At 51.1% G+C, this 64,977-nt stretch overlaps 10 protein-coding genes across 10 annotated transcripts; 8 read left to right on the top strand and 2 right to left on the bottom strand.

Moving 5' to 3' along the window:
* The first annotated feature begins 25,504 nt into the window (after positions 1 to 25,504).
* Positions 25,505 to 26,214, top strand: LOC144807553 (histone H1.01-like). Its single transcript, XM_078673190.1, has one exon. It carries the CDS (start codon positions 25,567 to 25,569, stop codon positions 26,212 to 26,214), a length of 648 nt encoding a protein of 215 aa, XP_078529316.1. The 5' UTR covers positions 25,505 to 25,566.
* A 674-nt stretch (positions 26,215 to 26,888) lies between these two features.
* Positions 26,889 to 27,974, top strand: LOC144807521 (histone H3). Its single transcript, XM_078673156.1, has one exon. It carries the CDS (start codon positions 27,123 to 27,125, stop codon positions 27,531 to 27,533), a length of 411 nt encoding a protein of 136 aa, XP_078529282.1. The 5' UTR covers positions 26,889 to 27,122; the 3' UTR covers positions 27,534 to 27,974.
* A 269-nt stretch (positions 27,975 to 28,243) lies between these two features.
* On the bottom strand, positions 28,244 to 28,695 carry LOC144807516 (histone H2B 1.2-like). The gene has a single exon (XM_078673150.1). The coding sequence runs from the start codon at positions 28,673 to 28,675 to the stop codon at positions 28,295 to 28,297; it is 381 nt and encodes a 126-aa protein (XP_078529276.1). The 5' UTR covers positions 28,676 to 28,695; the 3' UTR covers positions 28,244 to 28,294.
* A 239-nt stretch (positions 28,696 to 28,934) lies between these two features.
* LOC144807573 (histone H2A type 2-C-like) lies at positions 28,935 to 29,617 on the top strand. The gene has a single exon (XM_078673213.1). It carries the CDS (start codon positions 28,997 to 28,999, stop codon positions 29,393 to 29,395), a length of 399 nt encoding a protein of 132 aa, XP_078529339.1. The 5' UTR covers positions 28,935 to 28,996; the 3' UTR covers positions 29,396 to 29,617.
* A 338-nt stretch (positions 29,618 to 29,955) lies between these two features.
* LOC144807550 (histone H4) lies at positions 29,956 to 30,871 on the top strand. The gene has a single exon (XM_078673187.1). It carries the CDS (start codon positions 30,505 to 30,507, stop codon positions 30,814 to 30,816), a length of 312 nt encoding a protein of 103 aa, XP_078529313.1. The 5' UTR covers positions 29,956 to 30,504; the 3' UTR covers positions 30,817 to 30,871.
* Positions 30,872 to 57,226: 26,355 nt separating this feature from the next.
* Positions 57,227 to 57,936, top strand: LOC144807554 (histone H1.01-like). The gene has a single exon (XM_078673191.1). It carries the CDS (start codon positions 57,289 to 57,291, stop codon positions 57,934 to 57,936), a length of 648 nt encoding a protein of 215 aa, XP_078529317.1. The 5' UTR covers positions 57,227 to 57,288.
* Positions 57,937 to 58,828: 892 nt separating this feature from the next.
* Positions 58,829 to 59,695, top strand: LOC144807529 (histone H3). Its single transcript, XM_078673162.1, has one exon. It carries the CDS (start codon positions 58,844 to 58,846, stop codon positions 59,252 to 59,254), a length of 411 nt encoding a protein of 136 aa, XP_078529288.1. The 5' UTR covers positions 58,829 to 58,843; the 3' UTR covers positions 59,255 to 59,695.
* Positions 59,696 to 59,961: 266 nt separating this feature from the next.
* Positions 59,962 to 60,493, bottom strand: LOC144807507 (histone H2B 1.2-like). The gene has a single exon (XM_078673142.1). The coding sequence runs from the start codon at positions 60,391 to 60,393 to the stop codon at positions 60,013 to 60,015; it is 381 nt and encodes a 126-aa protein (XP_078529268.1). The 5' UTR covers positions 60,394 to 60,493; the 3' UTR covers positions 59,962 to 60,012.
* Positions 60,494 to 60,652: 159 nt separating this feature from the next.
* Positions 60,653 to 61,335, top strand: LOC144807572 (histone H2A type 2-C-like). The gene has a single exon (XM_078673212.1). It carries the CDS (start codon positions 60,715 to 60,717, stop codon positions 61,111 to 61,113), a length of 399 nt encoding a protein of 132 aa, XP_078529338.1. The 5' UTR covers positions 60,653 to 60,714; the 3' UTR covers positions 61,114 to 61,335.
* A 677-nt stretch (positions 61,336 to 62,012) lies between these two features.
* On the top strand, positions 62,013 to 62,915 carry LOC144807558 (histone H4). Its single transcript, XM_078673196.1, has one exon. The coding sequence runs from the start codon at positions 62,218 to 62,220 to the stop codon at positions 62,527 to 62,529; it is 312 nt and encodes a 103-aa protein (XP_078529322.1). The 5' UTR covers positions 62,013 to 62,217; the 3' UTR covers positions 62,530 to 62,915.
* Positions 62,916 to 64,977: the final 2,062 nt, after the last annotated feature.

The following is a 64,977-nucleotide window of genomic DNA, read 5'->3' as shown; positions in this document are numbered from 1 at the left end:
CTGGTTATTCCCCTGGCTGGAGGTGTTAAAGCAAAACACTCCACATGCCCAATAAAGTCTATTTCACCCCTTCACTGTCTCAGGAAAGGCCTGCAAGGCCTTGGGCCTACTTCCAGTCTCACGGCACCAATTTTACTGATACCTGTGACATTTGGAGGTGTTAAGCTTCAAGGGGAAGAAGTCACACTTTCTACCCAGGGTTATGGAGCTCAGTGCAGGGTAAGAATTCAGGTTACCCCCCCTGGCTGGAGGTGTTAAAGCAAAACACTTCTCATGCCCAATAAAGTCTATTTCAACCCTTCACAGTATCAGGAAAGGCCTGCAAGGCCTTGGGCCTACTTCCACCCTCCAGGCACCAGTGTTTGTGATACTTGTGACATTTGGAGGTGTTCAGCTTCAAGGGGATGAAGTCACACCTTCTACCAAGGGTTATGGAGCTCAGCGCAGGGTAAGATTTCAGCTTTTCGCCCCTAGCTGGATGTGTTGAAGCAAAACACTTCTCATGCCCAATAAAGTCTATTTCAACCCTTCACAGTATCAGGAAAGGCCTGCAAGGCCTTGGGCCTACATCCATTCTCCAGGCACCAATGTTACTGATACCTGTGACATTTGGTGGTGTTAAGCTTCAAGGGTAAGAAGTCACACTTTCTACCCAGGGTTATGGAGCTCAGCGCAGGGTAAGACTTTAGGTTATCCCCCTGGCTGGAGGTGTCAAAGCAAAACACTTCTCATGCCCAATAAATTGTATTTCACCCCTTCACAGGATCAGGAAAGAGCTGCAAGGCCTCGTGCCTACTTCCAGGCACCAATGTTACTGACACCTGTGACATTTGGTGGTGTTAAGCTTCATGGGGAAGAAGTCACACCTTCTACCCAGGGTTATGGAGCTCAGCGCAGGGTAAGATTTCAGGTTATTCCCCCTGGCTCGAGGTGTTAAAGCAAAACACTTCACATGCCCAATAAATTGTATTTCACCCCTTCACAGTATCAGGAAAGGCCTGCAAGGCCTTGGGCCTACTTGCAGCCCCCCAGGCACCAATGTTACTGACACCTGTGACATTTGGTGGTGTTAAGCTTCAAGGGGAAGATGTCACACCTTCTACCCAGGGTTATGGAGCTCAGCGCTGGGTAAGAATTCAGGTTATCCCCCTGGCTGGAGGTGTTACAGCAAAACACTCCACATGCCCAATAAAGTTTATTTCACCCCTTCACAGTATCAGGAAAAGCCTGCAAGGCCTTGGGCCTACTTCCAGCCTCCAGGCACCAATGTTACTGATGCCTGTGACATTTGGTGGTGTTAAGCTTCAACGGGATGAAGTCACACCTTTTACCCAGGGTTATGGAGCTCAGCTCAGGGTAAGATTTCAGGTTATCGCCCTGGCTTGAGGTGTTAAAGCAAAACACTTCACATGCCCAATAAAGTCTAGTTCACCCCTTTCACAGTATCAGGAAAGGCCTGCAAGGCCTTGTGCCTACTTCCAGCCCCCAGGCACCAATGTTACTGACACCTGTGACATTCGGTGGTGTTAAGCTTCAAGGGGAAGAAGTCACACCTTCTACCCAGGGTTATGGAGCTTAGCGCAGGGTAAGATTTCAGGTTATCGCCCTGGCTTAAGGTGTTAAAGCAAAACACTTCACATGCCCAATAAAGTCTATTTTACCCCTTTCACAGTATCAGGAAAGGCCTGCAAGGCCTTGTGCATACTTCCAGCCTCCAGGCACCAATGTTACTGATACCTGTGACATGTGGTGGTGTTAAGCTTCAAGGGGATGAAGTCACACCTTTTACCCAGGGTTATGGAGCTCAGCGCAGGATTTCAGGTTATCGCCCTGGCTTGAGGTGTTAAAGCAAAACACTTCACATGCCCAATAAAGTCTATTTCACCCCTTTCACAGTATCAGGAAAGGCCTGCAAGGCCTTGTGCCTACTTCCAGCCTTCAGGCACCAATGTTACTGATACCTGTGACATTTGGAGGTGTTAAGCTTCAAGGGGATGAAGTCACACCTTCTACCCAGGGTTATGGAGCTCAGCGCAGGGTAAGATTTCAGGTTATCGCCCTGGCTTGAGGTGTTAAAGCAAAACACTTCACATGCCCAATAAAGTCTATTTCACCCCTTTCACAGTATCAGGAAAGGACTGAAAGGCCTTGGGCCTACTTCCAGCCTCCAGGTACCAATGTTACTGACACCTGTGACATGTGGTGGTGTTAAGCTTCAAGGGGATGAAGTCACACCTTTTACCCAGGGTTATGGAGCTCAGCGCAGGGTAAGATTTCAGGTTATCCCCCTGGCTTGAGGTGTTAAAGCAAAACACTTCACATGCCCAATAAAGTCTATTTCACCCCTTCACAGTATCAGGAAAGGCCTGCAAGGCCTTGGGCCTTCTTCCAGCCACCAGGCACCAATGTACTGATACCTGTGACATTTGGTGGTGTTAAGCTTCAAGGGGATGAAGTCACACCTTCTACCCAGGGTTATGGAGCTCCTCGCAGGGTAAGATTTCAGGCTTCACCCCAGGCTGGAGGCGTGAAATTAGAACAATTACCATACACAGCAATGTGTATTTCACCCATTCACAGTATCAGGAAAGGCCTGCAAGGCCTTGGGCCTACTTCCAGCCTCCAGGCACCAATGTTACTGATACCTGTGACATGTGGTGGTGTTAAGCTTCAAGGGGAAGAAGTCACACCTTCTACCCAGGGTTATGGAGCTCAGCGCAGGGTAAGAATTCAGGTTATCCCCCTGGCTGGAGGTGTTAAAGCAAAACACTCCACATGCCCAATAAAGTCTATTTCACCTCTTCACAGTATCAGGAAAGGCCTGCAAGGCATTGGGCCTACTTCCAGCCTCCAGGCACCGATGTTACTGATACCTGTGACATGTGGTGGTGTTAAGCTTCAAGGGGAAGATGTCACATCTTCTACCCAGGGTTATGGAGCTCAGCGCAGGGTAAGATTTCAGGTTATCCCCCCTGGCTGGAGGTGTTAAAGCAAAACACTTCACATGCCCATTAAAGTCTATTTCACCCCTTCACAGTATCAGGAAAGGCCTGCAAGGCCTTGTGCCTGCTTCCAGCCTCCAGGCACCAATGTTACTGATACCTGTGACATGTGGTGGTGTTACGCTTCAAGGGGACGAAGTTGTACCTTTTACCCAGGGTTATGGAGCTCAGCGCAGGGTAAGATTTCAGGTTATCACCCTGGCTGGAGGTGTTAAAGCAAAACACTTCACATGACCAATAAAGTCTATTTCACCCCTTCACAGTATCAGGAAAGGCCTGCAAGGCCTTGTGCCTACTTCCAGCCTCCAGGCACCAATGTTACTGATACCGGTGACATTTGGAGGTGTTAGGCTTCAAGGGTATGAAGTCACACCTTCTACCCAGGGTTATGGAGCTCAGTGCAGGGTAAGAATTCAGGTTATCCCCCTGGCTGGAGGTGTTAAAGCAAAACACTTCACATGCCCATTAAAGTCTTTTTCACCCCTTCACAGTATCAGGAAAGGCTCTGTGCCTACTTCCAGCCTCCAGGCACCAATGTTACTGATACCTGTGACATTTGGTGGTGTTAAGCTTCAAGGGGAAGAAGTCACATCTTCTACCCAGGGTTATGAAGCTCAGCGCAGGGTAAGAATTCAGGTTATCGCCCTGGCTTGAGGTGTTAAAGCAAAACACTTCACATGCCCAATAAAGTCTATTTCACCCCTTCACAGGATCAGGAAAGGCCTTGTGCCTACTTCCAGCCTCCAGGCACCAATGTTACTGATACCTGTGACATTTGGTGGTGTTAAGCTTCAAGGGGAAGAAGTCACACCTTTTACCCAGGGTTATGGAGCTCAGCGCAGGGTAAGATTTCAGGTTCTCACCCTGGCTTGAGGTGTTAAAGCAAAACACTTCACATGCCCAATAAAGTCTATTCCACCCCTTCACAGTATCAGGAAAGGCCTTGTGCCTACTTCCAGCCTCTTGGCACCAATTTCACTGACACTTGTGACATTTGTAGGTGTTCAACTTCAAGGGGATGAAGTTGCACCTTCTACCCAGGGTTATGGAACTCAGCGCAGGGTAAGATTCCAGGCTTCACCCCTGACTGGAGGTGTTAAAGCAAAACACTTCTCATGCCCAATAAAGTCTATTTCACCCCTCCACAGTATCAGGAAAGGCCTGCAAGGCCTTGGGCCTACTTCCAGCCTCCTGGCACCAATTATACTGATACCTGTGACATTTGGAGGTGTTAAGCTTCAAGGGGATGAAGTCGCACCTTCTACCCAGGGTTATGGAGCTCCGCGCAGGGTAAGAATTTAGGTCATCCCCCTGGCTGGAGGTGTTAAAGGAAAACACTTCACATGCCAAATAAAGTCTATTTCACCCCTCCACAGTATCAGGGAAGGCCTGCAAGGCCTTGTGCCTACTTCCAGCCTCCAGGCACCAATGTTACTGATACCTGTGACATATGGTGGTGTTAAGCTTCAAGGGGATGAAGTCACACCTCTTACCCAGGGTTATGGAGCTCAGCGCAGGGTAAGATTTCAGGTTATCGCCCTGGCTTGAGGTGTTAAAGCAAAACACTCCACATGCCAAATAAAGTCTATTTCACCCCTTCACAGTATCAGGAAAGGCCTGCAAGGCCTTGGGCCTACTTCCAGCCTCCAGGCACCAAAGTTACTGATACCTGTGACATTTGGTGGTGTTAAGCTTCAAGGGGAAGAAGTCACGCCTTCTACCCAGGGTTATGGAGCTCAGTGCAGGGTAAGAATTCAGGTTATCCCCCTGGCTGGAGGTGTTAAAGCAAAACACTTCACATGCCCATTAAAGTCTATTTCACCCCTTCACAGTATCAGGAAAGGCCTGCAAGGCCTTGTGCCTACTTCCAGCCTCCAGGCACCAATGTTACTGTTACCTGTGACATGTGGTGGTGTTAAGCTTCAAGGGGATAAAGTCACACCTTTTACCCAGGGTTATGGAGCTCAGCGCAGGGTAAGATTTCAGGTTATCCCCCTGGCTTGAGGTGTTAAAGCCAAACACTCCACATGCCCAATAAAGTCTATTTCACGCCATCACAGTATCAGGAAAGGCCTGCAAGGCCTTGTACCTACTTCCAGCCTCCAGGCACCAATGTTACTGATACCTGTGACATTTGGTGGTGTTAAGCTTCAAGGGGAGGAAGTCACACCTTCTACCCAGGGTTATGGAGCTCAGCGCAGGGTAAGAATTCAGGTTATCCCCCTGGATGGAGGTGTTAAAGCAAAACACTTCACATGCCCATTAAAGTCTTTTTCACCCCTTCACAGTATCAGGAAAGGCTCTGTGCCTACTTCCAGCCTCCAGGCACCAATGTTACTGATACCTGTGACATTTGGTGGTGTTAAGCTTCAAGGGGAAGAAGTCACATCTTCTACCCAGGGTTATGAAGCTCAGCGCAGGGTAAGAATTCAGGTTATCGCCCTGGCTTGAGGTGTTAAAGCAAAACACTTCACATGCCCAATAAAGTCTATTTCACCCCTTCACAGGATCAGGAAAGGCCTTGTGCCTACTTCCAGCCTCCAGGCACCAATGTTACTGATACCTGTGACATTTGGTGGTGTTAAGCTTCAAGGGGAAGAAGTCACACCTTTTACCCAGGGTTATGGAGCTCAGCGCAGGGTAAGATTTCAGGTTCTCACCCTGGCTTGAGGTGTTAAAGCAAAACACTTCACATGCCCAATAAAGTCTATTCCACCCCTTCACAGTATCAGGAAAGGCCTTGTGCCTACTTCCAGCCTCTTGGCACCAATTTCACTGACACTTGTGACATTTGTAGGTGTTCAACTTCAAGGGGATGAAGTTGCACCTTCTACCCAGGGTTATGGAACTCAGCGCAGGGTAAGATTCCAGGCTTCACCCCTGACTGGAGGTGTTAAAGCAAAACACTTCTCATGCCCAATAAAGTCTATTTCACCCCTCCACAGTATCAGGAAAGGCCTGCAAGGCCTTGGGCCTACTTCCAGCCTCCTGGCACCAATTATACTGATACCTGTGACATTTGGAGGTGTTAAGCTTCAAGGGGATGAAGTCGCACCTTCTACCCAGGGTTATGGAGCTCCGCGCAGGGTAAGAATTTAGGTCATCCCCCTGGCTGGAGGTGTTAAAGGAAAACACTTCACATGCCAAATAAAGTCTATTTCACCCCTCCACAGTATCAGGGAAGGCCTGCAAGGCCTTGTGCCTACTTCCAGCCTCCAGGCACCAATGTTACTGATACCTGTGACATATGGTGGTGTTAAGCTTCAAGGGGATGAAGTCACACCTCTTACCCAGGGTTATGGAGCTCAGCGCAGGGTAAGATTTCAGGTTATCGCCCTGGCTTGAGGTGTTAAAGCAAAACACTCCACATGCCAAATAAAGTCTATTTCACCCCTTCACAGTATCAGGAAAGGCCTGCAAGGCCTTGGGCCTACTTCCAGCCTCCAGGCACCAAAGTTACTGATACCTGTGACATTTGGTGGTGTTAAGCTTCAAGGGGAAGAAGTCACGCCTTCTACCCAGGGTTATGGAGCTCAGTGCAGGGTAAGAATTCAGGTTATCCCCCTGGCTGGAGGTGTTAAAGCAAAACACTTCACATGCCCATTAAAGTCTATTTCACCCCTTCACAGTATCAGGAAAGGCCTGCAAGGCCTTGTGCCTACTTCCAGCCTCCAGGCACCAATGTTACTGTTACCTGTGACATGTGGTGGTGTTAAGCTTCAAGGGGATAAAGTCACACCTTTTACCCAGGGTTATGGAGCTCAGCGCAGGGTAAGATTTCAGGTTATCCCCCTGGCTTGAGGTGTTAAAGCCAAACACTCCACATGCCCAATAAAGTCTATTTCACGCCATCACAGTATCAGGAAAGGCCTGCAAGGCCTTGTACCTACTTCCAGCCTCCAGGCACCAATGTTACTGATACCTGTGACATTTGGTGGTGTTAAGCTTCAAGGGGAGGAAGTCACACCTTCTACCCAGGGTTATGGAGCTCAGCGCAGGGTAAGAATTCAGGTTATCCCCCTGGATGGAGGTGTTAAAGCAAAACACTTTGCATGCCCATTAAAGTCTATTTCACCCCTTCACAGTATCAGGAAAGGCCTGCAAGGCCGTGTGCCTACTTCCAGCCTCCAGGCACCAATGTTACTGATACCTGTGACATGTGGTGGTGTTAAGCTTCAAGGGGATGAAGTCACACCTTCTACCCAGGGTTATGGAGCTCAGCGCAGGGTAAGAATTCAGGTTATCCCCCTGGCTTGAGGTGTTAAAGCAAAACACTTCACATGCCCTATAAAGTCTATTTCACCCCTTCACAGTATCAGGAAAGGCCTTGTGCCTTCTTCCAGCCTCTAGGCACCAATTTCACTGACACTTGTGACATTTGTAGGTGTTCAACTTCAAGGGGATGAAGTTGCACCTTCTACCCAGGGTTCTGGAACTCAGCGCAGGGTAAGATTTCAGGTTATCGCCCTGGCTTGAGGTGTTAAAGCAAAACACTCCACATGCCAAATAAAGTCTATTTCACCCCTTCACAGTATCAGGAAAGGCCTGCAAGGCCTTGGGCCTACTTCCAGCCTCCAGGCACCAAAGTTACTGATACCTGTGACATTTGGTGGTGTTAAGCTTCAAGGGGAAGAAGTCACGCCTTCTACCCAGGGTTATGGAGCTCAGTGCAGGGTAAGAATTCAGGTTATCCCCCTGGCTGGAGGTGTTAAAGCAAAACACTTCACATGCCCATTAAAGTCTATTTCACCCCTTCACAGTATCAGGAAAGGCCTGCAAGGCCTTGTGCCTACTTCCAGCCTCCAGGCACCAATGTTACTGTTACCTGTGACATGTGGTGGTGTTAAGCTTCAAGGGGATGAAGTCACACCTTTTACCCAGGGTTATGGAGCTCAGCGCAGGGTAAGATTTCAGGTTATCCCCCTGGCTTGAGGTGTTAAAGCCAAACACTCCACAAGCCCACTAAAGTCTATTTCACACCTTCACAGTATCAGGAAAGGCCTGCAAGGCCTTGTACCTACTTCCAGCCTCCAGGCACCAATGTTACTGATACCTGTGACATTTGGTGGTGTTAAGCTTCAAGGGGAGGAAGTCACACCTTCTACCCAGGGTTATGGAGCTCAGCGCAGGGTAAGAATTCAGGTCATCCCCCTGGCTGGAGGTGTTAAAGCAAAACACTTTGCATGCCCATTAAAGTCTATTTCACCCCTTCACAGTATCAGGAAAGGCCTGCAAGGCCGTGTGCCTACTTCCAGCCTCCAGGCACCAATGTTACTGATACCTGTGACATGTGGTGGTGTTAAGCTTCAAGGGGATGAAGTCACACCTTCTACCCAGGGTTATGGAGCTCAGCGCAGGGTAAGAATTCAGGTTATCCCCCTGGCTTGAGGTGTTAAAGCCAAACACTCCACAAGCCCACTAAAGTCTATTTCACACCTTCACAGTATCAGGAAAGGCCTGCAAGGCCTTGTACCTACTTCCAGCCTCCAGGCACCAATGTTACTGATACCTGTGACATGTGGTGGTGTTAAGCTTCAAGGGGATGAAGTCACACCTTCTACCCAGGGTTATGGAGCTCCGCGCAGGGTAAGAATTTAGGTCATCCCCCTGGCTGGAGGTGTTAAAGGAAAACACTTCACATGCCAAATAAAGTCTATTTCACCCCTCCACAGTATCAGGGAAGGCCTGCAAGGCCTTGTGCCTACTTCCAGCCTCCAGGCACCAATGTTACTGATACCTGTGACATTTGGTGGTGTTAAGCTTCAAGGGGAGGAAGTCACACCTTCTACCCAGGGTTATGGAGCTCAGCGCAGGGTAAGAATTCAGGTCATCCCCCTGGCTGGAGGTGTTAAAGCAAAACACTTTGCATGCCCATTAAAGTCTATTTCACCCCTTCACAGTATCAGGAAAGGCCTGCAAGGCCGTGTGCCTACTTCCAGCCTCCTGCCACCAATTATACCGATACCTGTGACATTTGGAGGTGTTAAGCTTCAAGGGGAAGAAGTCATATCTTCTACCCAGGGTTATGGAGCTCAGCGCAGGGTAAGAATTTGGGTTATCCCCCTGGCTGGAGGTGTTAAATTAAAACACTTCACATGCCCAATAAAGTCTGTTTCACCCCTTCACAGTATCAGGAAAGGCCTGCAAGGCCTTGGGCCTACTTCCAGCCTCCAGGCACCAATGTTACTGATACCTGTGACATGTGGTGGTGTTAAGCTTCAAGGGGATGAAGTCACACCTTCTACCCAGGGTTATGGAGCTCCGCGCAGGGTAAGAATTTAGGTCATCCCCCTGGCTGGAGGTGTTAAAGGAAAACACTTCACATGCCAAATAAAGTCTATTTCACCCCTCCACAGTATCAGGGAAGGCCTGCAAGGCCTTGTGCCTACTTCCAGCCTCCAGGCACCAATGTTACTGATACCTGTGACATTTGGTGGTGTTAAGCTTCAAGGGGAAGAAGTCACATCTTCTACCCAGGGTTATGGAGCTCAGCGCAGGGTAAGAATTTGGGTTATCCCCCTGGCTGGAGGTGTTAAATTAAAACACTTCACATGCCCAATAAAGTCTGTTTCACCCCTTCACAGTATCAGGAAAGGCCTGCAAGGCCTTGTGCCTACTTCCAGCCTCCAGGCACCAATGTTACTGATACCTGTGACATGTGGTGGTGTTAAGCTTCAAGGGGATGAAGTCACACCTTCTACCCAGGGTTATGGAGCTCAGTGCAGGGTAAGAATTCGGGTTATCCCCCTGGCTGGAGGTGTTAAAGCAAAACACTTCACATGCCCAATAAAGTCTATTTCACCCATTCACAGTATCAGGAAAGGCCTGCAAGGCCTTGGGCCTACTTCCAGACCCCAGGCACCTGTTTTTGTGATACTTGTGACATTTGGAGGTGTTCAGCTTCAAGGGGATGAAGTCACACCTTCTACCCAGGGTTATGGAGCTCCGCACGAGGTAAGATTTCAGGTATCACCCCTGCCTAGATGTGTGAAAACTCAAAACATCACATACACAACAAAGTGTATTTCCCTCCTTTACAGTTACAGGGAAAGGTCCGCAAGGCCTCTGGCCTACCTCCAGCCTCCAGGCAGCAGTTTTAATGAAACTTGTGACATTTGGCGGTGTTAAAGTTCAAGGGGACGAAGTTGTACCTTCTACCCAGGGTTATTGAGGTCAGCGCAGGGTAAGATTTCAGGTTATCACCCTGGCTGGAGGTGTTAAAGCAAAACACTTCACATGCCCAATAAAGTCTATTTCACCCCTTCACAGTATCAGGAAAGGCCTGCAAGTCCTTGTGCCTACTTCCAGCCTCCAGGCACCAATGTTACTGATACCTGTGACATGTGGTGGTGTTACGCTTCAAGGGGATGAAGTCACACCTTTTACCCAGGGTTATGGAGCTCAGCGCAGGGTAAGAATTCAGGTATGCGCCCTGGCTTGAGGTGTTAAAGCAAAACACTTCACATGCCCAATAAAGTCTATTTCACCCCTTTCTCAGTATCAGGAAAGGCCTGCAAGGCCTTGGGCCTACTTACAGCCTCCAGGCACCAATTGTACTGATACCGGTGACATTTGGAGGTGTTAAGCTTCAAGGGTATGAAGTCACACCTTCTACCCAGGGTTATGGAGCTCAGTGCAGGGTAAGAATTCAGGTTATCCCCCTGGCTGGAGGTGTTAAAGCAAAACACTTCACATGCCCATTAAAGTCTTTTTCACCCCTTCACAGTATCAGGAAAGGCCTGCAAGGCCTTGTGCCTACTTCCAGCCTCCAGGCACCAATGTTACTGTTACCTGTGACATGTGGTGGTGTTAAGCTTCAAGGGGATGAAGTCACACCTTTTACCCAGGGTTATGGAGCTCAGCGCAGGGTAAGATTTCAGGTTATCCCCCTGGCTTGAGGTGTTAAAGCCAAACACTCCACATGCCCAATAAAGTCTATTTCACGCCTTCACAGTATCAGGAAAGGCCTGCAAGGCCGTGTGCCTACTTCCAGCCTCCAGGCACCAATGTTACTGATACCTGTGACATTTGGTGGTGTTAAGCTTCAAGGGGAAGAAGTCACACCTTCTACCCAGGGTTATGGAGCTCAGCGCAGGGTAAGAATTCAGGTTATCCCCCTGGCTGGAGGTGTTAAAGCAAAACACTTTGCATGCCCATTAAAGTCTATTTCATCCCTTCACAGTATCAGGAAAGGCCTGCAATGCCGTGTGCCTACTTCCAGCCTCCAGGCACCAATGTTACTGATACCTGTGACATGTGGTGGTGTTAAGCTTCAAGGGGATGAAGTCACACCTTCTACCCAGGGTTATGGAGCTCAGCGCAGGGTAAGAATTCAGGTTATCCCCCTGGCTTGAGGTGTTAAAGCAAAACACTTCACATGCCCAATAAAGTCTATTTCACCCCTTCACAGTATCAGGAAAGGCCTGCAAGGCCTTGGGCCTACTTCCAGCCCCCAGGCACCTGTTTTTGTGATACTTGTGACATTTGGAGGTGCTCAGCTTCAAAGGGGATGAAGTCACACCTTCTACCCAGGGTTATGGAGCTCAGTGCAGGGTAAGATTTCAGTTTATCCCCCTGGCCTGAGGTGTTAAAGCCAAACACTTCACATGCCAAATAAAGTCTATTTCACCCCTTTCACAGTATCAGGAAAGGCCTGCAAGGCCTTGGGCCTACTTCCAGCCTCCAGGCACAAATTTTACTGATACCTGTGACATTTGGTGGTGTTGAGCTTCAAGGGGATGAAGGCACACCTTTTACCCGGGGTTAAGGAGCTCAGTGCAGGGTAAGATTTCAGGTTATCCCCCTTGCTCGAGGTGTTAAAGCAAAACACTACACATGCCAAGTAAAGTCTATTTCACCCCTTCACAGTATCAGGAAAGGCCTGCAAGGCCTTGGGCCTACATCTATTCTCCAGGCACCAATTGTACTGATACCTGTGACATTTGGTGTTGTTCAACTTCAAGGGGATGAAGTCACACCTTCTACCCAGGGTTATGGAGCTCAGCGCAGGGTAAGATATCAGCTTTTCACCCTTAGCTGGAAGTGATGAAGCAAAACACTACACATGCCAAGTAAAGTCTATTTCACCCCTTCACAGTATCAGGAAAGGCCTGCAAGGTCTTGTGCCTACTTCCAGCCTCCAGGCACCAATGATACTGATACCTGTGACATTTGGTGGTGTTAAGCTTCAAGGGGATGAAGTCACACCTTCTACCCAGGGTTATGGAGCTCAGTGCAGGGTAAGAATTCGGGTTATCCCCCTGGCTGGAGGTGTTAAAGAAAAATACTTCACATGCCCAATAAAGTCTATTTCACCCCATCACAGTATCAGGAAGGACCTGCAATGCCTTGGGCCTACTTCCAGCCTCCAGGCACCAATTATACTGATACCTGTGACATTTGGTGTTGTTCAACTTCAAGGGGGTGAAGTCACACCTTCTACCCAGGGTTATGGAGCTCAGCGCAGGGTAAGATTTCAGGTTATCGCCCTGGCTTGAGGTGTTAAAGCAAAACACTTCACATGCCCAATAAAGTCTATTTCACCCCTTCACAGTATCAGGAAAGGCCTGCAAGGCCTTGGGCCTACTTCCAGCCCCCAGGCACCAATGTACTGATACCTGTGACATTTGGTGGTGTTAAGCTTCAAGGGGATGAAGTCACACCTTCTACCCAGGGTTATGGAGCTCCTCGCAGGGTAAGATTTCAGGCTTCACCCCAGGCTGGAGGCGTGAAAATAGAACAATTACCATACACAGCAATGTGTATTTCACCCATTCACAGTATCAGGAAAGGCCTGCAAGGCCTTGGGCCTACATCCAGCCTCCAGGCACCAATTTTACTGATACCTGTGACATTTGGTGTTGTTAAGCTTCAAGGGGATGACGTCACACCTTTTACCCAGGGTTATGGAGCTCAGCGCAGGGTAAGATTTCAGGTTATCCCCCTGGCTTGAGGTGTTAAAGCAAAACACTTCACATGCCCAATAAAGTCTATTTCACCCCTTCACAGTATTAGGAAAGGCCTGCAAGGCCTTGGGCATACTTCCAGCCTCCAGGCACCAATGTAACTGATACCTGTGACATTTGGTGGTGTTAAGCTTCAAGGGGATGAAGTCACACTTTCTACCCAGGGTCATGGAGCTCAGCGCAGGGTAAGAATTCAGGTTATCCCCCTGGCTGGAGGTGTTAAAGCAAAACACTTCACATGCCCATTAAACTCTATTTCACCCCTTAACAGTATCAGGAAAGGCCTGCAAGGCCTTGTGCCTACTTCCAGCCCCCAGGCACCAATGTTACTGATGCCTGTGACATTTGGTGGTGTAAAGCTTCAAGGGGATGAAGTCGCACCTTCTACCCAGGGTTATGGAGCTCTGCGCAGGCTAAGATTTCAGGTTATCCCCCTGGCTGGAGGTGTTAAAGCAAAACACTCCACATGCCCAATAAAGTCTATTTCACCCCTTTACTGTATCAGGAAAGGCCTGCAAGGCCGTGGGCCTACTTCCAGCCTCCAGGCACCAATTTTACTGATACCTGTGACATTTGGTGGTGTTAAGCTTCAAGGGGATGAAGTCACACTTTATACCCAGGGTTATGGAGCTCAGCGCAGGGTAAGATTTTTTGGTTATCCCCCTGGCTGGAGGTGTTTAAGCAAAACACCTCACATGCCCAGTACAGTGTATTTCACCCTTTCCCAGTATCAGGAAAGGCCTGCAAGGCCTTGTGCCTACTTCCAGCCTCCAGGCACCAATGTTACTGATACCTGTGACATTTGGTGGTGTTAAGCTTCAAGGGGAAGAAGTCACACCTTCTACCCAGGGTTATGGAGCTCAGTGCAGGGTACGATTTCAGGTCATCCCTCTGGCTGGAGGTGTTAAAGCAAAACACTTCACATGCCCAATACGTTGTATTTCAGTCCTTCACAGTATCAGGAAAGGCCTGCAAGGCCTTGGGCCAACTTCCAGCCCCCAGGCACCAATGTTACTGATACCTGTGACATTTGGTGGTGTTAAGCTTCAAGGGGAAGAAGTCACACCTTCTACCCAGGGTTATGGAGCTCAGCGCAGGGTAAGATTTCAGGTTATCGCCCGGGCTTGAGTTGCTAAAGCAAAACACTTCACATGCCCAATAAAGTCTATTTCACCCCTTTCACAGTATCAGGAAAGGCCTGCAAGGCCTTGGGCCTACTTCCAGCCCCCAGGCACCAATGTTACTGATACCTGTGACATGTGGTGGTGTTAAGCTTCAAGGGGAAGAAGTCACACCTTCTACCCAGGGTTATGGAGCTCAGTGCAGGGTAAGAATTCAGGTTATCCCCCTGGCTGGAGGTGTTTAAGCAAAACACCTCACATGCCCAGTACAGTGTATTTCACCCTTTCCCAGTATCAGTAAAGGCCTGCAAGGCCTTGTGCCTACTTCCAGCCTCCAGGCACCAATGTTACTGATACCTGTGACATTTGGTGGTGTTAAGCTTCAAGGGGATGAAGTCGCACCTTCTACCCAGGGTTATGGAGCTCCGCGCAGGGTAAGATTTCAGGCTTCACCCCAGGCTTAAGGCGTGAAAATAGAACAGTTACCATACACAACAATGTGTATTTCACCCATTCACAGTATCAGGAAAGGCCTGCAAGGCCTTGGGCCTACTTCCAGGCACCAATGTTACTGATACCTGTGACATTTGGTAGTGTTAAGCTTCAAGGGGATGAAGTCACACTTTCTACCTAGGGTTATGGAGCTCAGCACAGGGTAAGATTTTAGGTTATCCCCCTGGCTGGAGGTGTTTAAGCAAAACACCTCACATGCCCAGTACAGTGTATTTCACGCTTTCCCAGTATCAGGATAGTCCTGCAAGGCCTTGTGCCTACTTCCAGCCTCCAGGCACCAATGTGACTGATACCTGTGACATTTGGTGGTCTTAAGCTTCAAGGGGATGAAGTCACACTTTATACCCAGGGTTATGGAGCTCAGCGCAGGGTAAGATTTTAGGTTATCCCCCTGGCTGGAGTTGTTAAAGCAAAACACTTCACATGCCCAATAAAGTCTATTTCACCCCTTCACAGTATCAGGAAAGGGCTGCAAGGCCTTGGGCCTCCTTCCAGCCCCCAGGCACCTGTTTTTGTGATACTTGTGACATTTGGAGGTGCTCAGCTTCAAGGGGATGAAGTCACATCTTCTACCCAGGGTTATGGAGCTCAGCGCAGGGTAAGATTTCAGGTTATCCCCCTGGCTGGAGGTGTTAAAGGAAAACACTTTGCACGCCCATTGAAGTCTATTTCACCCCTTCACAGTATCAGGAAAGGCCTGCAAGGCCTTGTGCCTACTTCCAGCCTCCAGGCACCAATGTTACTGTTACCTGTGACATGTGGTGGGGTTAAGCTTCAAGGGGATTAAGTCACACCTTCTACCCAGGGTTATGGAGCTCAGCGCAGGGTAAGATTTCAGGTTATCCCCCTGGCTTGAGGTGTTAAAGCCAAACACTCCACATGCCCAATAAAGTCTATTTCACCTCTTCACAGTATCAGGAAAGGCCTGCAAGGCATTGGGCCTACTTCCAGCCTCCACGCACCAATGTTACTGATACCTGTGACATGTGGTGGTGTTAAGCTTCAAGGGGATGTAGTCACACCTTTTACCCAGGGTCATGGAGCTCAGCGCAGGGTAAGATTTCAGGTTATCCCCCTGGATTGAGGTGTTAAAGCCAAACACTCCACATGCCCAAGAAAGTCTATTTCACACCTTCACGGTATCAGGAAAGGCCTGCAAGGCCTTGGGCCTACTTCCAGCCTCCAGGCACCAATTTTACTGATACCTGTGACATTTGGTGGTGTTAAGCTTCAAGGGGACGAAGTCACACTTTCTATCCAGGGTTATGGAGCTCAGAGCAGGGTAAGATTTTAGGTAATCCACCTGGCTGGAGGTGTTTAAGCAAAACACCTCACACGCCCAGTACAGTGTATTTCACCCTTTCCCAGTATCAGGAAAGGCCTGCAAGGCCTTGTGCCTACTTCCAGCCTCCAGGCACCAATGTTACTGATACCTGTGACATTTGGTGGTGTTAAGCTTCAAGGGGATGAAGTCGCACCTTCTACCCAGGGTTATGGAGCTCCGCGCAGGGTAAGATTTCAGGCTTCACCCCAGGCTTAAGGCGTGAAAATAGAACAGTTACCATACACAACAATGTGTATTTCACCCATTCACAGTATCAGGAAAGGACTGCAAGGCCTTGGGCCTACTTCCAGCCTCCAGGCACCAATGTTACTGATACCTGTGACATTTGGTAGTGTTAAGCTTCAAGGGGATGAAGTCACACTTTCTACCCAGGGTTATGGAGCTCAGCGCAGGGTAAGAATTCAGGTTATCCCCCTGGCTGGAGGTGTTAAAGCAAAACACTTCACATGCCCATTAAACTCTATTTCACCCCTTCACAGTATCAGGAAAGGCCTGCAAGGCCTTGGGCCTACTTCCAGCCTCCAGGCACCAATGTTACTGATACCTGTGACCTTTGGTGGTGTTAAGCTCCAAGGGGATGAAGTCGCACCTTCTACCCAGGGTTATGGAGCTCCGCGCAGGGTAAGATTTCAGGTTATCCCCCTGGCTGGAGGTGTTTAAGCAAAACACCTCACATGCCCAGTACAGTGTATTTAACCCTTTCCCAGTATCAGGAAAGGCCTGCAAGGCCTTGTGCCTACTTCCAGCCTCCAGGCACCAATGTTACTGATACCTGTGACATTTGGTGGTGTTAAGCTTCAATGGGAAGAAGTCAAATCTTCTACCCAGGGTTATGGAGCTCAGCGCAGGGTAAGAATTTGGGTTATCCCCCTGGCTGGAGGTGTAAAATTAAAACACTTCACATGCCCAATAAAGTCTGTTTCACCCCTTCACAGTATCATGAAAGGCCTGCAAGGCCTTGTGCCTACTTCCAGCCTCCAGGCACCAATGTTACTGATACCTGTGACATGTGGTGGTGTTAAGCTTCAATGGGATGAAGTCACACCTTCTACCCAGGGTTATGGAGCTCAGTGCAGGGTAAGAATTTGGGTTATCCCCCTGGCTGGAGGTGTTAAAGCAAAACACTTCACATGCCCAATAAAGTCTGTTTCACCCCTTCACAGTATCAGGAAAGGCCTGCAAGGCCTTGTGCCTACTTCCAGCCTCCAGGCACCAATGTTACTGATACCTGTGATATTTGGTGGTGTTAAGCTTCAAGGGGATGAAGTCACACCTTTTACCCAGGGTTATGGAGCTCAGCGCAGGGTAAGATTTCAGGTTATCGCCCTGGCTTGAGGTGTTAAAGCAAAACACTCCACATGCCAAATAAAGTCTATTTCACCCCTTCACAGTATCAGGAAAGGCCTGCAAGGCCTTGGGCCTACTTCCAGCCTCCAGGCACCAAAGTTACTGATACCTGTGACATTTGGTGGTGTTAAGCTTCAAGGGGAAGAAGTCACGCCTTCTACCCAGGGTTATGGAGCTCAGTGCAGGGTAAGAATTCAGGTTATCCCCCTGGCTGGAGGTGTTAAAGCAAAACACTTCACATGCCCATTAAAGTCTATTTCACCCCTTCACAGTATCAGGAAAGGCCTGCAAGGCCTTGTGCCTACTTCCAGCCTCCAGGCACCAATGTTACTGTTACCTGTGACATGTGGTGGTGTTAAGCTTCAAGGGGATGAAGTCACACCTTTTACCCAGGGTTATGGAGCTCAGCGCAGGGTAAGATTTCAGGTTATCCCCCTGGCTTGAGGTGTTAAAGCCAAACACTCCACAAGCCCACTAAAGTCTATTTCACACCTTCACAGTATCAGGAAAGGCCTGCAAGGCCTTGTACCTACTTCCAGCCTCCAGGCACCAATGTTACTGATACCTGTGACATTTGGTGGTGTTAAGCTTCAAGGGGAAGAAGTCAAACCTTCTACCCAGGGTTATGGAGCTCAGCGCAGGGTAAGAATTCAGGTTATCCCCCTGGCTGGAGGTGTTAAAGCAAAACACTTTGCATGCCCATTAAAGTCTATTTCACCCCTTCACAGTATCAGGAAAGGCAGGCAAGGCCGTGTGCCTACTTCCAGCCTCCAGGCACCAATGTTACTGATACCTGTGACATGTGGTGGTGTTAAGCTTCAAGGGGATGAAGTCACACCTTCTACCCAGGGTTATGGAGCTCAGCGCAGGGTAAGAATTCAGGTTATCCCCCTGGCTTGAGGTGTTAAAGCAAAACACTTCACATGCCCTATAAAGTCTATTTCACCCCTTCACAGTATCAGGAAAGGCCTTGTGCCTTCTTCCAGCCTCTAGGCACCAATTTCACTGAAACTTGTGACATTTGTAGGTGTTCAACTTCAAGGGGATGAAGTTGCACCTTCTACCCAGGGTTATGGAACTCAGCGCAGGGTAAGATTCCAGGCTTCACCCCTGACTGGAGGTGTTAAAGCAAAACACTTCTCATGCCCAATAAAGTCTATTTCACCCCTCCACAGTATCAGGAAAGGCCTGCAAGGCCTTGGGCCTACTTCCAGCCTCCTGGCACCAATTATACTGATACCTGTGACATTTGGAGGTGTTAAGCTTCAAGGGGATGAAGTTGCACCTTCTACCCAGGGTTATGGAGCTCCGCGCAGGGTAAGAATTTAGGTCATCCCCCTGGCTGGAGGTGTTAAAGGAAAACACTTCACATGCCCAATAAAGTCTAGTTCACCCCTTCACAGTATCAGGAAAGGCCTGCAAGGCCTTGGGCCTACTTCCAGCCTCCTGGCACCAATTATACTGATACCTGTGACATTTGGAGGTGTTAAGCTTCAAGGGGATGAAGTCACACCTTTTACCCAGGGTTATGGAGCTCAGCGCAGAGTAAGATTTCAGGTTATCGCCCTGGCTTGAGGTGTTAAAGCAAAACACTTCACATGCCAATAAAGTCTAGTTCACCCCTTCACAGTATCAGGAAAGGCCTGCAAGGCCTTGTGCCTACTTTCAGCCTCCAGGCACCAATGTTACTGATACCTGTGACATGTGGTGGTGTAAGCTTCAAGGGGATGAAGTCACACCTTTTACCCAGGGTTATGGAGCTCAGCGCAGGGTAAGATTTCAGGTTATCGCCCTGGCTTGAGGTGTTAAAGCAAAACACTCCACATGCCAAATAAAGTCTATTTCACCCCTTCACAGTATCAGGAAAGGCCTGCAAGGCCTTGGGCCTACTTCCAGCCTCCAGGCACCAAAGTTACTGATACCTGTGACATTTGGTGGTGTTAAGCTTCAAGGGGAAGAAGTCACGCCTTCTACCCAGGGTTATGGAGCTCAGTGCAGGGTAAGAATTCAGGTTATCCCCCTGGCTGGAGGTGTTAAAGCAAAACACTTCACATGCCCATTAAAGTCTATTTCACCCCTTCACAGTATCAGGAAAGGCCTGCAAGGCCTTGTGCCTACTTCCAGCCTCCAGGCACCAATGTTACTGTTACCTGTGACATGTGGTGGTGTTAAGCTTCAAGGGGATGAAGTCACACCTTTTACCCAGGGTTATGGAGCTCAGCGCAGGGTAAGATTTCAGGTTATCCCCCTGGCTTGAGGTGTTAAAGCCAAACACTCCACATGCCCAATAAAGTCTATTTCACGCCTTCACAGTATCAGGAAAGGCCTGCAAGGCCTTGTGCCTACTTCCAGCCTCCAGGCACCAATGTTACTGATACCTGTGACATTTGGTGGTGTTAAGCTTCAAGGGGAAGAAGTCACACCTTCTACCCAGGGTTATGGAGCTCAGCGCAGGGTAAGAATTCAGGTTATCCCCCTGGCTGGAGGTGTTAAAGCAAAACACTTTGCATGCCCATTAAAGTCTATTTCACCCCTTCACAGTATCAGGAAAGGCAGGCAAGGCAGTGTGCCTACTTCCAGCCTCCAGGCACCAATGTTACTGATACCTGTGACATGTGGTGGTGTTAAGCTTCAAGGGGATGAAGTCACACCTTCTACCCAGGGTTATGGAGCTCAGCGCAGGGTAAGAATTTGGGTTATCCCCCTGGCTGGAGGTGTTAAATTAAAACACTTCACATGCCCAATAAAATCTGTTTCACCCCTTCACAGTATCAGGAAAGGCCTGCAAGGCCTTGTGCCTACTTCCAGCCTCCAGGCACCAATGTTACTGATACCTGTGACATGTGGTGGTGTTAAGCTTCAAGGGGATGAAGTCGCACCTTCTACCCAGGGTTATGGAGCTCAGCGCAGGGTAAGATTTCAGGTTATCCCCCCTGGCTTGAGGTGTTAAAGCAAAACACTTCACATGCCCAATAAAGTCTATTTCACCCCTTCACAGTATCAGGAAAGGCCTGCAAGGCCTTGGGCCTACTTCCAGCCTCCAGGCACCAATGTTACTGATACCTGGGACATTTGGAGGTGTTAAGCTTCAAGGGGAAGAAGTCACACCTTCTACCCAGGGTTATGGAGCTCAGCGCAGGGTAAGATTTCAGCTTTTCACCCCTAGCTGGATGTGTTGAAGCAAAACACTTCTCATGCCCAATAAAGTCTATTTCAACCCTTCACAGTATCAGGAAAGGCCTGCAAGGCCTTGGGCCTACTTCCAGCGTCCAGGCACCTGTGTTTGTGATACTTGTGACATTTGGAGGTGTTCAGCTTCAAGGGGATGAAGTCACACCTTCTACACAGGGTTATGGAGCTCAGCGCAGGGTAAGATTTCAGCTTTTCACCCCTAGCTGGATGTGTTGAAGCAAAACACTTCTCATGCCCAATAAAGTCTATTTCAACCCTTCACAGTATCAGGAAAGGCCTGTAAGGCCTTGGGCCTACATCCATTCTCCAGGCACCAATGTTACTGACACCTGTGACATTTGGTGGTGTTAAGCTTCATGGGGAAGAAGTCACACCTTCTACCCAGGGTTATGGAGCTCAGCGCAGGGTAAGATTTCAGGTTATTCCCCCTGGCTCGAGGTGTTAAAGCAAAACACTTCACATGCCCAATAAATTGTATTTCACCCCTTCACAGTATCAGGAAAGGCCTGCAAGGCCTCGTGCCTACTTCCAGCCCCCAGGCACCAATGTTACTGACACCTGTGACATTTGGTGGTGTTAAGCTTCATGGGGAAGAAGTCACACCTTCTACCCAGGGTTATGGAGCTCAGCGCAGGGTAAGAATTCAGGTTATTCCCCCTGGCTCGAGGTGTTAAAGCAAAACACTTCACATGCCCAATAAATTGTATTTCACCCCTTCACAGTATCAGGAAAGGCCTGCAAGGCCTTGGGCCTACTTGCAGCCCCCAGGCACCAATGTTACTGACACCTGTGACATTTGGTGGTGTTAAGCTTCAAGGGGAAGATGTCACACCTTCTACCCAGGGTTATGGAGCTCAGCGCAGGGTATGATTTTAGGTTATCCCCCTGGCTGGAGGTGTTTAAGCAAAACACCTCACATGCCCAGTACAGTGTATTTCACCCTTTCCCAGTATCAGTAAAGGCCTGCAAGGCCTTGTGCCTACTTCCAGCCTCCAGGCACCAATGTTACTGATACCTGTGACATTTGGTGGTGTTAAGCTTCAAGGGGATGAAGTCGCACCTTCTACCCAGGGTTATGGAGCTCCGCGCAGGGTAAGATTTCAGGCTTCACCCCAGGCTTAAGGCGTGAACATAGAACAATTACCATACACAACAATGTGTATTTCACCCATTCACAGTATCAGGAAAGGCCTGCTAGGCCTTGGGCCTACTTCCAGCCTCCAGGCACCAATGTTACTGATACCTGTGACATGTGGTGGTGTTAAGCTTCAAGGGGATGAAGTCACACTTTCTACCCAGGGTTATGGAGCTCAGCGCAGGGTAAGAATTCAGGTTATCCCCCTGGCTGGAGGTGTTAAAGCAAAACACTTCACATGCCCAATAAATTGTATTTCACCCCTTCACAGTATCAGGAAAGGCCTGCAAGGCCTTGGGCCTACTTCCAGCCTCCAGGCACCAATGTTACTGATGCCTGTGACATTTGGTGGTGTTAAGCTTCAAGGGGATGAAGTCACACCTTTTACCCAGGGTTATGGAGCTCAGTGCAGGGTAAGAATTCAGGGTATCCCCCTGGCTGGAGGTGTTAAAGCAAAACACTTCACATGCCCAGTACAGTGTATTTCACCCTTTCCCAGTATCAGGAAAGGCCTGCAAGGCCTTGTGCCTACTTCCAGCCTCCAGGCACCAATGTTACTGATACCTGTGACATTTGGCGGTGTTAAGCTTCAAGGGGAAGAAGTCACACCATCTACCCAGGGTTATGGAGCTCAGTGCAGGGTAAGATTTCAGGTTATCCCCCTGGCTTGAGGTGTTAAAGCAAAACACTTCACATGCCCAATAAAGTCTATTTCACCCCTTCACAGTATCAGGAAAGGCCTGCAAGGCCTTGGGCCTACTTCCAGCCCCCAGGCACCAATGTACTGATACCTGTGACATTTGGTGCTGTTAAGCTTCAAGGGGATGAAGTCACACCTTCTACCCAGGGTTATGGAGCTCCTCGCAGGGTAAGATTTCAGGCTTCACCCCAGGCTGGAGGCGTGAAAATAGAACAATTACCATACACAGCAATGTGTATTTCACCCATTCACAGTATCAGGGAAGGCCTGCAAGGCCTTGTGCCTACTTCCAGCCTCCAGGCACCAATTTTACTGATACCTGTGACATTTGGTGGTGTTAAGCTTCAAGGGGATGAAGTCACACTTTATACCCAGGGTTATGGAGCTCAGCGCAGGGTAAGATTTTTGGTTATCCCCCTGGCTGGAGGTGTTTAAGCAAAACACCTCACATGCCCAGTACAGTGTATTTCACCCTTTCCCAGTATCAGGAAAGGCCTGCAAGGCCTTGTGCCTACTTCCAGCCTCCAGGCACCAATGTTACTGATACCTGTGACATTTGGTGGTGTTAAGCTTCAAGGGGAAGAAGTCCCACCTTCTACCCAGGGTTATGGAGCTCAGCGCAGGGTAAGATTTCAGGTTATCCCCCTGGCTTGAGGTGTTAAAGCCAAACACTCCACATGCCCAAGAATGTCTATTTCACACCTTCACGGTATCAGGGAAGGCCTGCAAGGCCTTGGGCCTGCTTCCAGCCTCCAGGCACCAATGTTACTGATACCTGTGACATTTGGTGGTGTTAAGCTTCAAGGGGAAGGAGTCACATCTTCAACCCAGGGTTATGGAGCTCAGTGCAGGGTAAGAATTCAGGGTATCCCCCTGGCTGGAGGTGTTAAAGCAAAACATTTCACATGCCCAATAAGGTCTATTTCTCCCCTTCGCAGTGTCGGGAAAGGCCTGTAATGCCTTTGGCCTATTTCCAACCTCCAGGCACCATTTTTTGGGATACATGTAACATTTGGAGGTGTTAATCTTCAAAGGGATACAGTTGCTCCTTCTACCCAGGGCTATGGAAGTATGCACAGGGGGAGATCGCAGGTTTTCCCCTTGGAAGGAGGCGGAGAAGTAAAACACTTCCCTCAAATCCAAGGCGGCAAGGCTGAAATCTTACCCTATGCAGAGCTCCGTAGTTCTGGGTAGACGGAGTGCCATTGTCCCCTTGCAGCTGAGCACATCATAATTTCACATTTATCACTAAAACATGTGTTTGGTGGATAGAAATGTGCCCATGTCTCTGCAGGCCAAGGCCTGATCTTTCAAATGGGTGTATGTACCTTTTAGGCTAGGTGAAGTGTTTTCATTTCTTCACCTCCACTCGTGAGGGAAATCTTGAATCTTACCCTGCCTGGAGCTCCAAATCCCTGGGTAGAAAGAGTGACTTAGTGCCCTTGAATCTGAAAACCTCATAATGTCACAAATATCACTAAAGCAGGTCCCTGGTGGCTAGAAATGCCCCAGAGCCCTGAAGGCTCTATTCTGATATGGTGACTGGGTTATTTTGTGCTGTTTTGGGCCGTGTGAAGTATTTTATTCTTACACCGCCACCCCAGGGAAAGACGTGAAATATTTTCCTGTGCGGAGCTCTATATCTCTGGGAAGAAGGGCTGACGTTGTCCCCTTTATTCTGGAAACCTCATAGTATCAGATATATTACTAAAACAGGTTCCTGGAAGCTAGGGATGGGCCAGGGTACCTGAAGGCTAAGATCTGAAACTGTGAATGGTGTTCATGTACGTCTTGGACTATGAGAAGTGTTTTATTTGTGTTTCCCTCTACCTACATATAAGGCGAAAACCTGTAATTAGCAGTAGACCTCAATCAGGCTGCCAGGCGCAGAATCTGATTTGTCGGCGCAGGTCGCACTCTTGACATGCCATTTGATTCAGGAGTGGTCCCCACCCCAGCAATCGGGCTCAATACAACATTGATAGTCACAGGCCTCACTCTGTACTGTGGGATGTATGATGTAACAATTAGATTGCGGTACATTACATTGCTGTTTTAGGCGCTCTCCACGACTTGCACGGGAGGGCGCTCTAGACTTAGGAATAGTATGATTTACTATTCGAACTCCAGCCTAAGTAAGGTAGGGAAGGTGTTGGAATAGTAAATCGCACTATTCCATAGTCTAGTGCGCCCTCCCGTGCAAGTCGTGGAAAAGACTTGCGTTGTAAATGCAGCGATCGAAATGTACTGCGGTGTTTTGACCGCGTTGTTAAGGTCGGTTCCCGTCCAAAGATGTCACCTGAGATGTAAACCTAACTCCAGCTGTGAACATCAGCTCAGCAGAGTGCCTCCATGCAGGTACTGGGGTCACCATTTCAGGTGCCTTCACACCTTCTGCTCTCACGCTGGGTGCCAATGTAGGTCTAACTCGGCCGCCTGCCTCTATTGTGTCACTGTGTGTTTATTATGTTTAGTGTGCCCCCGTCTCCTCCAGCTCGGCGCTTGGCAGTGAATGCCCTCTGGCTGCATGTGAAGCTACCAGCGCGCAGCCGCCTTGTGATGCCCGTGAGTCTTGAGCCCGGCCCGTGCCCCGCTGCTTGTAAAAATCCCCCGGCTGCCCCCGAGTCGTGGGTGCCACAGCCGAGGGTGCAGGCGCGCGGCGAGGGCCCCCCTGACCCCCGGGCCGGGGCCCCCTGTTGTTGTCTTCGCTTCCCCGCTCGGCCGGCGGAGCCCTGTGTTACTTCGGCCCGTTCCAGAACGCGCTCCCCGCGTCCCCCTGAGCCCCATTGTGACGCCACAGGGCCCGCTCCCTGCAGGAGGCCCCTCCCGCCCGCGGGCCGCCGCTCCCGGCCTCAGAGCGCGAGGGTGGACCGGGGGAAAGGGGCCCGGGGCCCGGGATTCAAGGCACGGGGGCGTCAGCCATCGGGGGAGGGCAGAGATTCACGGCGGATTACAAGCCTCTGAGGACGGGGTCGGCTGAAACGGGGGAGGGCACGGGAAGGGGTTGAAGTTGGGCTTCTTTTCATGTGTGTATGGGAGCGTGTGTTTAACGGATTGTGTTTAAAAACTTAGATAATCCGATAGTAGGAAACACAAAAGTCAGCTCGGAGCAGAGAGCCGAGTGCGCCTCGCACACAGCCCTCACTCCTCGGAACCAATCAGGGGCTGGCTCCTCCCTATATATGCACGGGGCTCGGGTTGGGAGGTACATTTCTGTTCTGTGACAGCGCCGAGACTCGTATTGCAATGGCAGAAACCGCTCCAGCCGCCGCGGCTCCTCCCGCTGAGGTCGCCCCCAAGAAGAAGCAGAAGAAAGCAGCGGGGGCCTCCAAGGCCAAGAAGCCTTCCGGTCCCAGCGTGTCCGACCTGATTTTGAAGTGTGTGACCGCCTCGGCCGAGAGGAAGGGAGTCTCCCTGGTGGCTCTGAAGAAGGCGCTGACCGCCGCCGGCTACGATGCGGACAAGAACAAGGGCCGCGTTAAGGTCTCCCTGAAGAGCCTGGTCAGTAAAGGCGCCCTAGCCCAGCTGAAGGGCACCGGGGCCTCCGGGTCCTTCAAAGTGAACAAGAAGCAGCTGGAGGGCAAGAAGGCAGCCAAGAAGACAGCTGCCAAGACCAAGAAGCCAGCGGCCAAGAAAGCTGCCCCTGCCGCCGCGAAGCCCAAAAAGGCTCCCGCGGGGGTCAAGAAGAGCCCGAAGAAGGTCAAGAAGCCAGCAGCAGCCAAGAGCCCCAAGAAGCCCAAGGCTGCCCCTGCCAAGAAGGCTGCCAAGAGCCCAGCGAAAGCCAAGGCGGCGAAGCCCAAAGTAGCCAAGAAAAGCCCTGCCAAGGTAGTCAAACCCAAGGCAGCCAAGCCCAAAGCAGCGAAGCCCAAAAAGGCAGCGCCCAAGAAGAAGTAAGGGCTGGCACCGAGACACTGCAAACACAACGGCTCTTTTAAGGGCCACCACCCTATCTAGAAGAGAGCGTGTTCCTCCCCACCTTTGCACCCACCCAATGGCCCCACTTCTCAAAAATAAACCGCACCATACATCCATAGCGCACTTTTCCACACGCGAGTGCCGCGTGTGATCTTGGCCATATAAACGGCTCTTTCGGTGCTGCGTGGATTGAAATCGTTATTACATAGAAAATAAGGGGGTCCGGGAGTTATAAGGCCTCCGTTTATAATACATGTGCAATAACGTGTGTGTCTCTGTGCTTTCACTGTACCCGGGCAGACTCTAAATAGTGTCTGCATAAAGCAGATGATTGTGAACTTTAATTGGAGCGCAGGTAACTGCGTGCTCCAGGGTGAGGGTAAAAAGCGGGTCTGGGAGTTATAAGACCTCAGTTTATTATAAACGTGTTTGTGTTGGTGCTTTCACTGTATCCGGGCAGACTCGATATAGCGCCTGCATAAAGCAGACGATTGTGAACTTTCAATCGAGCGCAGGTAACGGGGGCGTGTTCCAGAGTGACCAAGGGCAGTGTGCTTATGACATCTCGGGCTCCTCTCCCGGTTGACCGGGGTCGAGTCGTCCTCGTGACTACAAGTGGATGGACGGACGGAGACAAAGGCTGACCGAGGCGCGGGCTCCGGCGCCATCATCCAAGGGGGGGGTCTCTTTTATCCACAGCTCATTGGACAGCTAGGCTGCAGCCTCCAGTTCAGTATCCAATCGTTGCACACCGCGGGCTATTTTCGAACGTGGGGCGGTCTCCTCAGCCAACCAGAGCAGCCCTCCGTCTGTGAGGGCATAAATAGGGCTCTTTCCCTGGTAGACGCCATTCTTCTCTGCCTTCGCTGAGAGAGACCGCTCCCGCCATGGCCCGCACCAAGCAGACAGCCCGCAAGTCCACCGGCGGCAAAGCGCCCCGCAAGCAGCTGGCCACCAAGGCAGCCCGCAAGAGCGCGCCTGCCACCGGAGGAGTCAAGAAGCCTCACCGCTACCGGCCAGGCACCGTGGCTCTCCGCGAGATCCGCCGCTACCAGAAGTCCACCGAGCTCCTCATCCGCAAGCTGCCCTTCCAGCGCTTGGTGAGGGAGATCGCCCAGGACTTCAAGACCGACCTGCGCTTCCAGAGCTCCGCCGTCATGGCCCTGCAGGAGGCCAGCGAGGCCTACCTGGTCGGGCTCTTCGAGGACACCAACCTGTGCGCCATCCACGCCAAGAGGGTGACCATCATGCCCAAGGACATCCAGCTGGCCCGTCGCATCCGAGGCGAGAGGGCCTAAGGAGACGGACCGACCCGAACAACCACCACCACAACGGCTCTTTTAAGGGCCACCACCCTGTCACCTACGAGCTTCTCTTATCTGTCATGGCATGTGTTTTACAGGTTAGGGAGGGTGTGCTGTGAGTACCACGGTCACTGGGCAACTTATACCGGCTCTGGGTTAACCAGAGCACTCTGTGTTCACAGTGCATAAACGCCTGTTCAATGTGTCCATCTAATAATAAAAAGCCTTTTTATAGGGGGTTGTGCAGGGATCCGCTGGTCACAAGCCACCGCTTAAGGGGCATCTGTGTCCCCGGTACATCGGGTTCGTGTGTCTGATTTCGGGAACGTTTGCCCCGGGGTGAACTAACGCCGTTCCCCAGGGTCTTAAAAGTACAAACACAACGTTAAACCCGCTCACAGAGACACTGTTCGCCCCCAACATGGAAAACCATAAGCCCGGGGGGGGGGGGGGGGGCAGATGTGTGAATTCCCCAGTGGGTTTATTGAACCTCATCGTTACAGTGCTCATGTGACACTTGGTCCCATTCATATAGACATGTTAATTTAAAGAGGCGGAACGGGTTGCCTGCTGTCGGCCCTCGGTCTGCAGCAAGCCCCGTGAGAGCGGGCCTTTCTGCACTTAACATTACCCTTAAAAAACACATATTCCAAAACACATTTCTCCGGTCATAATAGAAGCACGTTAGCTCTTAGGGGAGGAAGTGGTTGGCCCTTAAAAGAGCCGTTGTGTTCGTTGGGGTGCGCCTGGAAGCCTTACTTGGCGCTGGTGTACTTGGTGACGGCCTTGGTGCCCTCCGACACGGCGTGCTTGGCCAGCTCTCCGGGGAGCAGAAGGCGGACTGCGGTCTGGATCTCCCGGGAGGTGATGGTGCGCCGCGAGTTGTAGTGAGCCAGTTTGGAAGCCTCTGCAGCGATGCGCTCGAAGATGTCGTTCACGAAGGAGTTCATGATGCCCATGGCCTTGGAGGAAATGCCGGTATCCGGGTGCACCTGCTTCATCACTTTGTAAATGTAGATGGCATAGCTTTCCTTCCTGCTTCTCTTGCGCTTCTTCCCGTCCTTCTTGGGCGGCTTGGAGAGCGCTTTCTTGGAGCCCTTCTTGGGTGCCGGCGCGGACTTGGCTGGTTCAGGCATGGTCGACGCTCTTTCGCTGCTTGCTGTGGAGCCGAGAGAAATGATGCCTGGGCGTCCGGCACTTGTATTTATAGGCTGGGCGTGCAAAGCAGCTTCTTCCCGTTTCTCCTTTCTCATTGGCAGGGCCCCCACTTCCTATTGTAATGCGGTTCTGGGACACTGATTGGTTAAACAGAAGCCCGCCTCCCTCCATTGAAAAGTACTATCGGCGCCTAGCTGTCAACCAATCAGACGCTCCCGAAGTCTTTATATTACCGGAGTCCAGCAGAAGGCGCAGTACCATTCTCTCTGTTGTGTGACTGAGACCCTAGATCGATCGCCATGTCTGGACGCGGAAAGCAAGGAGGAAAGGCCCGCGCCAAGGCCAAGACACGCTCTTCCAGAGCCGGGCTCCAGTTCCCCGTGGGCCGTGTGCACAGGCTGCTCAGGAAGGGAAGCTACGCCGAGAGGGTGGGCGCCGGTGCCCCCGTCTATCTGGCTGCAGTGCTGGAGTACCTGACCGCTGAGATTCTGGAGCTGGCTGGCAACGCCGCCCGGGACAACAAGAAGACCCGCATCATCCCCAGACACCTCCAGCTGGCCATCCGCAACGACGAGGAGCTGAACAAGCTGCTGGGCCGAGTCACCATCGCCCAGGGAGGAGTCCTGCCCAACATCCAGGCCGTGCTGCTGCCCAAGAAAACCGAGAGCCACAAGGCACAGGGCAAAGCAAGCAAGTAAAGGCCCGCAGACCACCGTGGAAACGCACCCTAAACACAAAGGCTCTTTTCAGGGCCATCCACAGACTCCATCAAAGAGCGTATCCGTGCCGAGGTGTTACTCTGGCGGCTTCATAGATGCGGCAGCGCCCGCCACCGTAGCTTTGTAGTGGAGGGCATGCCCAAGCTCTGGCCGTACACTTTAATGTTGTCCCGTCCCAAAGCCTAGCATGAGGCAGACCATATCGATGTTTTTGTTATACATATATAATTTTTAATTTTCAGGGACACGTTTTGCAGACGTGCCCCAGCCGAGCGGGCACCGAACGCGAGGGTTAGGCGGGCCGCGGTGACAAGTGGGGGCCTGGAAGGGAGGAGTGTGTGTGTTTGACTGATCAGTGCACCGGCGGCAGCTGCTGAGCCAAGCCGAGCGGGCACCGAACGCGAGGGTTAGGCAGGCCGCGGTGACAAGTGGGGGGGGGGGGGGGGGGGGGCTGGAAGGTAGGAGTGTGCGTGTTTGACTGATCAGTGCACCGGCGGCAGCTGCTGAGCCCCCCATCGGGAGCCCCTGACAGAGGCGGGCTGGGAGCGCGCTCTTTTTCAAACAATATATACATATATATTTTTTTCTTTTCATTTTTGGGGGACACATTTTGCAGGCTTGCCCCAGCCGGGCGCGGGATGTGGGCAGTGCTACGAGGTTGCAGGCGGCCAAACGCAGCGGGGTGGTGCCGGTGAGGCCGCTAACGTGTGTGGCTCCATTAAAACATACAGAGCCTTCTGCTTATATTGGACAGGGGGCTCCGAACGCAGGGGATGGGTGGCCCGCGGTCACAAGGGGAGGCCGGGAAGGGAGGTGCTTGCGTGTGTTTGACTGTGATCTGTGCACCGGCAGCGGCAGCTGCTGAGCCAGCCCATGACAAAGGCGGGCTGGGAGCCCGCTCTTTTTCAGAAGGCAACGGCCGCTCCAGCCCCCGCTTCCTGCAGAAGGCGGGCCGGGTCCGAGCTCTCCCGCCTCACAGGGCGTCACGTGGGCGCTTGGAGCTCCCGCGCAGGTCCGCTGAGCCTCCATAGAAAGCAGCCGGTGCTGGTTTTCCTCTTCATTTCTGCTCCCAGCACCGAGAAGAGAACATGTCTGGACGCGGCAAAGGAGGGAAGGGGCTCGGCAAAGGCGGCGCCAAGAGACACCGCAAGGTGCTCCGGGACAACATCCAGGGCATCACCAAGCCGGCCATTCGCCGCCTGGCGCGCCGTGGCGGAGTCAAGCGCATCTCCGGCCTCATCTACGAGGAGACCCGCGGGGTGCTCAAGGTTTTCCTGGAGAACGTGATCCGGGACGCCGTCACCTACACCGAGCACGCCAAGAGGAAGACCGTCACCGCCATGGATGTGGTCTATGCCCTGAAGCGCCAGGGCCGCACTCTCTACGGATTCGGCGGTTAAACCACGGAAAAAAAGGAAAAAAAAAACAACCCAAAGGCTCTTTTAAGAGCCGACCACCATGTCGTGTGAGAGCTGTGTCTATGAACTATTATAGCCGCAGCGCAGGGCTGCTATCTAGGCCCACACTCGCTCGGGAGGGGAGGAGGGGGGAACCCGGGGAGTTGCTCCGCAGCCACTCTGCTCTGGAAGGCACGGCCGGGAAGGCGGGTTTACCCCGTCCCACGGGCCCGCCACCATGGAGCTCTAAACTAGGGACCAAAGGTGGGTTCAGCCCGGCCCAGGGGCCCGCCACCGTGGAGCCCTTGCCTGGGGACCTACGGTGGGTTTAGCCCGGCCCGGCTGCCCGCCATCATGGAGCCCTTGTCTGGGGACCAACGGTGGGTTTAGCCCCGACCAGGGGCCCGCCATCATGGAGCCCTTGCCTGGGGGCCTACGGTGGGTTTAGCCCGGACCAGGGGCCCGCCATCATGGAGCCCTTGCCTGGGGACCTACGGTGGGTTTAGCCCGGAGCAGGTGCCCGCCATCATGGAGCCCTTGCATGGGGACCTAAGGCGGGTTTAGCCCGGCACAGGGCCCCACGAGTCACGCAGTTCTAAGGGGGGTGTTTAGACCGGCCCAGGTGCCCGCCATCATGGAGCCCTTGCATGGGGACCTAAGGCGGGTTTAGCCCGGCACAGGGCCCCACGAGTCACGCAGTTCTAAGGGGGGTGTTTAGACCGGCCCAGGTGCCCGCCATCATGGAGCCCTTGCATGGGGACCTAAGGCGGGTTTAGCCCGGCACAGGGCCCCACGAGTCACGCAGTTCACCGACTATTAAGCCCCCCACGTAGTGGGGGCTTACAGCGCCTGGCTGGGAAACAAAGTTGGAGATAGCGCGGCCGTTCCGCCGCCCGGCCATCTGGTCGCCGCAGCTCACTGGGCCATCTGGTCGCCCCTCTGTGGGTCGACCAGATGGCCCAGTGAGCTGCGGCGACCAGATGGCCGGGCGGCGGATTGGCCGCGCTAACTCCGACTTTGTTCTCCACCCAGGAGCTGTAAGCCCCCACTACGTGGGGGGCTTAATAGTCGATAAAATAGGGTTCCCATGCAGGCCCAAGGAAGCGGGTGTGGGATCCTAATTTTTGTGGTGAACCGCCATGTCCCTTTAGGGGTCCCTGTGGGCCTTTAAGCCCCCGTTTCAGTATTTTTATTTTTTTTGTGTGGGCATTTTGGTTCAAGGGGACGATGGCACTAATTCTACCCGGGGCTGGGGAGCTCAGATTCGGGTACAATTTCAGGTTCCCCCCCGTAGGTGGAGGTCGGAAAAAAAAAAACTTTAAAAAAAAAAACATACACGCATTTCTTTTTTTTTTTTAACAAACTCCTTAGGTTCAAGGGGACAAAGTCACTTTTTCTTCCCGGGGCTATGGAGCTCCGATTCGGGTAAAATGTCCGGTTTCCCCCCTTAGCTGGAGGTCGGCAAAAAAAAATAAACACACACACACACACACACACTTCTTTTTTTTTTTTTTTTTTACTAACTCCTTAGGTTCAAGGGGACAAAGTCACTTTTTCTTCCCGGGGCTATGGAGCTCCGATTCGGGTAAAATCTCAGTTTTCCCCCCTTAGCTGGAGGTCGGCAAAAAAAAAAAAAAAAATAAACACACACATTTCTTTTATTTTTTTTTACTAACTCCTTATGTTCAAGGGGACACAGTCCCTTTTTCTTCCCGGGGCTATGGAGCTCCGATTCGGGTAAAATTTCCGGTTTCCCCCCTTAGCTGGAGGTCGGCAAAAAAATAAAAAATAAACACACACACATTTCTTTTTTTTTTTTTACTAACTCCTTAGGTTCAAGGGGACAAAGTCACTTTTTCTACCCGGGGCTGTGGAGCTCCAATCCGGGTACAATTCCTGGTTTAACCCCTAAGCTGAAGGAGGGCCAAAAAAAGAAAAATAATAATTGTATATATATATATATATATATATATATATATATATATCACAAATTAATTACAATAAGTCCCTCGCAGTATGGGATCTGAAAAAGTGTCTCTGTTCCATTTTTAGTCTCCAGGCACCCGTTTAAAACTGTTAACATTTATCACATTTTATTAAGGTTCAAGGGGACTAAGTCACTTTTTCTACAGAGGGCTATGGAGCTCCGATTAGGGTTATATTTCAGGATTTACCCCTTGGCTGGAGGTGGAGAAATACAAAACGTCATTCAAAAACCCCTTTACATTATCAGACATCAGTCTCCCAAGCCCATTTCTAGCCTCCAGGCACAGAGTGGCTATTTCTACTCAGAGCTATGGTGCTCCGCGCAATGTGAGATTCCCCCCTGTTACAGTATCAGCTCAAGGCTGTGGGCCCGTTTGCAGCCTCCATACACCTCTTTTAGTGATAATTGTAACATTTGGCGGAGTTAATCTTCAAAGGGGATACAGTTGCTCCTACTAGCCTGGGCTATGGAGCTCCGCGCAGGGTAAGATGTCAGGTTCCACTCCTGGCTGGAGGTGGGAAAACAGAATAATTCTTTATTCCAACACTGTATCTAACCCCTTTACAGTATCAGACCTAGGCCTGCAAGACCGTAGGCACATTTCCAGCCTCCAGGCACCTGTTTTAGTGATACTTGTGACATTAGGAAGCCTGCAGCTTCAAGGGGACAGAGTCACTCCTTCTACCCAGGGTAATGGAGCTCCGAACAGGGTAAGATTTCTGGTTATTCCCCTGGCTGGAGGTGTTAAAGCAAAACACTCCACATGCCCAATAAAGTCTATTTCACCCCTTCACTGTCTCAGGAAAGGCCTGCAAGGCCTTGGGCCTACTTCCAGTCTCACGGCACCAATTTTACTGATACCTGTGACATTTGGAGGTGTTAAGCTTCAAGGGGAAGAAGTCACACTTTCTACCCAGGGTTATGGAGCTCAGTGCAGGGTAAGAATTCAGGTTACCCCCCCTGGCTGGAGGTGTTAAAGCAAAACACTTCTCATGCCCAATAAAGTCTATTTCAACCCTTCACAGTATCAGGAAAGGCCTGCAAGGCCTTGGGCCTACTTCCACCCTCCAGGCACCAGTGTTTGTGATACTTGTGACATTTGGAGGTGTTCAGCTTCAAGGGGATGAAGTCACACCTTCTACCAAGGGTTATGGAGCTCAGCGCAGGGTAAGATTTCAGCTTTTCGCCCCTAGCTGGATGTGTTGAAGCAAAACACTTCTCATGCCCAATAAAGTCTATTTCAACCCTTCACAGTATCAGGAAAGGCCTGCAAGGCCTTGGGCCTACATCCATTCTCCAGGCACCAATGTTACTGATACCTGTGACATTTGGTGGTGTTAAGCTTCAAGGGTAAGAAGTCACACTTTCTACCCAGGGTTATGGAGCTCAGCGCAGGGTAAGACTTTAGGTTATCCCCCTGGCTGGAGGTGTCAAAGCAAAACACTTCTCATGCCCAATAAATTGTATTTCACCCCTTCACAGGATCAGGAAAGAGCTGCAAGGCCTCGTGCCTACTTCCAGGCACCAATGTTACTGACACCTGTGACATTTGGTGGTGTTAAGCTTCATGGGGAAGAAGTCACACCTTCTACCCAGGGTTATGGAGCTCAGCGCAGGGTAAGATTTCAGGTTATTCCCCCTGGCTCGAGGTGTTAAAGCAAAACACTTCACATGCCCAATAAATTGTATTTCACCCCTTCACAGTATCAGGAAAGGCCTGCAAGGCCTTGGGCCTACTTGCAGCCCCCCAGGCACCAATGTTACTGACACCTGTGACATTTGGTGGTGTTAAGCTTCAAGGGGAAGATGTCACACCTTCTACCCAGGGTTATGGAGCTCAGCGCTGGGTAAGAATTCAGGTTATCCCCCTGGCTGGAGGTGTTACAGCAAAACACTCCACATGCCCAATAAAGTTTATTTCACCCCTTCACAGTATCAGGAAAAGCCTGCAAGGCCTTGGGCCTACTTCCAGCCTCCAGGCACCAATGTTACTGATGCCTGTGACATTTGGTGGTGTTAAGCTTCAACGGGATGAAGTCACACCTTTTACCCAGGGTTATGGAGCTCAGCTCAGGGTAAGATTTCAGGTTATCGCCCTGGCTTGAGGTGTTAAAGCAAAACACTTCACATGCCCAATAAAGTCTAGTTCACCCCTTTCACAGTATCAGGAAAGGCCTGCAAGGCCTTGTGCCTACTTCCAGCCCCCAGGCACCAATGTTACTGACACCTGTGACATTCGGTGGTGTTAAGCTTCAAGGGGAAGAAGTCACACCTTCTACCCAGGGTTATGGAGCTTAGCGCAGGGTAAGATTTCAGGTTATCGCCCTGGCTTAAGGTGTTAAAGCAAAACACTTCACATGCCCAATAAAGTCTATTTTACCCCTTTCACAGTATCAGGAAAGGCCTGCAAGGCCTTGTGCATACTTCCAGCCTCCAGGCACCAATGTTACTGATACCTGTGACATGTGGTGGTGTTAAGCTTCAAGGGGATGAAGTCACACCTTTTACCCAGGGTTATGGAGCTCAGCGCAGGATTTCAGGTTATCGCCCTGGCTTGAGGTGTTAAAGCAAAACACTTCACATGCCCAATAAAGTCTATTTCACCCCTTTCACAGTATCAGGAAAGGCCTGCAAGGCCTTGTGCCTACTTCCAGCCTTCAGGCACCAATGTTACTGATACCTGTGACATTTGGAGGTGTTAAGCTTCAAGGGGATGAAGTCACACCTTCTACCCAGGGTTATGGAGCTCAGCGCAGGGTAAGATTTCAGGTTATCGCCCTGGCTTGAGGTGTTAAAGCAAAACACTTCACATGCCCAATAAAGTCTATTTCACCCCTTTCACAGTATCAGGAAAGGACTGAAAGGCCTTGGGCCTACTTCCAGCCTCCAGGTACCAATGTTACTGACACCTGTGACATGTGGTGGTGTTAAGCTTCAAGGGGATGAAGTCACACCTTTTACCCAGGGTTATGGAGCTCAGCGCAGGGTAAGATTTCAGGTTATCCCCCTGGCTTGAGGTGTTAAAGCAAAACACTTCACATGCCCAATAAAGTCTATTTCACCCCTTCACAGTATCAGGAAAGGCCTGCAAGGCCTTGGGCCTTCTTCCAGCCACCAGGCACCAATGTACTGATACCTGTGACATTTGGTGGTGTTAAGCTTCAAGGGGATGAAGTCACACCTTCTACCCAGGGTTATGGAGCTCCTCGCAGGGTAAGATTTCAGGCTTCACCCCAGGCTGGAGGCGTGAAATTAGAACAATTACCATACACAGCAATGTGTATTTCACCCATTCACAGTATCAGGAAAGGCCTGCAAGGCCTTGGGCCTACTTCCAGCCTCCAGGCACCAATGTTACTGATACCTGTGACATGTGGTGGTGTTAAGCTTCAAGGGGAAGAAGTCACACCTTCTACCCAGGGTTATGGAGCTCAGCGCAGGGTAAGAATTCAGGTTATCCCCCTGGCTGGAGGTGTTAAAGCAAAACACTCCACATGCCCAATAAAGTCTATTTCACCTCTTCACAGTATCAGGAAAGGCCTGCAAGGCATTGGGCCTACTTCCAGCCTCCAGGCACCGATGTTACTGATACCTGTGACATGTGGTGGTGTTAAGCTTCAAGGGGAAGATGTCACATCTTCTACCCAGGGTTATGGAGCTCAGCGCAGGGTAAGATTTCAGGTTATCCCCCCTGGCTGGAGGTGTTAAAGCAAAACACTTCACATGCCCATTAAAGTCTATTTCACCCCTTCACAGTATCAGGAAAGGCCTGCAAGGCCTTGTGCCTGCTTCCAGCCTCCAGGCACCAATGTTACTGATACCTGTGACATGTGGTGGTGTTACGCTTCAAGGGGACGAAGTTGTACCTTTTACCCAGGGTTATGGAGCTCAGCGCAGGGTAAGATTTCAGGTTATCACCCTGGCTGGAGGTGTTAAAGCAAAACACTTCACATGACCAATAAAGTCTATTTCACCCCTTCACAGTATCAGGAAAGGCCTGCAAGGCCTTGTGCCTACTTCCAGCCTCCAGGCACCAATGTTACTGATACCGGTGACATTTGGAGGTGTTAGGCTTCAAGGGTATGAAGTCACACCTTCTACCCAGGGTTATGGAGCTCAGTGCAGGGTAAGAATTCAGGTTATCCCCCTGGCTGGAGGTGTTAAAGCAAAACACTTCACATGCCCATTAAAGTCTTTTTCACCCCTTCACAGTATCAGGAAAGGCTCTGTGCCTACTTCCAGCCTCCAGGCACCAATGTTACTGATACCTGTGACATTTGGTGGTGTTAAGCTTCAAGGGGAAGAAGTCACATCTTCTACCCAGGGTTATGAAGCTCAGCGCAGGGTAAGAATTCAGGTTATCGCCCTGGCTTGAGGTGTTAAAGCAAAACACTTCACATGCCCAATAAAGTCTATTTCACCCCTTCACAGGATCAGGAAAGGCCTTGTGCCTACTTCCAGCCTCCAGGCACCAATGTTACTGATACCTGTGACATTTGGTGGTGTTAAGCTTCAAGGGGAAGAAGTCACACCTTTTACCCAGGGTTATGGAGCTCAGCGCAGGGTAAGATTTCAGGTTCTCACCCTGGCTTGAGGTGTTAAAGCAAAACACTTCACATGCCCAATAAAGTCTATTCCACCCCTTCACAGTATCAGGAAAGGCCTTGTGCCTACTTCCAGCCTCTTGGCACCAATTTCACTGACACTTGTGACATTTGTAGGTGTTCAACTTCAAGGGGATGAAGTTGCACCTTCTACCCAGGGTTATGGAACTCAGCGCAGGGTAAGATTCCAGGCTTCACCCCTGACTGGAGGTGTTAAAGCAAAACACTTCTCATGCCCAATAAAGTCTATTTCACCCCTCCACAGTATCAGGAAAGGCCTGCAAGGCCTTGGGCCTACTTCCAGCCTCCTGGCACCAATTATACTGATACCTGTGACATTTGGAGGTGTTAAGCTTCAAGGGGATGAAGTCGCACCTTCTACCCAGGGTTATGGAGCTCCGCGCAGGGTAAGAATTTAGGTCATCCCCCTGGCTGGAGGTGTTAAAGGAAAACACTTCACATGCCAAATAAAGTCTATTTCACCCCTCCACAGTATCAGGGAAGGCCTGCAAGGCCTTGTGCCTACTTCCAGCCTCCAGGCACCAATGTTACTGATACCTGTGACATATGGTGGTGTTAAGCTTCAAGGGGATGAAGTCACACCTCTTACCCAGGGTTATGGAGCTCAGCGCAGGGTAAGATTTCAGGTTATCGCCCTGGCTTGAGGTGTTAAAGCAAAACACTCCACATGCCAAATAAAGTCTATTTCACCCCTTCACAGTATCAGGAAAGGCCTGCAAGGCCTTGGGCCTACTTCCAGCCTCCAGGCACCAAAGTTACTGATACCTGTGACATTTGGTGGTGTTAAGCTTCAAGGGGAAGAAGTCACGCCTTCTACCCAGGGTTATGGAGCTCAGTGCAGGGTAAGAATTCAGGTTATCCCCCTGGCTGGAGGTGTTAAAGCAAAACACTTCACATGCCCATTAAAGTCTATTTCACCCCTTCACAGTATCAGGAAAGGCCTGCAAGGCCTTGTGCCTACTTCCAGCCTCCAGGCACCAATGTTACTGTTACCTGTGACATGTGGTGGTGTTAAGCTTCAAGGGGATAAAGTCACACCTTTTACCCAGGGTTATGGAGCTCAGCGCAGGGTAAGATTTCAGGTTATCCCCCTGGCTTGAGGTGTTAAAGCCAAACACTCCACATGCCCAATAAAGTCTATTTCACGCCATCACAGTATCAGGAAAGGCCTGCAAGGCCTTGTACCTACTTCCAGCCTCCAGGCACCAATGTTACTGATACCTGTGACATTTGGTGGTGTTAAGCTTCAAGGGGAGGAAGTCACACCTTCTACCCAGGGTTATGGAGCTCAGCGCAGGGTAAGAATTCAGGTTATCCCCCTGGATGGAGGTGTTAAAGCAAAACACTTTGCATGCCCATTAAAGTCTATTTCACCCCTTCACAGTATCAGGAAAGGCCTGCAAGGCCGTGTGCCTACTTCCAGCCTCCAGGCACCAATGTTACTGATACCTGTGACATGTGGTGGTGTTAAGCTTCAAGGGGATGAAGTCACACCTTCTACCCAGGGTTATGGAGCTCAGCGCAGGGTAAGAATTCAGGTTATCCCCCTGGCTTGAGGTGTTAAAGCAAAACACTTCACATGCCCTATAAAGTCTATTTCACCCCTTCACAGTATCAGGAAAGGCCTTGTGCCTTCTTCCAGCCTCTAGGCACCAATTTCACTGACACTTGTGACATTTGTAGGTGTTCAACTTCAAGGGGATGAAGTTGCACCTTCTACCCAGGGTTCTGGAACTCAGCGCAGGGTAAGATTTCAGGTTATCGCCCTGGCTTGAGGTGTTAAAGCAAAACACTCCACATGCCAAATAAAGTCTATTTCACCCCTTCACAGTATCAGGAAAGGCCTGCAAGGCCTTGGGCCTACTTCCAGCCTCCAGGCACCAAAGTTACTGATACCTGTGACATTTGGTGGTGTTAAGCTTCAAGGGGAAGAAGTCACGCCTTCTACCCAGGGTTATGGAGCTCAGTGCAGGGTAAGAATTCAGGTTATCCCCCTGGCTGGAGGTGTTAAAGCAAAACACTTCACATGCCCATTAAAGTCTATTTCACCCCTTCACAGTATCAGGAAAGGCCTGCAAGGCCTTGTGCCTACTTCCAGCCTCCAGGCACCAATGTTACTGTTACCTGTGACATGTGGTGGTGTTAAGCTTCAAGGGGATGAAGTCACACCTTTTACCCAGGGTTATGGAGCTCAGCGCAGGGTAAGATTTCAGGTTATCCCCCTGGCTTGAGGTGTTAAAGCCAAACACTCCACAAGCCCACTAAAGTCTATTTCACACCTTCACAGTATCAGGAAAGGCCTGCAAGGCCTTGTACCTACTTCCAGCCTCCAGGCACCAATGTTACTGATACCTGTGACATTTGGTGGTGTTAAGCTTCAAGGGGAGGAAGTCACACCTTCTACCCAGGGTTATGGAGCTCAGCGCAGGGTAAGAATTCAGGTCATCCCCCTGGCTGGAGGTGTTAAAGCAAAACACTTTGCATGCCCATTAAAGTCTATTTCACCCCTTCACAGTATCAGGAAAGGCCTGCAAGGCCGTGTGCCTACTTCCAGCCTCCAGGCACCAATGTTACTGATACCTGTGACATGTGGTGGTGTTAAGCTTCAAGGGGATGAAGTCACACCTTCTACCCAGGGTTATGGAGCTCAGCGCAGGGTAAGAATTCAGGTTATCCCCCTGGCTTGAGGTGTTAAAGCCAAACACTCCACAAGCCCACTAAAGTCTATTTCACACCTTCACAGTATCAGGAAAGGCCTGCAAGGCCTTGTACCTACTTCCAGCCTCCAGGCACCAATGTTACTGATACCTGTGACATGTGGTGGTGTTAAGCTTCAAGGGGATGAAGTCACACCTTCTACCCAGGGTTATGGAGCTCCGCGCAGGGTAAGAATTTAGGTCATCCCCCTGGCTGGAGGTGTTAAAGGAAAACACTTCACATGCCAAATAAAGTCTATTTCACCCCTCCACAGTATCAGGGAAGGCCTGCAAGGCCTTGTGCCTACTTCCAGCCTCCAGGCACCAATGTTACTGATACCTGTGACATTTGGTGGTGTTAAGCTTCAAGGGGAGGAAGTCACACCTTCTACCCAGGGTTATGGAGCTCAGCGCAGGGTAAGAATTCAGGTCATCCCCCTGGCTGGAGGTGTTAAAGCAAAACACTTTGCATGCCCATTAAAGTCTATTTCACCCCTTCACAGTATCAGGAAAGGCCTGCAAGGCCGTGTGCCTACTTCCAGCCTCCTGCCACCAATTATACCGATACCTGTGACATTTGGAGGTGTTAAGCTTCAAGGGGAAGAAGTCATATCTTCTACCCAGGGTTATGGAGCTCAGCGCAGGGTAAGAATTTGGGTTATCCCCCTGGCTGGAGGTGTTAAATTAAAACACTTCACATGCCCAATAAAGTCTGTTTCACCCCTTCACAGTATCAGGAAAGGCCTGCAAGGCCTTGGGCCTACTTCCAGCCTCCAGGCACCAATGTTACTGATACCTGTGACATGTGGTGGTGTTAAGCTTCAAGGGGATGAAGTCACACCTTCTACCCAGGGTTATGGAGCTCCGCGCAGGGTAAGAATTTAGGTCATCCCCCTGGCTGGAGGTGTTAAAGGAAAACACTTCACATGCCAAATAAAGTCTATTTCACCCCTCCACAGTATCAGGGAAGGCCTGCAAGGCCTTGTGCCTACTTCCAGCCTCCAGGCACCAATGTTACTGATACCTGTGACATTTGGTGGTGTTAAGCTTCAAGGGGAAGAAGTCACATCTTCTACCCAGGGTTATGGAGCTCAGCGCAGGGTAAGAATTTGGGTTATCCCCCTGGCTGGAGGTGTTAAATTAAAACACTTCACATGCCCAATAAAGTCTGTTTCACCCCTTCACAGTATCAGGAAAGGCCTGCAAGGCCTTGTGCCTACTTCCAGCCTCCAGGCACCAATGTTACTGATACCTGTGACATGTGGTGGTGTTAAGCTTCAAGGGGATGAAGTCACACCTTCTACCCAGGGTTATGGAGCTCAGTGCAGGGTAAGAATTCGGGTTATCCCCCTGGCTGGAGGTGTTAAAGCAAAACACTTCACATGCCCAATAAAGTCTATTTCACCCATTCACAGTATCAGGAAAGGCCTGCAAGGCCTTGGGCCTACTTCCAGACCCCAGGCACCTGTTTTTGTGATACTTGTGACATTTGGAGGTGTTCAGCTTCAAGGGGATGAAGTCACACCTTCTACCCAGGGTTATGGAGCTCCGCACGAGGTAAGATTTCAGGTATCACCCCTGCCTAGATGTGTGAAAACTCAAAACATCACATACACAACAAAGTGTATTTCCCTCCTTTACAGTTACAGGGAAAGGTCCGCAAGGCCTCTGGCCTACCTCCAGCCTCCAGGCAGCAGTTTTAATGAAACTTGTGACATTTGGCGGTGTTAAAGTTCAAGGGGACGAAGTTGTACCTTCTACCCAGGGTTATTGAGGTCAGCGCAGGGTAAGATTTCAGGTTATCACCCTGGCTGGAGGTGTTAAAGCAAAACACTTCACATGCCCAATAAAGTCTATTTCACCCCTTCACAGTATCAGGAAAGGCCTGCAAGTCCTTGTGCCTACTTCCAGCCTCCAGGCACCAATGTTACTGATACCTGTGACATGTGGTGGTGTTACGCTTCAAGGGGATGAAGTCACACCTTTTACCCAGGGTTATGGAGCTCAGCGCAGGGTAAGAATTCAGGTATGCGCCCTGGCTTGAGGTGTTAAAGCAAAACACTTCACATGCCCAATAAAGTCTATTTCACCCCTTTCTCAGTATCAGGAAAGGCCTGCAAGGCCTTGGGCCTACTTACAGCCTCCAGGCACCAATTGTACTGATACCGGTGACATTTGGAGGTGTTAAGCTTCAAGGGTATGAAGTCACACCTTCTACCCAGGGTTATGGAGCTCAGTGCAGGGTAAGAATTCAGGTTATCCCCCTGGCTGGAGGTGTTAAAGCAAAACACTTCACATGCCCATTAAAGTCTTTTTCACCCCTTCACAGTATCAGGAAAGGCCTGCAAGGCCTTGTGCCTACTTCCAGCCTCCAGGCACCAATGTTACTGTTACCTGTGACATGTGGTGGTGTTAAGCTTCAAGGGGATGAAGTCACACCTTTTACCCAGGGTTATGGAGCTCAGCGCAGGGTAAGATTTCAGGTTATCCCCCTGGCTTGAGGTGTTAAAGCCAAACACTCCACATGCCCAATAAAGTCTATTTCACGCCTTCACAGTATCAGGAAAGGCCTGCAAGGCCGTGTGCCTACTTCCAGCCTCCAGGCACCAATGTTACTGATACCTGTGACATTTGGTGGTGTTAAGCTTCAAGGGGAAGAAGTCACACCTTCTACCCAGGGTTATGGAGCTCAGCGCAGGGTAAGAATTCAGGTTATCCCCCTGGCTGGAGGTGTTAAAGCAAAACACTTTGCATGCCCATTAAAGTCTATTTCATCCCTTCACAGTATCAGGAAAGGCCTGCAATGCCGTGTGCCTACTTCCAGCCTCCAGGCACCAATGTTACTGATACCTGTGACATGTGGTGGTGTTAAGCTTCAAGGGGATGAAGTCACACCTTCTACCCAGGGTTATGGAGCTCAGCGCAGGGTAAGAATTCAGGTTATCCCCCTGGCTTGAGGTGTTAAAGCAAAACACTTCACATGCCCAATAAAGTCTATTTCACCCCTTCACAGTATCAGGAAAGGCCTGCAAGGCCTTGGGCCTACTTCCAGCCCCCAGGCACCTGTTTTTGTGATACTTGTGACATTTGGAGGTGCTCAGCTTCAAAGGGGATGAAGTCACACCTTCTACCCAGGGTTATGGAGCTCAGTGCAGGGTAAGATTTCAGTTTATCCCCCTGGCCTGAGGTGTTAAAGCCAAACACTTCACATGCCAAATAAAGTCTATTTCACCCCTTTCACAGTATCAGGAAAGGCCTGCAAGGCCTTGGGCCTACTTCCAGCCTCCAGGCACAAATTTTACTGATACCTGTGACATTTGGTGGTGTTGAGCTTCAAGGGGATGAAGGCACACCTTTTACCCGGGGTTAAGGAGCTCAGTGCAGGGTAAGATTTCAGGTTATCCCCCTTGCTCGAGGTGTTAAAGCAAAACACTACACATGCCAAGTAAAGTCTATTTCACCCCTTCACAGTATCAGGAAAGGCCTGCAAGGCCTTGGGCCTACATCTATTCTCCAGGCACCAATTGTACTGATACCTGTGACATTTGGTGTTGTTCAACTTCAAGGGGATGAAGTCACACCTTCTACCCAGGGTTATGGAGCTCAGCGCAGGGTAAGATATCAGCTTTTCACCCTTAGCTGGAAGTGATGAAGCAAAACACTACACATGCCAAGTAAAGTCTATTTCACCCCTTCACAGTATCAGGAAAGGCCTGCAAGGTCTTGTGCCTACTTCCAGCCTCCAGGCACCAATGATACTGATACCTGTGACATTTGGTGGTGTTAAGCTTCAAGGGGATGAAGTCACACCTTCTACCCAGGGTTATGGAGCTCAGTGCAGGGTAAGAATTCGGGTTATCCCCCTGGCTGGAGGTGTTAAAGAAAAATACTTCACATGCCCAATAAAGTCTATTTCACCCCATCACAGTATCAGGAAGGACCTGCAATGCCTTGGGCCTACTTCCAGCCTCCAGGCACCAATTATACTGATACCTGTGACATTTGGTGTTGTTCAACTTCAAGGGGGTGAAGTCACACCTTCTACCCAGGGTTATGGAGCTCAGCGCAGGGTAAGATTTCAGGTTATCGCCCTGGCTTGAGGTGTTAAAGCAAAACACTTCACATGCCCAATAAAGTCTATTTCACCCCTTCACAGTATCAGGAAAGGCCTGCAAGGCCTTGGGCCTACTTCCAGCCCCCAGGCACCAATGTACTGATACCTGTGACATTTGGTGGTGTTAAGCTTCAAGGGGATGAAGTCACACCTTCTACCCAGGGTTATGGAGCTCCTCGCAGGGTAAGATTTCAGGCTTCACCCCAGGCTGGAGGCGTGAAAATAGAACAATTACCATACACAGCAATGTGTATTTCACCCATTCACAGTATCAGGAAAGGCCTGCAAGGCCTTGGGCCTACATCCAGCCTCCAGGCACCAATTTTACTGATACCTGTGACATTTGGTGTTGTTAAGCTTCAAGGGGATGACGTCACACCTTTTACCCAGGGTTATGGAGCTCAGCGCAGGGTAAGATTTCAGGTTATCCCCCTGGCTTGAGGTGTTAAAGCAAAACACTTCACATGCCCAATAAAGTCTATTTCACCCCTTCACAGTATTAGGAAAGGCCTGCAAGGCCTTGGGCATACTTCCAGCCTCCAGGCACCAATGTAACTGATACCTGTGACATTTGGTGGTGTTAAGCTTCAAGGGGATGAAGTCACACTTTCTACCCAGGGTCATGGAGCTCAGCGCAGGGTAAGAATTCAGGTTATCCCCCTGGCTGGAGGTGTTAAAGCAAAACACTTCACATGCCCATTAAACTCTATTTCACCCCTTAACAGTATCAGGAAAGGCCTGCAAGGCCTTGTGCCTACTTCCAGCCCCCAGGCACCAATGTTACTGATGCCTGTGACATTTGGTGGTGTAAAGCTTCAAGGGGATGAAGTCGCACCTTCTACCCAGGGTTATGGAGCTCTGCGCAGGCTAAGATTTCAGGTTATCCCCCTGGCTGGAGGTGTTAAAGCAAAACACTCCACATGCCCAATAAAGTCTATTTCACCCCTTTACTGTATCAGGAAAGGCCTGCAAGGCCGTGGGCCTACTTCCAGCCTCCAGGCACCAATTTTACTGATACCTGTGACATTTGGTGGTGTTAAGCTTCAAGGGGATGAAGTCACACTTTATACCCAGGGTTATGGAGCTCAGCGCAGGGTAAGATTTTTTGGTTATCCCCCTGGCTGGAGGTGTTTAAGCAAAACACCTCACATGCCCAGTACAGTGTATTTCACCCTTTCCCAGTATCAGGAAAGGCCTGCAAGGCCTTGTGCCTACTTCCAGCCTCCAGGCACCAATGTTACTGATACCTGTGACATTTGGTGGTGTTAAGCTTCAAGGGGAAGAAGTCACACCTTCTACCCAGGGTTATGGAGCTCAGTGCAGGGTACGATTTCAGGTCATCCCTCTGGCTGGAGGTGTTAAAGCAAAACACTTCACATGCCCAATACGTTGTATTTCAGTCCTTCACAGTATCAGGAAAGGCCTGCAAGGCCTTGGGCCAACTTCCAGCCCCCAGGCACCAATGTTACTGATACCTGTGACATTTGGTGGTGTTAAGCTTCAAGGGGAAGAAGTCACACCTTCTACCCAGGGTTATGGAGCTCAGCGCAGGGTAAGATTTCAGGTTATCGCCCGGGCTTGAGTTGCTAAAGCAAAACACTTCACATGCCCAATAAAGTCTATTTCACCCCTTTCACAGTATCAGGAAAGGCCTGCAAGGCCTTGGGCCTACTTCCAGCCCCCAGGCACCAATGTTACTGATACCTGTGACATGTGGTGGTGTTAAGCTTCAAGGGGAAGAAGTCACACCTTCTACCCAGGGTTATGGAGCTCAGTGCAGGGTAAGAATTCAGGTTATCCCCCTGGCTGGAGGTGTTTAAGCAAAACACCTCACATGCCCAGTACAGTGTATTTCACCCTTTCCCAGTATCAGTAAAGGCCTGCAAGGCCTTGTGCCTACTTCCAGCCTCCAGGCACCAATGTTACTGATACCTGTGACATTTGGTGGTGTTAAGCTTCAAGGGGATGAAGTCGCACCTTCTACCCAGGGTTATGGAGCTCCGCGCAGGGTAAGATTTCAGGCTTCACCCCAGGCTTAAGGCGTGAAAATAGAACAGTTACCATACACAACAATGTGTATTTCACCCATTCACAGTATCAGGAAAGGCCTGCAAGGCCTTGGGCCTACTTCCAGGCACCAATGTTACTGATACCTGTGACATTTGGTAGTGTTAAGCTTCAAGGGGATGAAGTCACACTTTCTACCTAGGGTTATGGAGCTCAGCACAGGGTAAGATTTTAGGTTATCCCCCTGGCTGGAGGTGTTTAAGCAAAACACCTCACATGCCCAGTACAGTGTATTTCACGCTTTCCCAGTATCAGGATAGTCCTGCAAGGCCTTGTGCCTACTTCCAGCCTCCAGGCACCAATGTGACTGATACCTGTGACATTTGGTGGTCTTAAGCTTCAAGGGGATGAAGTCACACTTTATACCCAGGGTTATGGAGCTCAGCGCAGGGTAAGATTTTAGGTTATCCCCCTGGCTGGAGTTGTTAAAGCAAAACACTTCACATGCCCAATAAAGTCTATTTCACCCCTTCACAGTATCAGGAAAGGGCTGCAAGGCCTTGGGCCTCCTTCCAGCCCCCAGGCACCTGTTTTTGTGATACTTGTGACATTTGGAGGTGCTCAGCTTCAAGGGGATGAAGTCACATCTTCTACCCAGGGTTATGGAGCTCAGCGCAGGGTAAGATTTCAGGTTATCCCCCTGGCTGGAGGTGTTAAAGGAAAACACTTTGCACGCCCATTGAAGTCTATTTCACCCCTTCACAGTATCAGGAAAGGCCTGCAAGGCCTTGTGCCTACTTCCAGCCTCCAGGCACCAATGTTACTGTTACCTGTGACATGTGGTGGGGTTAAGCTTCAAGGGGATTAAGTCACACCTTCTACCCAGGGTTATGGAGCTCAGCGCAGGGTAAGATTTCAGGTTATCCCCCTGGCTTGAGGTGTTAAAGCCAAACACTCCACATGCCCAATAAAGTCTATTTCACCTCTTCACAGTATCAGGAAAGGCCTGCAAGGCATTGGGCCTACTTCCAGCCTCCACGCACCAATGTTACTGATACCTGTGACATGTGGTGGTGTTAAGCTTCAAGGGGATGTAGTCACACCTTTTACCCAGGGTCATGGAGCTCAGCGCAGGGTAAGATTTCAGGTTATCCCCCTGGATTGAGGTGTTAAAGCCAAACACTCCACATGCCCAAGAAAGTCTATTTCACACCTTCACGGTATCAGGAAAGGCCTGCAAGGCCTTGGGCCTACTTCCAGCCTCCAGGCACCAATTTTACTGATACCTGTGACATTTGGTGGTGTTAAGCTTCAAGGGGACGAAGTCACACTTTCTATCCAGGGTTATGGAGCTCAGAGCAGGGTAAGATTTTAGGTAATCCACCTGGCTGGAGGTGTTTAAGCAAAACACCTCACACGCCCAGTACAGTGTATTTCACCCTTTCCCAGTATCAGGAAAGGCCTGCAAGGCCTTGTGCCTACTTCCAGCCTCCAGGCACCAATGTTACTGATACCTGTGACATTTGGTGGTGTTAAGCTTCAAGGGGATGAAGTCGCACCTTCTACCCAGGGTTATGGAGCTCCGCGCAGGGTAAGATTTCAGGCTTCACCCCAGGCTTAAGGCGTGAAAATAGAACAGTTACCATACACAACAATGTGTATTTCACCCATTCACAGTATCAGGAAAGGCCTGCAAGGCCTTGGGCCTACTTCCAGCCTCCAGGCACCAATGTTACTGATACCTGTGACATTTGGTAGTGTTAAGCTTCAAGGGGATGAAGTCACACTTTCTACCCAGGGTTATGGAGCTCAGCGCAGGGTAAGAATTCAGGTTATCCCCCTGGCTGGAGGTGTTAAAGCAAAACACTTCACATGCCCATTAAACTCTATTTCACCCCTTCACAGTATCAGGAAAGGCCTGCAAGGCCTTGGGCCTACTTCCAGCCTCCAGGCACCAATGTTACTGATACCTGTGACCTTTGGTGGTGTTAAGCTCCAAGGGGATGAAGTCGCACCTTCTACCCAGGGTTATGGAGCTCCGCGCAGGGTAAGATTTCAGGTTATCCCCCTGGCTGGAGGTGTTTAAGCAAAACACCTCACATGCCCAGTACAGTGTATTTAACCCTTTCCCAGTATCAGGAAAGGCCTGCAAGGCCTTGTGCCTACTTCCAGCCTCCAGGCACCAATGTTACTGATACCTGTGACATTTGGTGGTGTTAAGCTTCAATGGGAAGAAGTCAAATCTTCTACCCAGGGTTATGGAGCTCAGCGCAGGGTAAGAATTTGGGTTATCCCCCTGGCTGGAGGTGTAAAATTAAAACACTTCACATGCCCAATAAAGTCTGTTTCACCCCTTCACAGTATCATGAAAGGCCTGCAAGGCCTTGTGCCTACTTCCAGCCTCCAGGCACCAATGTTACTGATACCTGTGACATGTGGTGGTGTTAAGCTTCAATGGGATGAAGTCACACCTTCTACCCAGGGTTATGGAGCTCAGTGCAGGGTAAGAATTTGGGTTATCCCCCTGGCTGGAGGTGTTAAAGCAAAACACTTCACATGCCCAATAAAGTCTGTTTCACCCCTTCACAGTATCAGGAAAGGCCTGCAAGGCCTTGTGCCTACTTCCAGCCTCCAGGCACCAATGTTACTGATACCTGTGATATTTGGTGGTGTTAAGCTTCAAGGGGATGAAGTCACACCTTTTACCCAGGGTTATGGAGCTCAGCGCAGGGTAAGATTTCAGGTTATCGCCCTGGCTTGAGGTGTTAAAGCAAAACACTCCACATGCCAAATAAAGTCTATTTCACCCCTTCACAGTATCAGGAAAGGCCTGCAAGGCCTTGGGCCTACTTCCAGCCTCCAGGCACCAAAGTTACTGATACCTGTGACATTTGGTGGTGTTAAGCTTCAAGGGGAAGAAGTCACGCCTTCTACCCAGGGTTATGGAGCTCAGTGCAGGGTAAGAATTCAGGTTATCCCCCTGGCTGGAGGTGTTAAAGCAAAACACTTCACATGCCCATTAAAGTCTATTTCACCCCTTCACAGTATCAGGAAAGGCCTGCAAGGCCTTGTGCCTACTTCCAGCCTCCAGGCACCAATGTTACTGTTACCTGTGACATGTGGTGGTGTTAAGCTTCAAGGGGATGAAGTCACACCTTTTACCCAGGGTTATGGAGCTCAGCGCAGGGTAAGATTTCAGGTTATCCCCCTGGCTTGAGGTGTTAAAGCCAAACACTCCATATGCCCAATAAAGTCTATTTCACGCCTTCACAGTATCAGGAAAGGCCTGCAAGGCCTTGTGCCTACTTCCAGCCTCCAGGCACCAATGTTACTGATACCTGTGACATTTGGTGGTGTTAAGCTTCAAGGGGAAGAAGTCAAACCTTCTACCCAGGGTTATGGAGCTCAGCGCAGGGTAAGAATTCAGGTTATCCCCCTGGCTGGAGGTGTTAAAGCAAAACACTTTGCATGCCCATTAAAGTCTATTTCACCCCTTCACAGTATCAGGAAAGGCAGGCAAGGCCGTGTGCCTACTTCCAGCCTCCAGGCACCAATGTTACTGATACCTGTGACATGTGGTGGTGTTAAGCTTCAAGGGGATGAAGTCACACCTTCTACCCAGGGTTATGGAGCTCAGCGCAGGGTAAGAATTCAGGTTATCCCCCTGGCTTGAGGTGTTAAAGCAAAACACTTCACATGCCCTATAAAGTCTATTTCACCCCTTCACAGTATCAGGAAAGGCCTTGTGCCTTCTTCCAGCCTCTAGGCACCAATTTCACTGAAACTTGTGACATTTGTAGGTGTTCAACTTCAAGGGGATGAAGTTGCACCTTCTACCCAGGGTTATGGAACTCAGCGCAGGGTAAGATTCCAGGCTTCACCCCTGACTGGAGGTGTTAAAGCAAAACACTTCTCATGCCCAATAAAGTCTATTTCACCCCTCCACAGTATCAGGAAAGGCCTGCAAGGCCTTGGGCCTACTTCCAGCCTCCTGGCACCAATTATACTGATACCTGTGACATTTGGAGGTGTTAAGCTTCAAGGGGATGAAGTTGCACCTTCTACCCAGGGTTATGGAGCTCCGCGCAGGGTAAGAATTTAGGTCATCCCCCTGGCTGGAGGTGTTAAAGGAAAACACTTCACATGCCCAATAAAGTCTAGTTCACCCCTTCACAGTATCAGGAAAGGCCTGCAAGGCCTTGGGCCTACTTCCAGCCTCCTGGCACCAATTATACTGATACCTGTGACATTTGGAGGTGTTAAGCTTCAAGGGGATGAAGTCACACCTTTTACCCAGGGTTATGGAGCTCAGCGCAGAGTAAGATTTCAGGTTATCGCCATGGCTTGAGGTGTTAAAGCAAAACACTTCACATGCCAATAAAGTCTAGTTCACCCCTTCACAGTATCAGGAAAGGCCTGCAAGGCCTTGTGCCTACTTTCAGCCTCCAGGCACCAATGTTACTGATACCTGTGACATGTGGTGGTGTAAGCTTCAAGGGGATGAAGTCACACCTTTTACCCAGGGTTATGGAGCTCAGCGCAGGGTAAGATTTCAGGTTATCGCCCTGGCTTGAGGTGTTAAAGCAAAACACTCCACATGCCAAATAAAGTCTATTTCACCCCTTCACAGTATCAGGAAAGGCCTGCAAGGCCTTGGGCCTACTTCCAGCCTCCAGGCACCAAAGTTACTGATACCTGTGACATTTGGTGGTGTTAAGCTTCAAGGGGAAGAAGTCACGCCTTCTACCCAGGGTTATGGAGCTCAGTGCAGGGTAAGAATTCAGGTTATCCCCCTGGCTGGAGGTGTTAAAGCAAAACACTTCACATGCCCATTAAAGTCTATTTCACCCCTTCACAGTATCAGGAAAGGCCTGCAAGGCCTTGTGCCTACTTCCAGCCTCCAGGCACCAATGTTACTGTTACCTGTGACATGTGGTGGTGTTAAGCTTCAAGGGGATGAAGTCACACCTTTTACCCAGGGTTATGGAGCTCAGCGCAGGGTAAGATTTCAGGTTATCCCCCTGGCTTGAGGTGTTAAAGCCAAACACTCCACATGCCCAATAAAGTCTATTTCACGCCTTCACAGTATCAGGAAAGGCCTGCAAGGCCTTGTGCCTACTTCCAGCCTCCAGGCACCAATGTTACTGATACCTGTGACATTTGGTGGTGTTAAGCTTCAAGGGGAAGAAGTCACACCTTCTACCCAGGGTTATGGAGCTCAGCGCAGGGTAAGAATTCAGGTTATCCCCCTGGCTGGAGGTGTTAAAGCAAAACACTTTACATGCCCATTAAAGTCTATTTCACCCCTTCACAGTATCAGGAAAGGCAGGCAAGGCAGTGTGCCTACTTCCAGCCTCCAGGCACCAATGTTACTGATACCTGTGACATGTGGTGGTGTTAAGCTTCAAGGGGATGAAGTCACACCTTCTACCCAGGGTTATGGAGCTCAGCGCAGGGTAAGAATTTGGGTTATCCCCCTGGCTGGAGGTGTTAAATTAAAACACTTCACATGCCCAATAAAATCTGTTTCACCCCTTCACAGTATCAGGAAAGGCCTGCAAGGCCTTGTGCCTACTTCCAGCCTCCAGGCACCAATGTTACTGATACCTGTGACATGTGGTGGTGTTAAGCTTCAAGGGGATGAAGTCGCACCTTCTACCCAGGGTTATGGAGCTCAGCGCAGGGTAAGATTTCAGGTTATCCCCCCTGGCTTGAGGTGTTAAAGCAAAACACTTCACATGCCCAATAAAGTCTATTTCACCCCTTCACAGTATCAGGAAAGGCCTGCAAGGCCTTGGGCCTACTTCCAGCCTCCAGGCACCAATGTTACTGATACCTGGGACATTTGGAGGTGTTAAGCTTCAAGGGGAAGAAGTCACACCTTCTACCCAGGGTTATGGAGCTCAGCGCAGGGTAAGATTTCAGCTTTTCACCCCTAGCTGGATGTGTTGAAGCAAAACACTTCTCATGCCCAATAAAGTCTATTTCAACCCTTCACAGTATCAGGAAAGGCCTGCAAGGCCTTGGGCCTACTTCCAGCGTCCAGGCACCTGTGTTTGTGATACTTGTGACATTTGGAGGTGTTCAGCTTCAAGGGGATGAAGTCACACCTTCTACACAGGGTTATGGAGCTCAGCGCAGGGTAAGATTTCAGCTTTTCACCCCTAGCTGGATGTGTTGAAGCAAAACACTTCTCATGCCCAATAAAGTCTATTTCAACCCTTCACAGTATCAGGAAAGGCCTGTAAGGCCTTGGGCCTACATCCATTCTCCAGGCACCAATGTTACTGACACCTGTGACATTTGGTGGTGTTAAGCTTCATGGGGAAGAAGTCACACCTTCTACCCAGGGTTATGGAGCTCAGCGCAGGGTAAGATTTCAGGTTATTCCCCCTGGCTCGAGGTGTTAAAGCAAAACACTTCACATGCCCAATAAATTGTATTTCACCCCTTCACAGTATCAGGAAAGGCCTGCAAGGCCTCGTGCCTACTTCCAGCCCCCAGGCACCAATGTTACTGACACCTGTGACATTTGGTGGTGTTAAGCTTCATGGGGAAGAAGTCACACCTTCTACCCAGGGTTATGGAGCTCAGCGCAGGGTAAGAATTCAGGTTATTCCCCCTGGCTCGAGGTGTTAAAGCAAAACACTTCACATGCCCAATAAATTGTATTTCACCCCTTCACAGTATCAGGAAAGGCCTGCAAGGCCTTGGGCCTACTTGCAGCCCCCAGGCACCAATGTTACTGACACCTGTGACATTTGGTGGTGTTAAGCTTCAAGGGGAAGATGTCACACCTTCTACCCAGGGTTATGGAGCTCAGCGCAGGGTATGATTTTAGGTTATCCCCCTGGCTGGAGGTGTTTAAGCAAAACACCTCACATGCCCAGTACAGTGTATTTCACCCTTTCCCAGTATCAGTAAAGGCCTGCAAGGCCTTGTGCCTACTTCCAGCCTCCAGGCACCAATGTTACTGATACCTGTGACATTTGGTGGTGTTAAGCTTCAAGGGGATGAAGTCGCACCTTCTACCCAGGGTTATGGAGCTCCGCGCAGGGTAAGATTTCAGGCTTCACCCCAGGCTTAAGGCGTGAACATAGAACAATTACCATACACAACAATGTGTATTTCACCCATTCACAGTATCAGGAAAGGCCTGCTAGGCCTTGGGCCTACTTCCAGCCTCCAGGCACCAATGTTACTGATACCTGTGACATGTGGTGGTGTTAAGCTTCAAGGGGATGAAGTCACACTTTCTACCCAGGGTTATGGAGCTCAGCGCAGGGTAAGAATTCAGGTTATCCCCCTGGCTGGAGGTGTTAAAGCAAAACACTTCACATGCCCAATAAATTGTATTTCACCCCTTCACAGTATCAGGAAAGGCCTGCAAGGCCTTGGGCCTACTTCCAGCCTCCAGGCACCAATGTTACTGATGCCTGTGACATTTGGTGGTGTTAAGCTTCAAGGGGATGAAGTCACACCTTTTACCCAGGGTTATGGAGCTCAGTGCAGGGTAAGAATTCAGGGTATCCCCCTGGCTGGAGGTGTTAAAGCAAAACACTTCACATGCCCAGTACAGTGTATTTCACCCTTTCCCAGTATCAGGAAAGGCCTGCAAGGCCTTGTGCCTACTTCCAGCCTCCAGGCACCAATGTTACTGATACCTGTGACATTTGGCGGTGTTAAGCTTCAAGGGGAAGAAGTCACACCATCTACCCAGGGTTATGGAGCTCAGTGCAGGGTAAGATTTCAGGTTATCCCCCTGGCTTGAGGTGTTAAAGCAAAACACTTCACATGCCCAATAAAGTCTATTTCACCCCTTCACAGTATCAGGAAAGGCCTGCAAGGCCTTGGGCCTACTTCCAGCCCCCAGGCACCAATGTACTGATACCTGTGACATTTGGTGCTGTTAAGCTTCAAGGGGATGAAGTCACACCTTCTACCCAGGGTTATGGAGCTCCTCGCAGGGTAAGATTTCAGGCTTCACCCCAGGCTGGAGGCGTGAAAATAGAACAATTACCATACACAGCAATGTGTATTTCACCCATTCACAGTATCAGGGAAGGCCTGCAAGGCCTTGTGCCTACTTCCAGCCTCCAGGCACCAATTTTACTGATACCTGTGACATTTGGTGGTGTTAAGCTTCAAGGGGATGAAGTCACACTTTATACCCAGGGTTATGGAGCTCAGCGCAGGGTAAGATTTTTGGTTATCCCCCTGGCTGGAGGTGTTTAAGCAAAACACCTCACATGCCCAGTACAGTGTATTTCACCCTTTCCCAGTATCAGGAAAGGCCTGCAAGGCCTTGTGCCTACTTCCAGCCTCCAGGCACCAATGTTACTGATACCTGTGACATTTGGTGGTGTTAAGCTTCAAGGGGAAGAAGTCCCACCTTCTACCCAGGGTTATGGAGCTCAGCGCAGGGTAAGATTTCAGGTTATCCCCCTGGCTTGAGGTGTTAAAGCCAAACACTCCACATGCCCAAGAATGTCTATTTCACACCTTCACGGTATCAGGGAAGGCCTGCAAGGCCTTGGGCCTGCTTCCAGCCTCCAGGCACCAATGTTACTGATACCTGTGACATTTGGTGGTGTTAAGCTTCAAGGGGAAGGAGTCACATCTTCAACCCAGGGTTATGGAGCTCAGTGCAGGGTAAGAATTCAGGGTATCCCCCTGGCTGGAGGTGTTAAAGCAAAACATTTCACATGCCCAATAAGGTCTATTTCTCCCCTTCGCAGTGTCGGGAAAGGCCTGTAATGCCTTTGGCCTATTTCCAACCTCCAGGCACCATTTTTTGGGATACATGTAACATTTGGAGGTGTTAATCTTCAAAGGGATACAGTTGCTCCTTCTACCCAGGGCTATGGAAGTATGCACAGGGGGAGATCGCAGGTTTTCCCCTTGGAAGGAGGCGGAGAAGTAAAACACTTCCCTCAAATCCAAGGCGGCAAGGCTGAAATCTTACCCTATGCAGAGCTCCGTAGTTCTGGGTAGACGGAGTGCCATTGTCCCCTTGCAGCTGAGCACATCATAATTTCACATTTATCACTAAAACATGTGTTTGGTGGATAGAAATGTGCCCATGTCTCTGCAGGCCAAGGCCTGATCTTTCAAATGGGTGTATGTACCTTTTAGGCTAGGTGAAGTGTTTTCATTTCTTCACCTCCACTCGTGAGGGAAATCTTGAATCTTACCCTGCCTGGAGCTCCAAATCCCTGGGTAGAAAGAGTGACTTAGTGCCCTTGAATCTGAAAACCTCATAATGTCACAAATATCACTAAAGCAGGTCCCTGGTGGCTAGAAATGCCCCAGAGCCCTGAAGGCTCTATTCTGATATGGTGACTGGGTTATTTTGTGCTGTTTTGGGCCGTGTGAAGTATTTTATTCTTACACCGCCACCCCAGGGAAAGACGTGAAATATTTTCCTGTGCGGAGCTCTATATCTCTGGGAAGAAGGGCTGACGTTGTCCCCTTTATTCTGGAAACCTCATAGTATCAGATATATTACTAAAACAGGTTCCTGGAAGCTAGGGATGGGCCAGGGTACCTGAAGGCTAAGATCTGAAACTGTGAATGGTGTTCATGTACGTCTTGGACTATGAGAAGTGTTTTATTTGTGTTTCCCTCTACCTACATATAAGGCGAAAACCTGTAATTAGCAGTAGACCTCAATCAGGCTGCCAGGCGCAGAATCTGATTTGTCGGCGCAGGTCGCACTCTTGACATGCCATTTGATTCAGGAGTGGTCCCCACCCCAGCAATCGGGCTCAATACAACATTGATAGTCACAGGCCTCACTCTGTACTGTGGGATGTATGATGTAACAATTAGATTGCGGTACATTACATTGCTGTTTTAGGCGCTCTCCACGACTTGCACGGGAGGGCGCTCTAGACTTAGGAATAGTATGATTTACTATTCGAACTCCAGCCTAAGTAAGGTAGGGAAGGTGTTGGAATAGTAAATCGCACTATTCCATAGTCTAGTGCGCCCTCCCGTGCAAGTCGTGGAAAAGACTTGCGTTGTAAATGCAGCGATCGAAATGTACTGCGGTGTTTTGACCGCGTTGTTAAGGTCGGTTCCCGTCCAAAGATGTCACCTGAGATGTAAACCTAACTCCAGCTGTGAACATCAGCTCAGCAGAGTGCCTCCATGCAGGTACTGGGGTCACCATTTCAGGTGCCTTCACACCTTCTGCTCTCACGCTGGGTGCCAATGTAGGTCTAACTCGGCCGCCTGCCTCTATTGTGTCACTGTGTGTTTATTATGTTTAGTGTGCCCCCGTCTCCTCCAGCTCGGCGCTTGGCAGTGAATGCCCTCTGGCTGCATGTGAAGCTACCAGCGCGCAGCCGCCTTGTGATGCCCGTGAGTCTTGAGCCCGGCCCGTGCCCCGCTGCTTGTAAAAATCCCCCGGCTGCCCCCGAGTCGTGGGTGCCACAGCCGAGGGTGCAGGCGCGCGGCGAGGGCCCCCCTGACCCCCGGGCCGGGGCCCCCTGTTGTTGTCTTCGCTTCCCCGCTCGGCCGGCGGAGCCCTGTGTTACTTCGGCCCGTTCCAGAACGCGCTCCCCGCGTCCCCCTGAGCCCCATTGTGACGCCACAGGGCCCGCTCCCTGCAGGAGGCCCCTCCCGCCCGCGGGCCGCCGCTCCCGGCCTCAGAGCGCGAGGGTGGACCGGGGGAAAGGGGCCCGGGGCCCGGGATTCAAGGCACGGGGGCGTCAGCCATCGGGGGAGGGCAGAGATTCACGGCGGATTACAAGCCTCTGAGGACGGGGTCGGCTGAAACGGGGGAGGGCACGGGAAGGGGTTGAAGTTGGGCTTCTTTTCATGTGTGTATGGGAGCGTGTGTTTAACGGATTGTGTTTAAAAACTTAGATAATCCGATAGTAGGAAACACAAAAGTCAGCTCGGAGCAGAGAGCCGAGTGCGCCTCGCACACAGCCCTCACTCCTCGGAACCAATCAGGGGCTGGCTCCTCCCTATATATGCACGGGGCTCGGGTTGGGAGGTACATTTCTGTTCTGTGACAGCGCCGAGACTCGTATTGCAATGGCAGAAACCGCTCCAGCCGCCGCGGCTCCTCCCGCTGAGGTCGCCCCCAAGAAGAAGCAGAAGAAAGCAGCGGGGGCCTCCAAGGCCAAGAAGCCTTCCGGTCCCAGCGTGTCCGACCTGATTTTGAAGTGTGTGACCGCCTCGGCCGAGAGGAAGGGAGTCTCCCTGGTGGCTCTGAAGAAGGCGCTGACCGCCGCCGGCTACGATGCGGACAAGAACAAGGGCCGCGTTAAGGTCTCCCTGAAGAGCCTGGTCAGTAAAGGCGCCCTAGCCCAGCTGAAGGGCACCGGGGCCTCCGGGTCCTTCAAAGTGAACAAGAAGCAGCTGGAGGGCAAGAAGGCAGCCAAGAAGACAGCTGCCAAGACCAAGAAGCCAGCGGCCAAGAAAGCTGCCCCTGCCGCCGCGAAGCCCAAAAAGGCTCCCGCGGGGGTCAAGAAGAGCCCGAAGAAGGTCAAGAAGCCAGCAGCAGCCAAGAGCCCCAAGAAGCCCAAGGCTGCCCCTGCCAAGAAGGCTGCCAAGAGCCCAGCGAAAGCCAAGGCGGCGAAGCCCAAAGTAGCCAAGAAAAGCCCTGCCAAGGTAGTCAAACCCAAGGCAGCCAAGCCCAAAGCAGCGAAGCCCAAAAAGGCAGCGCCCAAGAAGAAGTAAGGGCTGGCACCGAGACACTGCAAACACAACGGCTCTTTTAAGGGCCACCACCCTATCTAGAAGAGAGCGTGTTCCTCCCCACCTTTGCACCCACCCAATGGCCCCACTTCTCAAAAATAAACCGCACCATACATCCATAGCGCACTTTTCCACACGCGAGTGCCGCGTGTGATCTTGGCCATATAAACGGCTCTTTCGGTGCTGCGTGGATTGAAATCGTTATTACATAGAAAATAAGGGGGTCCGGGAGTTATAAGGCCTCCGTTTATAATACATGTGCAATAACGTGTGTGTCTCTGTGCTTTCACTGTACCCGGGCAGACTCTAAATAGTGTCTGCATAAAGCAGATGATTGTGAACTTTAATTGGAGCGCAGGTAACTGCGTGCTCCAGGGTGAGGGTAAAAAGCGGGTCTGGGAGTTATAAGACCTCAGTTTATTATAAACGTGTTTGTGTTGGTGCTTTCACTGTATCCGGGCAGACTCGATATAGCGCCTGCATAAAGCAGACGATTGTGAACTTTCAATCGAGCGCAGGTAACGGGGGCGTGTTCCAGAGTGACCAAGGGCAGTGTGCTTATGACATCTCGGGCTCCTCTCCCGGTTGACCGGGGTCGAGTCGTCCTCGTGACTACAAGTGGATGGACGGACGGAGACAAAGGCTGACCGAGGCGCGGGCTCCGGCGCCATCATCCAAGGGGGGGGTCTCTTTTATCCACAGCTCATTGGACAGCTAGGCTGCAGCCTCCAGTTCAGTATCCAATCGTTGCACACCGCGGGCTATTTTCGAACGTGGGGCGGTCTCCTCAGCCAACCAGAGCAGCCCTCCGTCTGTGAGGGCATAAATAGGGCTCTTTCCCTGGTAGACGCCATTCTTCTCTGCCTCGCTGAGAGAGACCGCTCCCGCCATGGCCCGCACCAAGCAGACAGCCCGCAAGTCCACCGGCGGCAAAGCGCCCCGCAAGCAGCTGGCCACCAAGGCAGCCCGCAAGAGCGCGCCTGCCACCGGAGGAGTCAAGAAGCCTCACCGCTACCGGCCAGGCACCGTGGCTCTCCGCGAGATCCGCCGCTACCAGAAGTCCACCGAGCTCCTCATCCGCAAGCTGCCCTTCCAGCGCTTGGTGAGGGAGATCGCCCAGGACTTCAAGACCGACCTGCGCTTCCAGAGCTCCGCCGTCATGGCCCTGCAGGAGGCCAGCGAGGCCTACCTGGTCGGGCTCTTCGAGGACACCAACCTGTGCGCCATCCACGCCAAGAGGGTGACCATCATGCCCAAGGACATCCAGCTGGCCCGTCGCATCCGAGGCGAGAGGGCCTAAGGAGACGGACCGACCCGAACAACCACCACCACAACGGCTCTTTTAAGGGCCACCACCCTGTCACCTACGAGCTTCTCTTATCTGTCATGGCATGTGTTTTACAGGTTAGGGAGGGTGTGCTGTGAGTACCACGGTCACTGGGCAACTTATACCGGCTCTGGGTTAACCAGAGCACTCTGTGTTCACAGTGCATAAACGCCTGTTCAATGTGTCCATCTAATAATAAAAAGCCTTTTTATAGGGGGTTGTGCAGGGATCCGCTGGTCACAAGCCACCGCTTAAGGGGCATCTGTGTCCCCGGTACATCGGGTTCGTGTGTCTGATTTCGGGAACGTTTGCCCCGGGGTGAACTAACGCCGTTCCCCAGGGTCTTAAAAGTACAAACACAACGTTAAACCCGCTCACAGAGACACTGTTCGCCCCCAACATGGAAAACCATAAGCCCGGGGGGGGGGGGGGCAGATGTGTGAATTCCCCAGTGGGTTTATTGAACCTCATCGTTACAGTGCTCATGTGACACTTGGTCCCATTCATATAGACATGTTAATTTAAAGAGGCGGAACGGGTTGCCTGCTGTCGGCCCTCGGTCTGCAGCAAGCCCCGTGAGAGCGGGCCTTTCTGCACTTAACATTACCCTTAAAAAACACATATTCCAAAACACATTTCTCCGGTCATAATAGAAGCACGTTAGCTCTTAGGGGAGGAAGTGGTTGGCCCTTAAAAGAGCCGTTGTGTTCGTTGGGGTGCGCCTGGAAGCCTTACTTGGCGCTGGTGTACTTGGTGACGGCCTTGGTGCCCTCCGACACGGCGTGCTTGGCCAGCTCTCCGGGGAGCAGAAGGCGGACTGCGGTCTGGATCTCCCGGGAGGTGATGGTGCGCCGCGAGTTGTAGTGAGCCAGTTTGGAAGCCTCTGCAGCGATGCGCTCGAAGATGTCGTTCACGAAGGAGTTCATGATGCCCATGGCCTTGGAGGAAATGCCGGTATCCGGGTGCACCTGCTTCATCACTTTGTAAATGTAGATGGCATAGCTTTCCTTCCTGCTCCTCTTGCGCTTCTTCCCGTCCTTCTTGGGCGGCTTGGAGAGCGCTTTCTTGGAGCCCTTCTTGGGTGCCGGCGCGGACTTGGCTGGTTCAGGCATGGTCGACGCTCTTTCGCTGCTTGCTGTGGAGCCGAGAGAAATGATGCCTGGGCGTCCGGCACTTGTATTTATAGGCTGGGCGTGCAAAGCAGCTTCTTCCCGTTTCTCCTTTCTCATTGGCAGGGCCCCCACTTCCTATTGTAATGCGGTTCTGGGACACTGATTGGTTAAACAGAAGCCCGCCTCCCTCCATTGAAAAGTACTATCGGCGCCTAGCTGTCAACCAATCAGACGCTCCCGAAGTCTTTATATTACCGGAGTCCAGCAGAAGGCGCAGTACCATTCTCTCTGTTGTGTGACTGAGACCCTAGATCGATCGCCATGTCTGGACGCGGAAAGCAAGGAGGAAAGGCCCGCGCCAAGGCCAAGACACGCTCTTCCAGAGCCGGGCTCCAGTTCCCCGTGGGCCGTGTGCACAGGCTGCTCAGGAAGGGAAGCTACGCCGAGAGGGTGGGCGCCGGTGCCCCCGTCTATCTGGCTGCAGTGCTGGAGTACCTGACCGCTGAGATTCTGGAGCTGGCTGGCAACGCCGCCCGGGACAACAAGAAGACCCGCATCATCCCCAGACACCTCCAGCTGGCCATCCGCAACGACGAGGAGCTGAACAAGCTGCTGGGCCGAGTCACCATCGCCCAGGGAGGAGTCCTGCCCAACATCCAGGCCGTGCTGCTGCCCAAGAAAACCGAGAGCCACAAGGCACAGGGCAAAGCAAGCAAGTAAAGGCCCGCAGACCACCGTGGAAACGCACCCTAAACACAAAGGCTCTTTTCAGGGCCATCCACAGACTCCATCAAAGAGCGTATCCGTGCCGAGGTGTTACTCTGGCGGCTTCATAGATGCGGCAGCGCCCGCCACCGTAGCTTTGTAGTGGAGGGCATGCCCAAGCTCTGGCCGTACACTTTAATGTTGTCCCGTCCCAAAGCCTAGCATGAGGCAGACCATATCGATGTTTTTGTTATACATATATAATTTTTAATTTTCAGGGACACGTTTTGCAGACGTGCCCCAGCCGAGCGGGCACCGAACGCGAGGGTTAGGCGGGCCGCGGTGACAAGTGGGGGCCTGGAAGGGAGGAGTGTGTGTGTTTGACTGATCAGTGCACCGGCGGCAGCTGCTGAGCCAAGCCGAGCGGGCACCGAACGCGAGGGTTAGGCAGGCCGCGGTGACAAGTGAGTGGGGGGGGGGGGGGGGGGCTGGAAGGTAGGAGTGTGCGTGTTTGACTGATCAGTGCACCGGCGGCAGCTGCTGAGCCCCCCATCGGGAGCCCCTGACAGAGGCGGGCTGGGAGCGCGCTCTTTTTCAAACAATATATACATATATATTTTTTTCTTTTCATTTTTGGGGGACACATTTTGCAGGCTTGCCCCAGCCGGGCGCGGGATGTGGGCAGTGCTACGAGGTTGCAGGCGGCCAAACGCAGCGGGGTGGTGCCGGTGAGGCCGCTAACGTGTGTGGCTCCATTAAAACATACAGAGCCTTCTGCTTATATTGGACAGGGGGCTCCGAACGCAGGGGATGGGTGGCCCGCGGTCACAAGGGGAGGCCGGGAAGGGAGGTGCTTGCGTGTGTTTGACTGTGATCTGTGCAGCGGCAGCTGCTGAGCCAGCCCATGACAAAGGCGGGCTGGGAGCCCGCTCTTTTTCAGAAGGCAACGGCCGCTCCAGCCCCCGCTTCCTGCAGAAGGCGGGCCGGGTCCGAGCTCTCCCGCCTCACAGGGCGTCACGTGGGCGCTTGGAGCTCCCGCGCAGGTCCGCTGAGCCTCCATAGAAAGCAGCCGGTGCTGGTTTTCCTCTTCATTTCTGCTCCCAGCACCGAGAAGAGAACATGTCTGGACGCGGCAAAGGAGGGAAGGGGCTCGGCAAAGGCGGCGCCAAGAGACACCGCAAGGTGCTCCGGGACAACATCCAGGGCATCACCAAGCCGGCCATTCGCCGCCTGGCGCGCCGTGGCGGAGTCAAGCGCATCTCCGGCCTCATCTACGAGGAGACCCGCGGGGTGCTCAAGGTTTTCCTGGAGAACGTGATCCGGGACGCCGTCACCTACACCGAGCACGCCAAGAGGAAGACCGTCACCGCCATGGATGTGGTCTATGCCCTGAAGCGCCAGGGCCGCACTCTCTACGGATTCGGCGGTTAAACCACGGAAAAAAAGGAAAAAAAAAAAACCCAAAGGCTCTTTTAAGAGCCGACCACCATGTCGTGTGAGAGCTGTGTCTATGAACTATTATCGCCGCAGCGCAGGGCTGCTATCTAGGCCCACACTCGCTCGGGAGGGGAGGAGGGGGGAACCCGGGGAGTTGCTCCGCAGCCACTCTGCTCTGGAAGGCACGGCCGGGAAGGCGGGTTTACCCCGTCCCACGGGCCCGCCACCATGGAGCTCTAAACTAGGGACCAAAGGTGGGTTCAGCCCGGCCCAGGGGCCCGCCACCGTGGAGCCCTTGCCTGGGGACCTACGGTGGGTTTAGCCCGGCCCGGCTGCCCGCCATCATGGAGCCCTTGTCTGGGGACCTACGGTGGGTTTAGCCCCGACCAGGGGCCCGCCATCATGGAGCCCTTGCCTGGGGGCCTACGGTGGGTTTAGCCCGGACCAGGGGCCCGCCATCATGGAGCCCTTGCCTGGGGACCTACGGTGGGTTTAGCCCGGAGCAGGTGCCCGCCATCATGGAGCCCTTGCATGGGGACCTAAGGCGGGTTTAGCCCGGCACAGGGCCCCACGAGTCACGCAGTTCTAAGGGGGGTGTTTAGACCGGCCCAGGTGCCCGCCATCATGGAGCCCTTGCATGGGGACCTAAGGCGGGTTTAGCCCGGCACAGGGCCCCACGAGTCACGCAGTTCTAAGGGGGGTGTTTAGACCGGCCCAGGTGCCCGCCATCATGGAGCCCTTGCATGGGGACCTAAGGCGGGTTTAGCCCGGCACAGGGCCCCACGAGTCACGCAGTTCACCGACTATTAAGCCCCCCACGTAGTGGGGGCTTACAGCGCCTGGCTGGGAAACAAAGTTGGAGATAGCGCGGCCGTTCCGCCGCCCGGCCATCTGGTCGCCGCAGCTCACTGGGCCATCTGGTCGCCCCTCTGTGGGTCGACCAGATGGCCCAGTGAGCTGCGGCGACCAGATGGCCGGGCGGCGGATTGGCCGCGCTAACTCCGACTTTGTTCTCCACCCAGGAGCTGTAAGCCCCCACTACGTGGGGGGCTTAATAGTCGATAAAATAGGGTTCCCATGCAGGCCCAAGGAAGCGGGTGTGGGATCCTAATTTTTGTGGTGAACCGCCATGTCCCTTTAGGGGTCCCTGTGGGCCTTTAAGCCCCCGTTTCAGTATTTTAATTTTTTTTGTGTGGGCATTTTGGTTCAAGGGGACGATGGCACTAATTCTACCCGGGGCTGGGGAGCTCAGATTCGGGTACAATTTCAGGTTCCCCCCCGTAGGTGGAGGTCGGAAAAAAAAAAACTTAAAAAAAAAAAACATACACGCATTTCTTTTTTTTTTTTAACAAACTCCTTAGGTTCAAGGGGACAAAGTCACTTTTTCTTCCCGGGGCTATGGAGCTCCGATTCGGGTAAAATGTCCGGTTTCCCCCCTTAGCTGGAGGTCGGCAAAAAAAAATAAACACACACACACACACACTTCTTTTTTTTTTTTTTTTTTACTAACTCCTTAGGTTCAAGGGGACAAAGTCACTTTTTCTTCCCGGGGCTATGGAGCTCCGATTCGGGTAAAATCTCAGTTTTCCCCCCTTAGCTGGAGGTCGGCAAAAAAAAAAAAAAAAATAAACACACACATTTCTTTTATTTTTTTTTACTAACTCCTTATGTTCAAGGGGACACAGTCCCTTTTTCTTCCCGGGGCTATGGAGCTCCGATTCGGGTAAAATTTCCGGTTTCCCCCCTTAGCTGGAGGTCGGCAAAAAAATAAAAAATAAACACACACACATTTCTTTTTTTTTTTTTACTAACTCCTTAGGTTCAAGGGGACAAAGTCACTTTTTCTACCCGGGGCTGTGGAGCTCCAATCCGGGTACAATTCCTGGTTTAACCCCTAAGCTGAAGGAGGGCCAAAAAAAGAAAAATAATAATTGTATATATATATATATATATATATATATATATATCACAAATTAATTACAATAAGTCCCTCGCAGTATGGGATCTGAAAAAGTGTCTCTGTTCCATTTTTAGTCTCCAGGCACCCGTTTAAAACTGTTAACATTTATCACATTTTATTAAGGTTCAAGGGGACTAAGTCACTTTTTCTACAGAGGGCTATGGAGCTCCGATTAGGGTTATATTTCAGGATTTACCCCTTGGCTGGAGGTGGAGAAATACAAAACGTCATTCAAAAACCCCTTTACATTATCAGACATCAGTCTCCCAAGCCCATTTCTAGCCTCCAGGCACAGAGTGGCTATTTCTACTCAGAGCTATGGTGCTCCGCGCAATGTGAGATTCCCCCCTGTTACAGTATCAGCTCAAGGCTGTGGGCCCGTTTGCAGCCTCCATACACCTCTTTTAGTGATAATTGTAACATTTGGCGGAGTTAATCTTCAAAGGGGATACAGTTGCTCCTACTAGCCTGGGCTATGGAGC

Source organism: Lissotriton helveticus, unplaced genomic scaffold (genome assembly GCF_964261635.1).
Source record: "Lissotriton helveticus unplaced genomic scaffold, aLisHel1.1 SCAFFOLD_559, whole genome shotgun sequence".
In the NCBI taxonomy this organism is placed as follows: Eukaryota; Metazoa; Chordata; class Amphibia; order Caudata; family Salamandridae; genus Lissotriton; species Lissotriton helveticus.
The sequence above is the reverse complement of the archived record's forward strand: the minus strand, read 5'-3'. Positions and strand labels throughout refer to the sequence as shown.

Coding starts and splice junctions, on each gene's coding strand:
- LOC144807550 (XM_078673187.1), top strand. CDS start 30,505: ATGTCTGGACGCGGCAAAGGAGGGAAGGGGCTCGGCAAAGGCGGCGCC.
- LOC144807516 (XM_078673150.1), bottom strand. CDS start 28,675: ATGCCTGAACCAGCCAAGTCCGCGCCGGCACCCAAGAAGGGCTCCAAG.
- LOC144807554 (XM_078673191.1), top strand. CDS start 57,289: ATGGCAGAAACCGCTCCAGCCGCCGCGGCTCCTCCCGCTGAGGTCGCC.
- LOC144807553 (XM_078673190.1), top strand. CDS start 25,567: ATGGCAGAAACCGCTCCAGCCGCCGCGGCTCCTCCCGCTGAGGTCGCC.
- LOC144807507 (XM_078673142.1), bottom strand. CDS start 60,393: ATGCCTGAACCAGCCAAGTCCGCGCCGGCACCCAAGAAGGGCTCCAAG.
- LOC144807529 (XM_078673162.1), top strand. CDS start 58,844: ATGGCCCGCACCAAGCAGACAGCCCGCAAGTCCACCGGCGGCAAAGCG.
- LOC144807558 (XM_078673196.1), top strand. CDS start 62,218: ATGTCTGGACGCGGCAAAGGAGGGAAGGGGCTCGGCAAAGGCGGCGCC.
- LOC144807573 (XM_078673213.1), top strand. CDS start 28,997: ATGTCTGGACGCGGAAAGCAAGGAGGAAAGGCCCGCGCCAAGGCCAAG.
- LOC144807521 (XM_078673156.1), top strand. CDS start 27,123: ATGGCCCGCACCAAGCAGACAGCCCGCAAGTCCACCGGCGGCAAAGCG.
- LOC144807572 (XM_078673212.1), top strand. CDS start 60,715: ATGTCTGGACGCGGAAAGCAAGGAGGAAAGGCCCGCGCCAAGGCCAAG.